Source organism: Cornus florida, unplaced genomic scaffold (genome assembly GCF_030987335.1).
Source record: "Cornus florida cultivar Cherokee Brave unplaced genomic scaffold, ASM3098733v1 CherokeeBrave_3.0.0_Hap2_Chr01, whole genome shotgun sequence".
Lineage (NCBI taxonomy): Eukaryota > Viridiplantae > Streptophyta > Magnoliopsida > Cornales > Cornaceae > Cornus > Cornus florida.
This window is the reverse complement of record NW_026775571.1, coordinates 7055586-7127674: the sequence shown is the minus strand read 5'-3', so window position 1 is coordinate 7127674 and position 72089 is coordinate 7055586.

The following is a 72089-nucleotide window of genomic DNA, read 5'->3' as shown; positions in this document are numbered from 1 at the left end:
ACATGTTATTAAGAAGCACATAGACATGTTATCACACCAGAACATGATAGTGACACAGAACATGTTATCAGGAAGCATATTCACACATAAAGTATGCTTAACAAATAATAGATGTCTCAAAACACCTAAGCCTGTGAACATGTTATCATACAAGACATGTTATCAGACAAGGCATGTTATTAAGATATAAATGACACATCAAAGCAAAACAACGTGAGCATGATATGCACCCAAAACCCGTTGTCCTAAGGTTTTCAAACCTAGGAGCTCTGATACCACTTGTGACAACCCTGGTTTTTAGGCCAGCGTGTCCTGTGATGAACCGAAGATTTGACCCGATAACGGATCCGATATGTGGAAGCGAAAACAGAAAACAGGATTCTAAGAAGTCAAAATGACCTTCCATGAGGTCATGGAACTCAATGAAAACTGATGCCGAAGCAAAAGGTCAAAATATGACAAATAAGCCCCCAGGGGCAAAATAGTCATTTTTAAAAAATGTGGATTCAGGTGCCACCGAGCACACCGCTGGAAGGACAACGAAAAACTAATTAAGATGAACTCAAGAATCACATGATTCGGAGTCCGGACGAAGGAGAAACGGCATGACGATGAAAAACGGACACTTAAAGCTTTAAGGGCAAACTGGTAATTATCTAGGAAGAACTGGGTGCAACCGAGCACACTGTTGGAAAGACATTGAAAAATTGGTCAAGTTTAAAAAAAATTCACTTGAATCGGAGTCCGGACGAAGGAGAAAAGCCCAAAAGAAGAATTGACGTCGCGGCGGCCCGACGAGGGCCATGGCACACACGGCGTCCATGCGCGAGCCCACCGGCGCGCATGCCGGCGCCCAAAGACATGGCTGGTGGCAGCCCTTGGCTGCTGCTACATTTTTTTTGATCTACCCAGAACTGAGGCTTGAAACGGAGGTCAAGACGAGTTTTTCTGGAAAAACACGAAGAAGAAACCCCCCTTAAAATCGAGTTTTCTACCCGACAACACAAACGGAATCGAAAAAAACTCACTGTGAAATCCCCAAAATGCCCCTAGATTAGAACTGAACAAGAGGGTCATAAAGTTGCTAAATGAAAACTGGAAGCTGAAACTTCACGAGGGATTTTCGGTACCAAGACGACATTTTCTGAAAAAACACGAATAAGAAACCCCCCTAAAATCATGTTTTCTATTCAACCATGTCAAAAGAAGAAAATAAAACTGATGTGAAAGGTCCATAATGCCCTTAGATCAGAATATGCAAAAAAAATGCGAAATGAATTCACAAGAGGCTCAAAACACAAACGACAAGGTTTTGCCCGAAAACGACCATGCACGCAAACGTAACTTACTTATTTGGACGTGCTACAATGGTCCATGACTTAAAAATACCACCGATACAAAATCCGACCCCCAAACGGGCAAAAAGGCAAAAATGGAACTTGGAATGAAAACTCGGAATCCAAAAATACAAAACGGGATCAAATGACGGTTTGGCCCTTGGCCACACTTCAAACATGATTTATGAGACCCTATGAAAGAATGAGAATGGAATTCCCACACCCGATGCAACCATGGTGAAGCAATGACTTGCGATTTTTCAAAATTTTCACAATATTTCATGAAGTTAAAAAGTACATAGAATACAATATAATGTTCATTGGCCTCCGGCCTCATCTCATACATATCAAATACATTGAAAAAAGTATACTTAAGTACACATTACATACATGGAATCAAATATACATATTTTGACATATAAGTCTACAAAATGACATTTCATACTAACATTCGCATGAAATGGAAACTTGAAAGCTACACGACATCCAAGGAATGGTAAGCGTCACGAACCAAGTCTTCGTACCTGAAATATGCCCCAGTATCGTAGGGGTAAGTAACATAAAGCTACTCGTAGGAGATGAGCATGCATCGACCTAGCATTTTACAAATTTATCACCTTAAGGTGAAACATGTTAAAGGGGTTCATGCCACCTAACGTCTATATTGAAATGAGATTCAAGGAGCATCCTAAGCTACCTTAGAGTGTTTCTAGCATAAATCACATCATCTATGCTATTTAAACAATATGGAAGCACGTTATACAAAGCAACAAGATATAGGTTCTTAAAGGTATTAACTTGCAATCTCAAATACAGAAACAACTAAAGTGATCATGTCACCTAACGTCTATGTTCTAAATAAGTCTAAGGAATCATCCTAGGCCATGCTGAACAATCAAACCGCAATTTACAACTTCAATGCAATCTAACCACATAAAAGCATATTATACAAGGCAACAAAATACAATTTCTTAAAGCTATCAGCTTGAAATCTAAAGCACGAAAACAACAGAAGTGGGTCATGCCCCCTAACGTCTAAGTTATAAATGAATCAATAGGATCAATCCTAAGCTTTGTTAGAACGTCAAATCACAATTTTCAATATCGATGCAATTTAACCAACATTGGAACTTCCAATACAACGCATAAAGCACAATTTCGCAAAGTTAACATCATGTAACTTAAAATGGAATGACAAATAAGAAACAACAAGTTACAACATCATCTAGTTATCAACTTGAAAATGAAATGCGAAATCAAACAAAGTGGATACTCGGACGTCACGCCAGATCAGACCGACAACATAGTTACTTTAGGGTTACTAGCCCATGGGTAACCTCCCTATGTGCGCACTAGACCATATAGAGGGACTATCCTCCGTACTAAAACCGCGTCCTAGCCATAGTCAAATAACGACATCCCCAAGTTTCCAAAATCAACAAGTTGTGTAACAATGCATATATCAACAGGAATATACAATATAATCAACTATCTACTAAGCACAACCAAATTTGGAAACCTATACAATACATGCTCTAAAGCCACAACTACTATGATATGATGAATTTCGAATCTTCAGTGTGCGATTCGTTACACGCTATGCATGAAAGATGTTAAACACGAAGTGTGCAAATCATTACATAAGGCAACAATATATTCAATAAGGAAAACATATTATCACAAATACAAACATAACAACTATGTTATCCAATGTTCAAAACATAACCAAATGAATATACAACAAGTCTAAGTCCATGATTTGAATATAGAAACCACTTCTAAAACACAACTAGATCATGGAGCAAATTGATAGAATTTAAATAGATAAACACAATTAAATTCTCTAGATTTCGATTCAATTCCAAATAACCTCAATTTAATACATGTTAAAGGACATGGCATGGTCATCACCTATATCCATTCTAAAACTCAATTAGGTTGTTGGAACAATAAAGTAGAACTTTAATTAAATCATGCTAATTTAATTACCAAGGTTCTAAAATAACTTCTAATAGTCCCAAATTAATATATACTAGTAAACAAGTCATGTCCAATACAAATATCAAGTTAAAACCTTAATTAAACTAATTGGACCACAAAATAGATTTTAATTAATTCTTTTAATTAAAATTTCTTGATTTTCAAACTTAACCAAATGCTCTCAAATTAACCTATGTTGGAAAACATGCCAAGGACTAATGTAATATCACATTACAAGTTTATTTTATTTAATTTATAACCATGCGAATTAAACCTTCACTAAAGTTAAATATAAAACGAAAGTTGTAATTCTCATGCAATAAATCCTAGTCTCAGCGCTATTGTTCTGACTTCAAACGGCCATAACTTCTTCATTTCTAACCTAAATGGCGTGATTATTAAGCCTAAATTCATGAATTTTGAGTCAGCTTTCCAATGGTATCAATTCCATTCTCAGATTCAAATCACAGTGAGAGTTATTCATGTTTTAGTGATAAGGTGTCAGTTTTTGCTTCAATCAGGAAGGGCATTTTTGTGAGATTCTTATCCAATGTTCTTAGAACCTCTTGGAATGTTATGAAATGATTAAATTAGGTTGTATTCACTTTGTTTGACTTGTTTAGAGTCAACTTCCACATTTTTATTGTCAATTCACCATTTTACCCCTTGGTTCACGGATTTGCCCGTTTTGGCCATTGTTTCCGCTTTCGTTCTCTTTGAATTCCATGACCTCATGGAAGGTTACATTGGTGTCTTAGAGATGTTTTATATCTCTAAATACTTTGGTTTATCTTTTGCTTCCACATTTCGAATCCGTTATCGGATCATATTTTAGTTCATCACTGACGCACCGGGTTAAAAAACTTGGGCCGTCACAGTCTTGAAGTCGAAGGAAGAGAAACCCCATCCCTGTTCGAACCAAATCCTGACACTACCTCACTAAAACTTGAATATCTTGACCTATAATTTGAATCAGAAGCTGTAATAGGTACCACTGAAAAGTTTATTTCGACGCGGAGTTAAAACGAAGGAGATATGATGATTTAAAGTCAGAGGTGCAGTGCTGAAAAAGGGATGGATGAGCACTCATAAATGAGCACGCCAAGGAAGTACCCACTGCCCTGATTATGAGCGCTTATCCCCCGTAGATGAGTGCTCGTCCTGCGGACAAGCAAAACAGCTTTTTGAACTTGAAATGTGATTTTGAGGACTTTCTGAACCCTTTTTGGAAAAAAGTTGTGAAATAACCCCCCCTAAAATCATAACCAAATGAATATACAACAAGTCTAAGTCCATGATTTGAATATAGAAACCACTACTAAAACACAACTAGATTATGGAGCAAATTGATAGAATTTAAATAGATAAACACAATTAAATTCTCTAGATTCCGATTCAATTCCAAATAACCTCAATTTAATACATGTTAAAGGACATGGCATGGTCATTACCTATATCCATTCTAAAACTCAATTAGGTTGTTGGAACAACAAAGTAGAACTTTAATTAAATCATGCTAATTTAATTACCAAGGTTCTAAAACAACTTCTAATAGTCCCAAAATAATATATACTAGTAAACAAGTCATGGCCAGTACAAATATCAAGTTAAAACCTTAATTAAGCTAATTGGACCACAAAATAGATTTTAATTAATTCTTTTAATTAAAATCTCTTGATTTTCAAACTTAACCAAATGCTCTCAAATTAACCTATGTTGGAAAACATGCTAAGGACTAATGTAATATCACATTACAAGTTTATTTCATTCAATTTACGACCATGCGAATTAAACCTTCACTAAAGTTAAATATAAAACAAAAGTTGTAATTCTGATGCAATAAATCCCAATTTAATACATGTGAACAACCATACCAAAACTTAATTTTCTAGCATGCCAGAATACAATTCCAAGTTGTATATCACCATGAGGATTAAATCTTAAACATGGAATTTAATTAAATAAAAGGTTTCAAAACCTAACTGAATATTCTAAATCAAATATATGTGAAACTATATGGCATGTAAATCAAGAATATCAAGTCGGAATTGAAATAGAGTGAATAGTGCACTCGGGGCAAATTAATTAATCAAATTAATTAAGAATTACTAATTTTCAAAACACCTCCAATCACCTTCAAATTCAACTATGTTGGAGAGCATGCTAAGGCCTAATTTAATATGCTAACACATATTAATTTTAAGCTAGTTAAGGCCATGCGAATTAATCTTTCACCTAAGTTAAATATTAAATAAAATCTTTAATACTTATTCAAATGTTCCAATTTTAATACACGACAATGAGTATATCAAGGGGCAATATAAAATCATGCTACATATTTAAACCAACTCATGAACAACCGGGAAAATTAGATCCCGTACAAGAAAAATAAATAATAAAATCTCTAGATTTTATATTTAATCATGCAAACAAGTAGTATAACCATCAAAAGCATGTTATATAACAAGAATTTAAACCTAGAACATCTCCTACCTCAATTTGAGATGAAAATCTCAAAAGCCATGAAAATGGAACGGCTCTGAATCCGATGAAACTACTAGGTTTTGTTGGGGACAGCGCCGTGAACATAACCCCCATCAAAGCCCCATCAAAATCATAACTTGACCTCAAAACCAAACTCAAGAAATGGTCAAAACTGAATTCTAATAAGGGGGAAAGGTAGAGCACGGCGAGGGGAACAACAAACGTTAAGGCCGAAGACTTTCCATCAAGGAAAAGTGAACCAAAAGAGGAGAGAGAAGATGGCAGCACCCCTTGGGCTGCCATGGGAGCCCCAGGTCGTGCATGAAGAGGGGAGAAGATGAAAAATGAAATATCTCACCCCCCCTTTTATAGAAATCTCAAAAAGTGCCCCGAAAAAGTAAAATTTGAGCAGACGCAATCAAATGGCAAAACTTTATGAATAAAAAAGATTTAAAATGATAAAATATGAATAATGGAAGAAACGATGTCGAAAACCGAGTCCCGAGCAGAAAGTTATGCCCAAAACAAGTTTGGCGCAAACTGGGGCCAGAAACCCTGAAACTGAAAAACATCGAGCAGGAGGAAATTCCAAGAGTACACAACTCGATGAAATGTGAAAATGAATCCCGTACGAGGATCCAGGCTCAAACAAGACATTTTGCAATAACTTTCATTAATTGCACAATGGCCCCTCCAAAAAGTGAAAACTGCACTTATGGCCCAGAATAAAAATATCTTCTAAAAATATTTTCTTAAAAACCCCTAAAATAAAATATCTTTAAAAGATATTTACGAAAAATACCCCAAGAAAAGAAAATAATTTTAAAGAACTTTGCATCCATGCCCCTATGGACACCGGGAGCAACCAGAGTACTTTCTTGCAAAAGTAAAGATATGTATTTCATGGAAACCACTCAAGATGGAGACACATGAAGTCAAAAACCAACTTTGAACACAAGAAGTGTTGTTACGCCAAGAAAGTGTCAAACGGGGAAATGACAAAATAGGGAAAAGGACGAAATAGGGAAAATGACGAAAAGTGAATAGTGTCGAAAAACGAAAAATGTGAAAATAACTCAATCCTCAAAGGAAGTTGTCAATCCACGGAAAAGAGTCTCAGGAACCAATTCCGAGTACTCGAGATGACACTAAGTGACACGAAACAGAGCTCAGAAAAGAAAATTAAATGAAAAAAATTTTATTCGTAAAATTTCAAGAAAAAGGAAAGGAAGGCAAATGACTGGGTCGTTACAAGGACGAAAAAAGAAATCACCGAAAAAGAAAAGATGAAAAATGACCGGGTCATTACATACATGTTAGTGTATTATTTTATATATATTAATGAAATAATATTGGTAGAGACATAGATGATTTGTCGAAGCCTAGATATTGGTTGTATGATTTAAATAATTAAATTCATTATTGGCTTTTGGATTAAATATAATTTTCCTTGAATTATATTTTATCATTTAAATGGGGTTTCTCTTTAAAAGAAAAGGAGATTTTGAACTGGTTTAGGTATGATTATGTTTTAATCATGGTTTAATGGTTTTGAAAATTAATGAACCTATTAATGGAAGTGAAGGTTATACTGTATATAATTATTTATACATATGCATATCATCGTTTGTTAAACTTAAAACTTTACTAGGTTTTGTTTTGATCAGAGATGATCCGTTTATTGGTTTTCAGAGGCCTGGTAGAGAGAGCTTGCTCGTAGGGTTTAACCTACAATTTGTTTTTCAAGTTATTAGAAGTTCCAGTCTCGAGGTTGAGGATCCGCAACTAGGAGACTATCTTTCATCTATTCATCTTGTTTACTTTTAAGTAGTATTATTACTTATTGGATAATGGATTTTGGTTAAGGGGTCTTTGAGTTACGGGATTCCCGAGTTGTAACCATTGAAGAGTTATTAATGTAAAATATTATTTATTAGTTTTTCTTCAGCGTATTATTTATTCTTAATTTTATTTTGTAATCTGTGCTTGTTTGAAATACTTTAATTGTTTTAATATTCCCTGATTTTGTGCGCGGACTTGATCAACCTATGTTCTGAAATTAGGAGGTATCACAATAACGCAATCCATAATTCAATGTACTATTGACATAATGAATAATGTACTTGACTGCAAGAATATGTTGTTCTATTGGATCAACTTGATACCTAGAACAAATACCTACACTAAATGAAATATCTGGCCTGGTTGCTGCCAAATACAACAAGCTACCAATCATACTCCTACACAAGAAATGATCAACCTTGTTAGAATTAGAGTCTATCCAATTTGGATGAAATACTTATAGGAGTTTGAATATGCTTTGAATCTTTCATATTAAATTTCTTAACTAGCTCCTTTGCATATTTTGATTAAAATATGAAAATCCCATAATCAAGTTGTTTCACTTGGAGACCTAGAAAGAAAGAAAGATCACCAACCATGCTCATTTTAAAAGTATTACTCATATCTTTAGAAAAATTATGAACAAGGTTATCACATGTAGCACCAAAAATAATATCATCCACATATATTTGAGCAATGAGAAAATCTTTTTCTTTCCAAAAAAAAACAATGTTTTATCTGCTCCTCCTTTTCTGAAGCTCTTATGCATTAAATAAGAAGTTAACTTCTCATACCATGCTCTAGGTGCTTGCTTTAAACCAAAAAGAACCTTTTTAAGATAAAACACAAAATCAGGATTATATGGATCAATGAAACCTTTTGGTTGTGCTATATAAACTTCTTCCTGCAAAATACCATTTAGAAAATCACTTTTCACATCCATTTGAAACAATTTGAATTTAATGTGACATGCAAAAGCAAAAAGAAGTCGAATAGACTCAAGTCTAGCAACATGTACAAAAGTCCCATCAAAATTAATTCCATAAACTTGAGTGTATCCTTGTGCAACCAATCTAGATTTATTTCTCATCACAAGACCATGTTCATCAAGTTTATTTTAAAAGATCCATTTGGTCCCTATGATATTAACATCACTAGGTCGAGGCACTTATTCCCAAATATCATTCTTCACAAATTGAAACAATTCTTCTTGCATAGCCATAAGCCAATCAGAACTTTGAAAAGCTTTACAACATTCTTAGGTTTAAATTGAGCCATGTGACATAAGTGTCCTATGTCATCTACAATGCATGAGTGTCCTACATTATCACAGACTGTACTCCTAGTACTCGACTTATCCCATGGGCCTATCACATTATCAACTCGATCTAACTCTAGAACTGCTAGATGCGGGAATATCTAAGGATGGTGCTGGAATTCTTATAGGTTCATTAGTGGTGACCTCTAATTCTTTAACCTCGCCTTTTTAAATTCTCAACTCTTTCTTCCTCATGAATTGTAGGTTCTATTATTTCTCCTACAATTTCAAAATTAGTTTCTTCTTTATCAAGTTGAAAAGAGGTTATCTTAGATTTTATATCATCAAATACAATATTTGTAAACTCCATGACTACTTTGGTTCTAGGATTAAAAACCCTATAAGCTCGACTTATTTGTGAATAACCAAAAAATACACCTTCATCACTTATAGAGTCAAATTTTTCCAAGTGTTCCCTACCTCTAAGGATATAACAATTACTTCCAAATACTCTAAAGTAGTTAACAGTGGGCTTTCTGTCATACCACAATTCATACGAAGTCTTTTTAGTTCTAGACCTAAGATAAACTCTATTTAAGATGTGACAAGCAATACACACTGATTCAGCCTAAAAGTGACTTGTAATTTTATTCTCATGAAGCATAGTACGTGTCATACCTGCAATTGTCCTATTTTTCCTTTCCACTACACCATTCTATTGTGGTGTTTTAGGTGCTAAAAATTCATGCTTAATGTCATTCTTATCACAATATTCAATAAATTCCTTAGGTTCGAATTTACCTCCATTGTCGCTTATAATTCGCTTAATTTGATATCCTTTCTCATTTTGAATAAGTTGCAAATTGTAGAAATTCACAAAAGTATCAGATTTTTCTCTCAAATATGCAAAAAAAGTAAATCTAGAAAAATCATCAACCATAACAAGCATATATCTTTTTCCTCCAATGCTATCAGCTGTTATGTGAGCCATCAAATCCATATGAATCAATTCTAAAGGTTGAGAAGTGACTTTATGAATAAGTCTCTTATGTGACACTCTAATTTATTTTCCTAATTGACATGGACCACATATTTCATTTTTAAGCATCTTCAATTTAGGAAAACCTCAAACAAGATCATTGTTAGACAAATTCACTAAATCATTAAAATTCACATGTCCAAGTTTTTTATGCTATAAAACTGCCGCATCAGTAACTACAGAAAAACATATAAGTGAAGAATCTGAAAACACAATATAACAATTATTAGAAGTTCTAGTTCCTTTTAAGATACATTCACCTTTTTCATTAGTCACAAAACACCCTTGTTGAGTAAAATTGATTTGAAACTCCTTATCACAGATTTAACTAATACTCAACAGATTAGCAGCTAAAACTTTAACATATAGAACATTTTTTAACTCCCCAATTCCTGAAAATTTGATCTTACCTTTATCACTTACAGTAGAATATACCATTACCAAAAATAACAGTACCAACTGAGAATTCCTTAAAAGTGGTAAACAATGTTCTATCCCCTATCATATGCATAGAACAACCATTATCAAAGTACCAACCACATGAACCAAGTGCTTTAAGTGTTATGTGCATAGCAAGGCATTTGAAATTCTCTTTCTTTACCCAAACAATTTTAAATTCATTATGCAATGATTTCCCTATTATTTTAGGCAAAGTGTCATAAGGCTTAACAGTCCTAATCCTCTTCTTCCTCAAATTTGAACTCTCTAGATTTTTTAATTTTTTTCCTAGTTTAATTTCTCTTTTCTGACACTTATACTTAATATACCCTTTTTCACCATAAAAATGACATGTTGAAATAAGTCTGAGAGAACTAGAAATAACACAAGGTTTGGTTTCAACTTTCACAAAAACATCTTTAGATTTTTGAAAATACAAATCCTATGAAGTTGAAGCCAATTCTTTATTATGACTAATATTCTCTGTTGACCTTAAGGATTTCATCCAAAGACAATCTAGAGGTTTTGATGATAACAAACCATTAATGGTGTTTAAGGACTAATGTTTACATTGAGAGTTATATAAATTATTCACATTCAAAGAAGAACCTCAATGAAATTATAAAGATCATTCCAAGTATTCTATTATTCAAGATCACATCAAGGAAAACAATGGATACAAAGAAGACATGAAGTTGCAAAGAAGTAAATGTAAAGTCCATCCAAAGATAGCTTGGACTACAACGAGCAAGAAAGCAACTCAAAGAAATGAAGAAAGCAAGTCTACCTAAAAGCCTACACGATCATGGACAAAACATGAAGAAAGGGGTAGATAAGATGGTGAATGTTTAGGATTCAATGTCAAAGTATTTATGAATCCATTTGAAGCTCATCTCTATAGGACCATGCATATCATATCATCATTAATATGTTCCTATATATATTAGCAATAGACTATGCACTTCATTCATATATAATTGCACATGAAGTCATTGCTAAAGAGTGAGTTAGTTTAAGCTTGCATAAGCTTTGAAAGAACTCATCACTTGTGCTGGAAATGCTAAGACCATGCACAACAATCATATAATTCATATTGTTCAATAATTAAGGCATGAGAAGCCTTCATTACCATGAGTTGGTAACGGACATTAGGACCTCAGAATGCGCGTCATGAAAAACTGTGTTTTTGGCTAAGTGTGAAAAATTATTTTTTTGAAATAATAATTATTTCAAAATAATTTTTTCCCGTAATAACTCTTTATACTTGAACTAGCCTAAACTGATTTTATCAGAATTTTTGACCAAGTCGTGGTCTACATTGGTCTACATGAGGATTCATTTTTACCAAAACTGTCGAAAATCCAAATTTGTACTAAAACTGAATTTCTACATTTTGATTTAGTTGGATTTTAATTTTCTAGTACTTTTTATTGAATCAAAATGGGGGGTAATTCCTTATTTACATTGTAAACTTAAAGTAAATGGATATATAAATGTGCAGATGTCCTATACATAAACTGTCTCATCTGTTAAACTTAGAAAAAAATCTTTGAAGCAGTAGTTTCATTTCGGCAGACCGAAATACATAGGCAAATCATTTCGGACGACCGAAATAAAGGAGCAAAAGAATTGGACGAGTCGATTCTCACGGAATGCTTTAGAACAAAGGATGAAGGAGTTTTGGATGACCAAAACAAATGAAAGTTTTCTTCGGTCTACCGAAACAAGTATGATGGCCAACCTTAAACCATTTCGGACGACTGAAACATAATGATGTTTCATTTCAGTCGATAGAACTTGCACAGATTCAAAATTGTACGGCTATTTCCTTTCGGGTAGTGTGCATAACAGCTCTAATTTTGAATTAGCTGTTGAAACTCTATAAATAGAGTAAGGGGACTTCGGGATTAAGGGTTGCTACACTTGAGAGACATCTTCTAGTATCATAAGAGCTTTTGTTCTTCATTCATATCATACTCTCTCTTCCATATCATTCATAAAGTATTGAGCTTCAATCTATTCATATATATACTCTAGAATGAGTTGAAAGTTGTGAGCTAATATTTGCATATCAATCTTTGAGAGATATATTTGTATGCAACAAATTTAATCTTCATTTGTAAGGGCTGGTGTGGCCCAAGAAAAAAGAAGCAAGCTAGCTTCAATTTGTAAGGGTTGGTGTGACCCAAAAGAAGACTAAGAGAGGTTGTCTCTTAGCAAGGTGAAGCAAGTTGTTGCTTCATATAAAAGTTTGTTCTCCACCCGTAAGGAGGTGCCATAGTGGATTGGGAAGTCTCAAGAGGTGTCTTGAGCTGAGGAATAGGAGTTTCTGAACCTCGCTAAAATTGCCGTGTGAATGTTTGCAATCTCTCTTCCTTTATCTCCTTTACATTTATGCTATTAATTGTTCATGTTTATATCTTGATAATTGCATAATTGTTAGAAGGTTTTAGTAGAATTTGCAAAACTAAAAATTGGCCATTGTTTGCCAAAGATGTATTCACCCCCTTTCTAGAGTTTGTACTTGGGCAACAATTGGTATCAGAGCCTAACTCTAATTAAAAAGACTTAACCATCTTAGAGTAGGATCATGGCCGACAATGGTATATTCACATACCTAGAAGGACAATGTATTGATAGACCTCAAATTTTTGATAGAACCCACTATAGCTATTTGAAAAGTATAATGATAGACTTTCTTCAATCCATAGACTATAGAATTTCGCTTACCATAGTTAATAGACAATTCATTCCCATGAAAGAAGTAGAAAAGACAATGGTTCCTAAAGAAGAGAAAGAATAGGATGCAAATGACCATAGATGAATTCAATGCAATGTTAAAGCCATAACGAATCTTTATTGTGTATTGAACAAAAATGAGTTCAATAGAATTTGCAAATTGTAAAACAACAAAAGAAATTTGGGACTCATTTAAGATATTCTATGGTAGTACTTGTAATGTTGAGGAATCATATTTATGCATGTTTATTTATGAAAATGAATCTTGTAGCATAATTGACAATGGTTCAAATAATGAGATGAATTTTAGTTCTACTAACATTTCTAATCATGTGAATGATTTTGCTAGAACTTATTCATCTTCTTATAGTGAAGAAAATGATGCAATTCAAAGGAAGAGTGAAACTCTCCAACCTTCTAGCAAAGAAACAAATGACATCAAAGATATGGTTAATCATTATGAAGACATTGGTCTTTGTCTCATGGCCGACAAAGATGAGGTAAACTCCAACCATGATTCTTTTTATTTAAATGCTTCTTATAATGAGTTAGTTGATGATCATAATGAGTTGCATGGTGTACTAGAAAAAATGCTTATGAAATGGGATTCTCTCAAAAAGGAAAATCATGATCTCTCTCAAAGACATGAAAAAGTTCAAATGGAAAATAATTCTTTAAAAATGAAAAATCATTATCTTAAGAATGAATTAGAAAATATTCAAATTGAAAGTGAGTCTTTGAAAAAGGAAAATGATAATGTACTATCTAAAGAGTCACCATCAATTGATTGTGCTTTCGAACATAATTCTTCAAAGGAAGTCATTGATGATCAAAACAACATCTTAGCAAAATTAACCAAAGCAAAAGAGAACTTGAATACTATGCTTGGAAATCAAAGAAAGGTATCTTTCATAAATGGGATAAGATATGATCCTTGTAATAAAGATGCATACTTATTGAAAAGAGAAAGCTCTTAAATGATTCATTTGACAAAAGTTCTTTTCAATATCCTAAATGCAATTATTGTAAAAGGTTAGGACACAAAATTTACAATTGTCCATTTAGAAAGAAGAAAAGGATCAAGAAGATTTGGGTTCCAAAAGGAACTTTTGTGCCATTGCCTAACCCTTACGGACCCAAGAAAATATGGGTACCAAACAAAGATTTTCTAAGTTTGCCTTATAGGGTTACTTCAAGAAATCCTCATCATCCATGGAGAATAGCTTCTTGATAATGGTTGTTCAACATATGATGTAATAAATGTTCTAAATTCTTATCTCTCAAAGCAAAAGAGCATTACAATTAGGAACAACTACAAAAGCATACTACTGTGAGAGGTTTCTTCGAGGGCTAAAATGAAGGAGGTATTTCTAAAAGTTTGTTAGATGATTTGAGCTTCAATAGATCTCATAATACTACTAGAAGAGTGCACAGTTATAGTGAAGATCAAGGAGGTTCCTTGGTGCTGATTTTCTAGTGCAAAGGGAGGTTAAGGAGGTCCAAAGCTGCTGTGGTTACTTCTGGAGCTAGAACAAGGTTTGAGCAACAATATGTTGGTGGTTTATAATTGTAGAAACTGTCTAAAACCACATATTGAAACTGGTATTGATTTTCATATCTCAAACCTCTAGTAAGCATTGATTTTCTGGTTTACACTTCTGAAACTGAACTTAATATGCTATAATTCTACTATACTATGAATGTCCATCATCTGAGCATGCTTAGATTGTTGAGAAGTTGAAGTATCTTAAGGCTGTGGTTGGTAGAAACTAAGAAGTAGGGTTTTAGCCCTAATATTGCTACTGTGAGAATATATAATGTTATACCTTGCATTTTAATTTGTTCTGATCATCTGAGCAAGTGTATATTGTCTATTAAAGACTGGGGGAGTGAAGTTTGGGTTGTCCCTGAGACTAAATTACAAACTTACCCTTTAAAGCTCAAAAGCTAGGGTTTGTTGAGCATTAATGTAATCTTAGACATTCATTATTTGAATTGTAAAATGCATCATCATGCTAAAGAAAAATTAATTGATAATCTATCATGAAGCATGTTGAACAAAGACAATAATACATCTGTGCATTGTATTGAATTGAGCTCCCAAGAGGAACCTGATAGGCGTGTATTTATAGACTTGTCGTTGTCAAATACACTCCATATCAACATATAAAATACCTACAATCATTTAACTAAAAATGTCTAATGGCAAGTAGGGTCGAATCACGCATTCAAGGTGAGTTTCTATTTCCAAACAAGAGATTTAAAAATATTGATTTTGAGATTTGTCACGAACTATGGAAATGAAATTACAATTATAAAACATTAAACATTCGAATTAGAAATTAAATGAGAATAAAACTTGTGGACATAATTTGCATTAAATTAAACAAACTTTAAAGAAAATTACATAAAGAAATAAATTATAATTCTCTAAATCTATCCAACTCTATCTCTAACTCCCCTCCTCATTTGCCTCCGAAGTGTGTCTTTTATAGCCAAAGGAAGATACCCACTTGTAGGCTGTGATGATGGCCCAAACTGTTTCTTCATTTCCTTCACGCCATCTAGCTATACCTTACTATGACCACTGCCCACTTCTGTGTCAACCCATTATGCATCAACCACCTTTTCACCTTTTCTTGTTGACTTTTCTTTCCCTTATTTTCTTTTCTTCTTTCTCTCTCCTCATTTCTCTTTTCTTCATATGAACATCATTTCATTTTTGTTTTTCTTTTCTTCTTTCTCTCTCCTCATTTATTTTTCATTTTTTATTTATTTTCTTCTCATTCATGCATTAATACCTACAAAACACAAAACAAACATATAAGAATATTTAAATAATAAAAAGTCTAATTAAAAGCTTATTTTGGTGCATAAAATAATAGGTTTTGTGTACTTATCAAACTACCCCCAAACAAGCTTTTGCTAGTCCTCTAGCAAAGAAAGGCAAAAATAGATAAGTTCACAAAAAATATTACTTTTATTAACAAAAAGATGTGCCACTTTCGCAGGCTACTTTCGATTGCATTTACCATATGCAATAAGGCCTTAAACCACTAGGTTACCCCTAGTGGACGAGTTATAGCCTCGTGAGGGTTTCCAGTGAAGGTACCCACAAACTTCTAAAGAATTTTCCTGCATATTTACAAAATGAAAAGTTTCAGAGATGAAAATATCAAGTTCTTTATATACAACAAGCTACTAAGGTGTTATAAAAACAAATATTTCAAGAAAGTTCACCCATAAACAACTTAGAATTAGAGTGTGTGTGTGCAGAGTCAACAAAAATCCATTTTCAATCCAAGTGATGAAATTTCCAAGTCTTCAGAAAACTATGTTTTGACTTCAAATCTCACAGTAAATATCTCTATAAAATAACATCTCTTGAATATTTGGCTAACTGTATCTCTCAAATGTATGTGAGTAGGAACTCTATTTACAAAGTAAAATCAAGCTCACATACCAATTATTTGAAGGACCGATACATAATATAGAATAGTCTCATGACAGAAATGTTGATCACTTTTGAGAGAATGTCGAGTTACCCACCATAACGCCTTCTTATTTACTATGCACTATCATACCTTTTCTAAAAATATTATTGAGCTCAATTTGTACATAAATGTTTCTGAGAATAAGGGGTCTTCAAAATACTTGAAAGGGATACTTTACTCTTCTTCTTCTTCATTTTCATTTTCTTCTTCTTCTTCTTCTTCTTCTTCTTTTTTTTTTTTTTTTTTTTTTTTTTTTTTTTTTTTTTTTTTTTTTTGAAGAGGATATAAATGACTTCTTGATCCCTTTTTCTTTTACATACAGTCATCATTAACATTTCTCAGAGAAATAACAAGATTACAAAAGGTAATGAAAGTATGATAGTACATGGTAAACTAGAAGACTTATGTTTCTCTTAACTCGATGTGATTTCATTCTCAATGATCTACCAAGATGAAGGATTATGAGACTAACAACAAATTTTTATCGCACTATCCAAGAAATTTGAACCATCTTGTGACTCAGAGTTAGCATAAAACTCTCTAAAAAGACGAGAGGCACGAAAGCTCACATGGTTTTAAGTCTCCAGTAATAGATTTCTAGATTCTTGGGAGATTATTCACTTCTTTCTTTCAAGTTGCGACTTTGTGCAAAAATATTTCTACTTCTAAATTCTCATGGTGCAATGTCTATCGTTATATCACCTTAGTAACAAGCTCAATCTCAATCTAAAATAATGACATCTCTTAACTTTCATAAAGTAAAAAAGCATGAATTTTTTTTTTTTTTTTTTTTTTTGTGAAAAGATTTTCAAAAGAGGTACATGTTTTGATAAATCTGTCCTACCCCTAAACAAAATAAAACACTGTCCCTAGTGTTTGAAAAATAGAACACTGAAAAGTGGTGAATGAAATGGATAATGTACCGCTAGAGAAAAAGAAAAATTGGAACGAATTACCTCAATTGATTTGGTGCTTCTGAAGTACAATACTACAATCCCTACAGATAGTCATTGCAAAAGAGTGACCAAATGTTCTGAAATTATGATAGATTGTACCCTCAAACAAAATATAAGTATAGCTAAAGAAATAGAAACAAGGAATTGGGTTGCCTCCCAGGAGCGCTAAGTTTAACGTCTTCCGCCAGACACAAGGGGGATAGTACCCCCAGAGAGATCAATCCGAATAGACAGGATCGATGAGGAGAATTTTCTCAATTTCATGAGACTCGAGCTCAAGGAAAGGTTTTAAGTGATGAGCATTAACTTTAAACAATTCCCCAGTCGTGGGGTCTTGCACCTCAATTGCACCATGACTTACCACATGTTTGACAAAGTATGGGCCAGACCAACGTGACCGTAACTTCCCAGGAAACAATTGAAGACGGGAGTTATACAAAAGAACCTTTTGTCCGGGGAAGAAATCCTTTCGAAGAATGTGCTTGTCATGTTCCAACTTTGTTTTGGCTTTATACATTTTGGAACTCTCATAGGCATTATTTCGAATTTCTTCCAACTTATCAAGCTGGAGTTTCCTATGTTCACCGGCTTTTTCAGAGTCGAAATTCATGGCCTTAATGGCCCAATAAGCACGGTGTTCTAGCTCTACTGGCAAATGACAGGCTTTTCCATAAACCAAACGGTATGGGGACATTCCTATAGGGGTCTTGTAAGCAGTCTGGTATGCCCACAAAGCATCCTGAAGCTGGAGGGTCCAGTCTTTCCGTGTAGGATTAACTGTTTTTTCCAGTATTTGCTTGATTTCCCTATTGGATACCTCAGCTTGACTATTGGTTTGTGGGTGATATGATAGGGCCACTTTGTGAGTGATACCATATTTGGACAATAAACTTCCAAAGACTTTATTGCAAAAATGTGAACCATTATCACTTATAATGGCTCGAGGTGTACCAAACCTAGGTAAAATTAAGTCTTTGAAGAAACGCACCATAACTCGATGGTCGGCTATCTTGGTGGCTAAGGCATCTACCCATTTAGACACGTAATCAACAGCTAGAAGGATATAAAGACATCCAAATGAGGAAGGAAAGGGTCCTATGAAATCAATACCCCAAACATCAAAAATTTCAACAACTAGAACGGGTTGTTGGGGCCATTCATTACGCTTGGTAATCTTACCTAACAATTGGCATTTATGACAAGCCAAACAGTAGGTGTGGGTATCCTTGAAAAGGGTGGGCCAATAAAATCCTGACTGCAAGATTTTTGCAGCGATTCTTTTAGAGCTAAAGTGGCCTCCACAGGCCTGATCATGACAGAAGGAAATAACAGACCCTTGGTCTATCCCAGGGACACACCTACGGATGATTTGATCTGGACAATATTTGAACAAGTAGGGGTCGTCCCAAAAGTATTCCTTAACCTTAGCTAGGAATTTATCTCTCTCCTGTTTGGACCAAGTGGAAGGAATTTGACCTGTCACAATATAATTGACAATATCAGCATACCATGGGGCATGAGTTATTGCAAATAATTGTTCATCCGGAAAAGCATCCGAGATTGGAATGGATTCAGTAATGGACTCAACAACAAGACTGGACAAATAATCGGCCACCACATTATCGGAGCCTTTCTTATCATGAATCTCAAGGTCAAACTCTTGAAGAATAAAGATCCAACAGATCAACCGAGGTTTGGCATCTGCTTTGGACAAAAGATGTCTTAATACAGCATGATCGGTATAGATAATGACCTTGGAACCGATCAAATAGGAGCGAAATTTGTCAAAAGAAAACACGACGGCTAACAACTCTTTTTCCGTGGTGGAGTAGCTGGTTTGGGCATCATTCAAGGTTTTACTAGCATCATAGATGACATGTTGTGCTTTCTCAACCTTTTGACCTAAGACAGCTCCTACTGCATAATCCGACGCATCCCACATGATTTCAAAAGGGAAGTTCCAATCTGGCGAACAGATGATGGGTGCAGTGGTGAGAGCTGACTTTAATTGTTCAAAAGCAGAGTGGCAGGCATTGGTAAACTCAAAGGGTATATCCTTCCCTAACAGATGGGTGAGAGGTCTTGCTATCTTGTTGAAATCTTTAATGAAACGACGGTAAAAACCAGCATGACCTAAGAAAGCTCTAATATCTCGAATAGTTTTGGGAATGGGTAAACTCGAGATAAGGTCAACTTTGGATTAATCTACCTTAATTCCTACAGCGGAGATATTATGACCGAGAACAATTCCTTTTTTAACCATGAAATGACACTTTTCCCAGTTAAGAACCAAGTTAGTGTCACGACAACGCTGAAGAACAAGAGTAAGATGGTGAAGACATTGCTCAAATGATGAACCAAAGACAGAGAAGTCATCCATGAAGATTTCAAGAAACTTTTTAACCATGTCACTGAAAATACTCATCATACACCGCTGAAATGTAGCAGGTGCATTACATAAACCAAAAGTCATGTGACGATAAGCAAATTTGCCAAATGGACAGGTGAAAGTGGTCTTATCTTGGTTATTAACATGGATAGGGATTTGATTATACCCAGAGTAACCATCTAAGAAGCAATAGAAGGATTGACCAGCTAATCTTTCTAACATTTGATCAATGAAAGGCAAAGGGAAATGATCCTTTCGAGTGACAGTATTGAGCTTTCGATAATCAATGCAAACTCGCCATCCAGTTTGGACACGAGTAGGAACCAATTCATTATGGCTACTAGATACGACAGTGATGCTTGATTTTTTTGGGACAACATGAATGGGGCTTACCCACTGACTATCAGAAATGGGATAGATGACACCGGCATCAAGAAGTTTGATAATTTCAGCATGAATAACTTCCTTTAAATTAGGGTTAAGTCTCCTTTGGGGCTGCTTATAGGTTTTTGCATCATTATCTAAATGAATACGATGTTGAACCACTAAAGGACTAATGCCGCGAATATCATCAATGGACCACCCTATGGCTGCATGATTTTCCCTAAAAACCTTAAAAAGTTGGGTTTCCTGATGGGTAGTTAAGTCTGAAGCAATTACCACGGGAAAAGTGTTAGACTCACCTAGGTAAGAGTACTTTAAAGTCTCAGGTAGAGGCTTTAGTTCAACCTTGGGTGGCTTCTTTTTAGTTTCGAGAGCAATAGTAGCGGGAACAGATAATGGTTCAAACCTAATCTTTGGTGGTTCAAAGATTGGAGTGGAATCGAATAAAGCATTGACCTCACCAATATAACTATCCGCATCACACTCATCACAAAAATGTGCTAAACACTGTTGGAATGGATCCTTAGGGTAAGAGTGCTCAAAGGTGTGAGCGGCTAATGACTCAATGAGACAAATTTCTTCAATGGAATCTGAGTTAGGGGGTTGCTTCATCAATTTAAACATATTGACTTCCAATTTCATGTTCCCAAAGGTTAAAGTCATACTACCATTTCGACAATTGATCACAGCATTAGCAGTAGCTAAGAATGGTCGACCTAAGATGATAGGAATTTGCGTACCTTGGGTAAGTTGGGTATCTAGAACAATGAAATCAACCGGGTAATAGAAATCAACTATTTTCACTATCACATCTTCAATTATACCCTTTGGAATTTTGACAGAACGATCAGCTAATTGGATCCTAACATCAGTTTTCTTCAAATTATTCAAGCCTAACTCCAAATACACTGAATATGGTAACAAATTCACACTAGCACCGAGATCTAACAAAGCATGGTCAGCAAACTTTTCTCCAATCCTACAAATGACAGTTGGACTACCAGGGTCTTTATGCTTAACCACGGCTTGATTTTGTAGGAAGGATGAACAATTTTGGGCTATGAAAGCTTCTTTTGGGATGTTAGTTTTCTTTTTGACTAAATCTTTGATGACTTTGCATAAGAAGGAACTTGTTTAATAGCAGTGGGAAATGGAATATTGATCTGAAGATTTTAAAAAATATCTAAGATCTCACTGTATTGTGACTCCTTCTTATTGTTGACTAGTCGAGAAGGAAATGGGGCGGGGGGAACATAAGATTGAAGATGGATTGGATCAGATTTGGAACCTTGGTCCTCTTTGGTGTTAGGTGGGTCTGATGCACTAGACTTGGATGGTGCACTTGTAGCTTGGGTGGGTAGCTCAACTTGGTTATTGACTTTCTTCCCTGACCGAAGGGTTAAGATGGAGTTTACTTGATTATTTGATTGGTCAGTGGGAGGAGAAATTCTAATGTGATTCACTTCTTTGCCTCTTGGATTAATTTCAGGTTGGCTAGGCAAGGTACCCTTTTGTCTTTCAGACAGTGCAGAAGTGAGTTGAGTCAACTGACTTTGGACAGTTTGTTGAAATTGGAGTTGACTCTGAGTTAAGAGGTCAAAGTGACTCTCCAACTTTTGAATTCTCTGATCTGATTGCTTGTTAGATTGATCAAGATTAAGGGCAAGCATTTTCATAGTGTCCTCATAATTGGTAGCACGGTGGTACTGTGGGACAGGAGCAACATAATTGCTCATTGGATCAATTGCAAGTTCTCTATTTTGATTGAACTGATTGTTTCTAGGAAAATATCCTGGAGGGACAAGAGAACCTTGAGGTTATGCGGGCCTACTAGGATTACCTTAGAAACCTGGAGGACCACCTAAGTTTTGTGGAGGCAAATTTTGTCACCATAAAAAATTTGGATGGTTTCTTGAATCGGGATGATACGTCTGACTAAATGAATTAGCCGTCGGTTTCCTATAGGTATTAAAGGCACAAACTTATGCATCTAAAGGTTCAGATGTACAGTAGATCGGACAAGCCTCAGTGGGATGAGATGAACTTGAACATACATTGCATTTTGTAGTTGTTGACATAAGAGCAAAGGCATCAAATTTTTTATTCAAATCTTTGACTCCTTCCGCTAGACTTTGCATCACTGATTTGAATTCAGGTTCGGGTTTGAGCTCAAAAGGATTGTAAGTTCTTTTGGTGGGATCATTCCTAGAGAATTCCTCATCACAAGGGTTCCAATTCCAACTTTGGGCATTCTCAGCAAGTTCTTCTAAGAAAACATAAGCTTCTTCAGGAGTTTGGGATTTGAACTTTCTTTGGTGCATTGACTCAATCATGGTTCGGTTAGTACGAGAAAGCCCTTTATAGAAAGAATGAACTAATTGTGGTTTCTCAAAGCCACGATGTGGGCATTTGAGAAGCAAATCATGAAAACGCTCCCAAGTTTGATGGAATTGTTCTTCATTTTTCCCTTTGAAAGTGCTTATGGCATCTCTCATTAACTCCGTTTTTTGCATTGGATAAAATTTGTTCATGAATTTTTTAACAAGTTCATCCCATGATCTAATAGAGTTTGGAGGAAGAGAGTTGAACTATGAGGAAGCTTTATCGTCTAAGGACAGGGGAAATAGATGCAATTTGACACCTTCATCATCTAAATGCTGATTTTTGAAAGTACTGCAAATGGTTAGGAACTTCCCTAAATGGACATAAGGTTGTTCACTTTCAAATCCATGAAATTTAGGCAACGTATTGATGATATGGGCTCTAATCTCAAATTGAGGTCCGACTGGAGGAAGAACAATACAATTGGGTGGATTGGCTGTGATAGGGGCAAAATAGTCATTCAAAGTTCTAGGAGCGGGTGGGACAACCGGTTGTGCTGGTGGAACAAGTGGTGGAACTGGTGGAACAAGTTGAATAAGTGGATCCATTGGAGAATAATTGGATTTGGAAGAAAGTAAGAATGCTTTCTCCAAAGCAAAGATTGAAGGATCACTAGAACAACGGATTAATCGTTTATTAACTCTTAACCAGTTGGGCATACAAAAAGGACACCAAAGAGCACACATAATTTTTTTATTTTTTTTTTAATTTTTTTTTAAGGGAAAGCCCTTGAGAATTAGATCCTAAAAATGGGCTAGACACTGGAGTGCACACACAAACCATACAAATATTTTTGGCTTTTTAATCTTGAGCTTAAATTCAAGGATGATGAATTTTTTTTTCTAAAGTAATTAAAGCTCCTATGAAAAAGCTCCTACTCTCTTTTAGAACAATTAAAGGCATACCAATTAAGACCTGCCAACAAGACAACCAGGGAAGTTTCTAGGAAGTGTGGGGAGGACAAGGTCTACTTAATGACGGTACGCCCACACCCTTAGACAAAACTTTCCTTAGACATTGTCGAGTTGGAAGGTACTAATTGGAGTGACCAAAAATTAATTCTATCCAAGAGGATCCTATGACCTATGTGAAAAACCCTATGGCCAATGTCTACTTGATTTTAAAATTAAATTAAATTTGGCTCGGATTTGACAAATGCAAGGATTTAATGATTTGTGGGCCACGAAAAACGGGTGATAAAATCCTGACCGTATCTTGTTTGGGTTTTGCCCTTAAGTATCTTATGCAAATGCTAATTAAAAGATGCACAAATAAGACAATCAATAAAATAAAAATAAAAAGGGAGTGAGAGTGTGATTTTTTTTTTTTTTTTTTGTCACTAGATTGACTTTCAGTTTGAACAATGCTTGAACTGAAAAATGGGCATGCTGATGTACTGGGTTTGAAGAATAAAACACCAATAACAATGGCCAACTTTTTTTTTTTTTTTTTTCAAAATAACACCAGAAACAGAAAACAAAAAATAAAAATAAAATGACCAAAATAAAAATAGAAAATAGATGAAAGATAGAATAAAAATGGGTCCAAAAATTTTAACTCAACTTTGAAGCGGCAATGGCGCCATTTGATAGGCGTGTATTTATAGACTTGTCGTTGTCAAATACACTCCATATCAACATATAAAATACCTACAATCATTTAACTAAAAATGTCTAATGGTAAGTAGGGTCGAACCACGCATTCAAGGTGAGTGTCTATTTCCGAACAAGAGATTTAAAAATATTGATTTTGATATTTGGCACGAACTATGGAAATGAAATTACAATTATAAAACATTAAACATTCGAATTAGAAATTAAATGAGAATAAAACTTGTGGACATAATTTGCATTAAATTAAACAAACTTTAAAGAAAATTACATAAAGAAATAAATTATAATTCTCTAAATCTATCCAACTCTATCTCTAACTCCCCTCCTCATTTGCCTTCGAAGTGTGTCTTTTATAGCCAAAGGAAGACACCCACTTGTAGGCTGTGATGATGGCCCAAACTGCTTCTTCATTTCCTTCACGCCATCTAGCTATACCTTACTATGACCACTGCCCACTTCTGTATCAACCCATTATGCATCAACCACCTTTTCACCTTTTCTTGTTGACTTTTCTTTCCCTTATTTTCTTTTCTTCTTTCTCTCTCTTCATTTCTCTTTTCTTCATGTGAACATCATTTCATTTTTGTTTTTCTTTTCTTCTTTCTCTCTCCTCATTTATTTTTCATTTTTTGTTTATTTTCTTCTCATTCATGCATTAATACCTACAAAACACAAAACAAACATATAAGAATATTTAAATAATAAAAAGTCTAATTAAAAGCTTATTTTGGTGCATTAAATAATAGGTTTTGTGTACTCATCAGAACCCTAACCATGTGTACTAACCCACAAGGACCCTAAAAGTATTGGGTACCAAAGAATTCCACTTGAGCATATTTTGTTGGTTAAAGGCCTCTTCTTTCAAGAACAAGTTGATTCACAAATATGAAGGGCTAAAGCACATAAAGAGAAATCAAGCCATGAATAAGATGGGGGATTCACTACAATGAGATATTGATTGCTTCGTTAAATATCCCCTCCTTATCATAAATGTGCGTTTATTTAAAGGGCTTAAATGTGATTTAATTGTGCTATGAGATGAGGACTATATTATTATCTAGTCATGGCATAATTAATATGGATGGTGATCTTGACATGAATGCTACTTATTGTTAAAAATGTCTAAGGTATAGATTTTGATAATCTATATAAAAGTAGTTTGTTAAGACACATTGTTGATCCTTAAAGCTACTTCATTTAAAGTTATTCAAATATATTAAAGTAGCATGTCTTGGATTATGTGACTTAAACATGCTACCATGTCTATTGTTAATCAAGGCTAAATTTGTGAAAGGTATTTGGAAATTGCATGCCATCAAGGAAAATCCAAAAGCTACTTCATTTGGATTTATTTTAAAGTAGCTATATCTAGAAAGTCATTTATGTGCTTTTGTGATTTTCAATGCTTCATTTACATTCTCTTGGCATCCCTAGCGTATAAAATGAAATCATTTGAACTAGAAGATGTTTAGGTGAAATATGGAAATTCAAGTTTTATTACCATGAGCAAATTTACTGGTTTTGCATTCCTGCACAAACCGGATGACCGAAGCTAAAATCAGATGACCGAAATAGCTATTTTGGCAGACCGAAACTCCAATCCGGCCCACCGAAATAAACAAATCAAAATTGCTTCCGGGATGTAAACCGGCCGACCGATAGAGTCATTTTGGTCGACCGATGTATGTGCAACACCAGTACTTGAAGGGTTTCAAAATCTACATCATAATATGCATTGTGGATCACTATTGGTAACTAAGCTAGAATATGTTCCCAAGAGTTCAATATATGTTTTTGAGACATGTGACTTTGAATCAAAGCAATAAGAATGCTACTTGTTTTTACATTAAATGACTTTTATCAAATGCATGACTTATTGACTTCATATCTAAAAAGTTTATTGAGGAAAAATCACCCGGACATGAAATGCATAAATTTTGAACTAGATGTTTAAAATTATCAGTTGGCTAATGCATTTATAAACAAGCTCCTAGAGCTCATTTTGAAAGGCTTTAGTGATTTTCTTATGAATAATGGTTTTTGACAAAATTAATGTATATCTCACTCATTATTTTCAAAACCATTATTGACATTATGTTGATTGCACTTACATGGATGATATTGTCTTAAAACAACGTTTATGTTTTGTACAAAGAAGTCTACCTTAAGCATACAAAATAAATTGAAATTAGCATGATATGTAACTTAATTTCTTCTAAGGATTAAAACTCCTTTAATGTCATGAAAATGAATTTTCAAACATTTAGTTGACACCCTAATCTTGGGAATGTATCATTCAAAGAACACGTTGTTTTCTGGCTTAGATGACCAATGTGATATCAAGTGCCACTCTATCTTGATGTTTTGATTTTCAGCACTTTAGAATTTCATGAGATGTTTCTACATCACTTTTTAGAGAATGTATGTAAAAGTGATATTAAGCTCATCCACATTGAAATTCATGTAACCAATATCTCACCACATCTCTTAAGGAAGAAATTTTGGTATCAATACCTTTTTCTATACACTTCATGAGATGCTTTGACATCACCTCTTGAGAAATATGAATAAGAGAAATATTAAGCTCATCCACATGAAAACTCATGTTGTCAATTATCTCAAATTATATTTGTCAACGAAAAGATGCTTTTGTATTATTGGAAATTCGTTGCCTATAACTAGAATAGTAACACTACTTGCATATGCCTTGTACTTTACATGCCACATGTGACTTTTATCATTTAACTATATGCTTGTAAAAGAGGATCTTTTGGTATAAAAGACTTAATTTATATATTATTGCTTTTAATGAGGTGTATCCATTAAATGATATATGATGCAAATGAAATCAAACTCATAGGGGGAGATTATTGATAATCTCTTATGAATGTTTATTGCATGACTTGTTATACTTAATTGACTTATTTTAAAAATTGTCAAGCATGTTACAAAATGACTTGTTGATCTTCATATTCATACTCATGAACTTTCATGATTTTGATTATTTTTTCCTCATCCTTGAAAATATCAAATGGGAAAAACATATTAGGATCGAAGCACTTAAATTCTTAGATTTGCCTCTACAAAGGTTTTTGCCTTTTGGCTCATTCTAATCCATGCTTCATTTTTATTTTTATTATGTTTTGCTGTGTATACTTTTGTATATTTGAGTTTATGCTTCATTCTTTGGTTTATGTCTTATGTATACTTTTGTATATGCCATAAACCTTTATGAGCTATTGAACTCATGCTATCAATGAAATTGGTATCTTATGATATAATTGATTATATGTTGTACTTTAAAGCAAATTATAGTCTTTACCAATATATTACCATTTCATGATACCATTGCTTCACAATGCTAAATGATAAATGCTTAATGAAGTTGTTTAGGCCTCCCAACTTTTTGAGATAACAAAGGGGGAGAAAAGTGTGATGTGTGAAATGCTATGTTATTTCATATCAAGGGGGAAGATGCCTGTAGTTGTTGGATCAAATGCTTCATGTTATATACCATAATGGTTATCATATCTTTTGATAGAAGCATGTTGATAGGGGGAAATTTGTAGAAATCTCTTGAAAGAAAAATGATCTTATATGCATGTTAATGTCTAAAATTTATGAAGAATGTACAAGCATGCTATTTTATAACATTATATTCATTGAATGCACCTTGATAGGGGGAGCATTTTTCAAATGCTACTTCACTTGTTTATGAACACATCAATGTTTTGTCATCATCAAAAAGGGGGAGATTGTTGACCTTAAAGATTTCATCCAAAGACAATCTAGAGGTTTTGATGATAACAAACCATTAATGGTGTTTAACGACTAATGTTTACATTGAGAGTTATATAAATTATTCACATTCAAAAAAGAACCTCAATGAAATTATAAAGATCATTCCAAGTATTCCATTATTCAAGATCACATCAATAAAAGCAATGGATACAAAGAAGACATAAAGTTGCAAAGAAGCAAATGCAAAGTCCATCCAAAGATAGCTTGAACTACAACGAGCAAGAAAACAAGTCTACCTAAAAGCCTACACGATTATAGACAAAGCATGAAGAAAGGGGTAGATAGGATGGTGAGTGTTTAGGATTCAATGTCAAAGTATTTATGAATCATTTGAGGCTCATCTCTATAGGACCGTGCATTTCATATGTTCCTATATATATTAGTAATAGACTATGCACTTCATTCATATATAATTGCATATGAAGTCATTGCTAAAGAGTGAGTTAGTTCAGACTTACATAAGCTTTGAAAGAACTCATCACTTGTGCTAGAAATGCTAAGACCATGTACATCAATCATGTAATGACCAGGTCATTTCCTTCCTTTCTTTTTTGCTCAGAATTTTACGGATGAATTTTTCTCGTTGAAATTTCTTTTTTGAGTTTGGTTTCTTATCATTTAGTGTCGTCTCGAGTGCTCAGAAATGGTTTCTGAGACTTTTTTCTTTGGATTAATAGCTTCCTTTAAGGACCGAGACATTACCACATTTTTTGTTTGTTGACATTATTCACTTTTTGTCCTTTTCTCTATTTTGTCTTTTTCCTGTTTGTCACTTTATTTGCATAACCTCACTTTTTTGTGTTCGGAGTTGGTTTTTGACATCATGTATCTTCATTCTAAGTGGTTTCCATGAAATACGTATCTTTACTTTTGTAGGCTAGTACTTTTGTAATAACCCGAATTTTCATGGATAATTTTTTTCCGTTGTCTTTTCCTTTTTGGGTTCGGTTTTTCATAACTTGATGTCGTCTCGAGTGCTCTAGAATGATTTCTGGGACTCTTTTCCTTAGATTGACAACTTCCTTTGGGGATTGTGTCATTTCCATATTTTATTTTTTCGAACACTATTCACATTTTGTCTTTTTCTCGTTTATCCTTTTTCCTTTCACAACCTCACTTTTTGTGCTCGGATTTGATTCCAGTTTTATATGCATTCATGATATTTGATTTCCATAATAGTGGTATTTTTACTTTTCTAGAAAAGCATGTTGATTGCTTACTTCCTTCATAAAGGGGCATTAATGCATACTTTAGTGTAATTCTTCTTAACTTGTGGAGTTTTAGTGTAATTAAATAAAGTAATTATTTTTTATCTTGGGGACTATTTTGCAATTAAATTTAGAAGATATTTTCAAAAAGGACCTTTTTGTAATTTTTGAAAAGTGTGACAAGTGTCATACTCTCATTGGTCCACTTGTTGACATTTGTGTGGAAACACTTTGATGCATTGCATGATGACATTTGGAGGGTGAGGATTCACCCACTTGTTGGCCTAGGATTGGTGCACTTGTTGGCTTGGATGGTCGACAAGTGTAGGTGTGGGATTAAGCCTATGAAGGAGCCATGGATTGGTGACAAGTGTAAGTTCACAATTTAGTCTTGCAAATTTCTTTGGGCCACTTTGGGATTATGGTTTTAAAGGGGGGGTTTTGTGCAATTGACCATAGATGTGTGTGTTGACCATGGTGTAGGATCACATAGTCAGTGGAGGATTTCTATTTCCTCCACTCACACATTTTCACATTTCATCTCTTTCTTCCTCACCACAAAACCCTAGCCTCCATGGATGAAGCTTGAAGCTTTAGGCATTGACCTTGATCTTTGAGGCCCTTCCACTTACTTTAGACCATAAAGCTTGGAATACTTTTTGTTCCCCTCATCCTCATCTTCAAAACGCTTGAAGGATCTAACCTAACTCCTAGTTTTACTTTGGTATCTAGGGATTCAATTCTCTAGTGAGGTATTGATCTATTATTTTGAAGTATTTTTATATCATTATTGAGTGTTTTACATGCATATAAGAGAAGGACTTGTATTCTACCCTTAAACTGTTTTAACTTGAAATAAATCTTATCAAATTAAATATATAACATGAAAATATAATCAATTAGCTTCAATTTAGTTTTGGTTTCATGTAATTTGGATTTAAAATGAATTAGTTATGAATTTTTGAAGTTGCAAGCTAGTTATTGGCAAGTTAAATTTTTTCTTATCCGGTCCGGAAACGAATTTTTATATGGAGCTGTGGTGCTTCAATTACCTTAAAATTTTTACTGGAACTTTCCCCATGAATTTTACACTACTTATAATTTTTTCACGATTTAGCGGATTTCTAAATTTTTTTAAAAATCCGAGACTATCTGCTGTCCATGTTTTTATTGCAGCTAGAAAATGTATTTTTAGATGATTTATTTCACTAACCTTTTGACATTAGATTATGGCTTAAATTTCTAGTTTTACACTCTCATATGTTTACTTCCAAAATAAATTAGGTTTGCCCAATTTGGATGTCAAATGAATTTTTCATGAATTTTCAAAGTTGGAAGCTACAGGCTGAAAATGTGTTTTCTGGGCAGAATTTGTTTCAAAGTTGTGGGTCAAAACTGTTTCAATTGGGAAAATATTTTGTTAAACTAAATTGATATTATCAAATTACAGTGTTTAAGCTTTCATTGGGCTTTGGGTTCATTCAATTTGGATTAGAATTGAATTTTTTATGAATTTCCCAAGTTGAAGGTAACAAGCTAAAATATCTGTCTTGCGGACCAAAAATTTAGGGCGATTTCATTTCGGTGGTAATTGGGATTTTCATTCCAATTGAGGTAGGAAATGTTTTAGGATTTATATGTGTTGTATTGAGTGTTTCTCATGATAATACAACTTATATGTATGCCTTGTATCAAATTTAGAAAGTTAGTAATTTTTATTTCTTTGTATAAGATTTAAAATTCATGATGATATATAACTTTGATTTGAATTGTGGCATGCTAGAAAATCATGTTTTAATATGTTTGTTAACATATATTAAATTGGTATTGATTGAATCAAAATTGCATATTTTATTTAATATTTATCTTTTGTGAAAGATTAAATCGCATGGTCGTACCTTGCATGAAATTGACTTGTGATATGCTTTTAAATTATGTCTTGGCATGTTGTTTAACATGCTTTAATTTGAGAGCATTTGGACAAGTATGAAAATCTAGAGATTTTAATTAAAATGATTAATTAAAATTTAATTAAGGGTTCCATTGGCCTAATTAAGTGTTTAACTTGATATTTGTGATAACTATGACTTATGTTCTAGCATATGTTAATTTGGAACCATTTGATGTTGTTTTAATTAAATTCCACTTTATTGTTCTTATGGCCTAATCGAGTTTTGATGTAGTGTATGTAATGACTATGCTATATTGTTTATCATGTATTAATTGGAGGTCATTTGATTGAAATTTGAAATCTAAGGAATTTAATTAGTTTATAGATTAAATTTCGTTTCTATGGTATTATTGATTAACTTATGTATTTGACATTGATAGTATGTTTAAAGCATGACTTTGACTTATAATGAATTTATGAGTTTATGTTTTCAATATTGGATTATATTGTTATAGCGTGTAACGAATCGCACTTTGAAGATTCGACATTGTCATCCTATAGTAGTTGTGGATTTAGAGCATGTGTTGTGTGGATACAATCTACTTGTGCATGGAAGGTGAATTAGTGCATTATATAAATTACGTATAAGTTGTGAACTTATTTGATTATTTTGGAGTCTTGGGACATTATTACTGTGATATGGCTAAAGTTCGGCTTTAGTGCGGGAGGTATGAGTTTTCCCCAATTGAGATAGTGCGCACTAGGGTGGTCTTCCCAGCGGGTTAATGCCCGGAATAACCAATTTGTTCTTGGTCTAGTCCGAGACGTGATGTCCAAGTCTTCCACTATTTGTTTTTGCATTCAATTCTAAGTTATCAATCATGTTTATATTATGACTGTGGTTTTGGCTATTGGCGATTTGATGTTGTTAAGTACATCTATACTAAATTGCTATATTTAGTTAATTTAGCATTTAGATTTCAAGTTGATAACTTTGAGAATCTATATCTAGTTGCTTTGTGTAAGCATGTTTCTATCTGGTTGCTTTGTGTAAGCATGTTTCTAACTAGTTGCTTTGTGTAAGCATGTTATATCTTGTTGCTATGTGTAGCATGCTCTTGTGTTGTTGAAATTGCATAAAGGATGTGTTTTATGCTAGAAATGATCTTAGGTAGCTAGGATGCCCCCTAAGTCTCACCTTTGACATAGACGTTAGGTGGAATGAACCATAATGATTAAATCATGTACACTTGTAAAATGTAGGTCGATGTATGCTCATTTCCTACGAGTAGCTTTATGTTACTCACCCCTACGATATTGGGGCATATTTCAGGTACAGGATATAAGATTGGAGATTGCAATTGCTTAGGTGATTTGCTGAGTTGAGCTTCTTTAGAAACATTCTTGTTCACATGCAAGTGTTAGCATGTTCATGATTTGTCTATGAAATGTAATTTTTCTAACTTGGAGGTCTGACATGTCAAATGTTGTAAATGAGTTGTAATAAGGCCATGGGCCATTGTAGCATGTTTAAAATACCATTTTACACTTGCGTGTATGTTCACATCATCACACAATAGCATATAATGCAATTTGATCATGCCATGGGGAGTCATTTTGATGCCTTAGGGATGACGTACATCTCTAGTGGCCACTTAGTTTCCTTCATTTCTGTATTTTGGATCCGTTATCGGGTCATTCTTTTGGTTCATCACAGGACACACTGGGTTAAAAAATCTAGGGTCATCACAACTCTGGTTGCTCCTGGTATCCATAGGGGCATGGATGCAAACTTCAGAACCATTTTTGCTTATTGGGATGTTTTTTGTAAATATCTTTTGAAGATATTTTATTTCAGGGGTTTTTAAGAAAATATTTTTGGAAGATATTTTCATTCTGGGTCATTAGTGTATTTTTCACTTTTTAGAGGGGCTATTGTGCAATTAATGAAAGTTATTGCAAAAATACCTCATTTTGAGCATGGATTCTTGTACGGGATTCATTTTCACTTTTCGTCGAGTCATGTACTCTTAGAATTTCTTTCTGGTCATTTTCCCCCAGTTTCAGGGTTTTTGGCCCCAATTGCCGCTGAACTTGTTCGAGGCATATCTTCCTGCACGGGGACTCCGTTTTTGATGCCGTTTCTTCCATTATTCATATTTTCTCATCTCTGTTCCTTTTCTTTCACGGAGTTTTTCCGTTTGAGCACGTTCGCTCAAATTCCAATTTCCCGGAGCTGGCGGGGCCCTTTCAGGGCACTTTTAGGGTTTTCCTATAAATAGAATGTCTTAAAGTGAAAAGTCACATTTTTCATCATCTTCCTCCCTCTTTGGCCGAAAGCCATGGGAGCCCCTTGGGCTGCCACCTTTTCTTCTTCTCCTCCACTTGATTTCCTTGGTAGAAAGTCTTCGGCCTTAACATTTATCGTAAGCCTCATCGTGCTCTACCTTTCCCTTTATTAGAATCCGTTTTTGGCCAAATTTTGAGTTCGGGTTTGAAATCAAGTTGTGATTTTGGTGGGGCTTCCTTGGGATTATTGTTCATCGTGTTGTGCTCGACAAAACCCCAAAGTATCATCGAATTCAGAGCACTTTTCTTTTGGTGGGGATTTGAGATTTTCATCTCAAATTGAGGTAGGGGATGTCTTAGGTTTATATTTATGTTGTATTGATCGTTATATAAGCATATACAACTTGTGAGCATGCCTTTGTTCAAGTTTTAGAATTTAATTTAATTAATTTCTATGTTTAAGATTTAATTCATATGGTTGTGTATAACTTGAAATGAAATTGTGGCATGCTAGTAAATTAGGCCTTGATATGTTTATCAACATATATTAAATTGGGAGCATTTGAATAAGAATTGCAAATTTTATTTTATATTTATTTTTTGTGAAAGATTAATTCACATAGTTGAAACAAGCATGAAATTAACTTGTATTGTGATATTAAAGTAGGCCTTGGTGAGTTCTTTAACATATGTTAAATTGAGGATATTTGGAGTTGTTTAAAAATCTAGAGAAAATTAATTAATTAGCTTAATTAATTTTATTTTAAGTGTTGTAGTCACTTAAATTGATTTTAGGTATAATATATGAGACGGCCCAAGTTTTTCAACTCGATGTGTCAGTGATGAACCGAAAGGTGTCCCGATAACGGATCCAAAATGCAGAAGTAAAAGACAAACAACGGTCTCTAGAGATACAACATGACTCTAAGACGCCAATGTGACCCTCAACGAGGTCACAGAACCCAAAGGAATCAAATGCGGAAGCAACATTTCAAAAACGAACAAGAATGAACCTAGGGGCAAAAATATCATTTCCATCTTAAAAGTGGGTGCTACCGAGCACACCATTGGAAAGACAACGAAAAATCAATGAACTTAGATTCAAAAATCACTTGATTCGGAGTCCGGATAAAGAAGATATGGCTAACGGAAGAAACAGGGGCAAAACGGTCAAAAAGTACTAACCTAAGAACATCTAACCGGTTACAAGGCCTTCCTAACTGGTTAGAAGAACAAAAAACTTGACCAAAACACTGCCCACACTCATCTAACCGGTTACGAAACCCCATCTAACCAGTTAGATGTGAAGGAAACAGAATGGGCAGAAAGAAACCCTAGCAGCAGGGGTTTTTCTGGAAAAAATGGGATTTTGAGGCCTTAGATAACATTTTTTGGAAAAACACAAAGAAGAAACCCCCTTCAAAATTGAGTTTTCTATGTGTCTTGAAAGAGAAATGAAAAAATACACACTATAAAATGCCAAAAATGCCCTCCCAAGAAATCTGGTCTAGAGGGTCGAAAAAGCTGCTAAATGGAAAAACAGAAGCTGAACTTCGGAAATGGTTTCCAATGCCAAGACGACATTTTTAGGAAAAACACAAAGAAGAAACCCCCCCTAAAATCACATTCTCTATTCAACCATGTTAAAAGAAGAAAATAAAACCACAGTGAAAAGTTAAGAATGCCCCTAGATCAGATTGCGCAAAGAAAATGTAAAATGAGTCCGTAGGAGGCTCATTTCACCAAAGAAGAAGCTTTGCCCAGAAACGACCATGCACGCAAACGTAACTTACTTAATAAGATGTGCTTCAATGGTCTATGGCTCAAAAATATGGCCGATACAAAATATGACCCCCCAACGGCCAAAATGCCAAAAACGAAGTTTGGAACGAAAATTTGGAATTTAAAATCATGAAATGGTTTCAAAATGCCGTTTGGCCCTTGGCCACACTTTATACATGATTAATGAATGCTAATGGACAAATTTCATACACAATACACACTCCGGTACAAAATAGCATACTAAAACGCATGATTTTTCATATATTCCCATTAAGACAAAAATTAACATCTATGATATAAATGTGATTCCAACAGAAGTTTGGCCCTTGGCCTCATGTCATATACACAAAATGAGAATCAAAAAGTGTGATTAGGTACACATTACAAGTTTAGAATCAAATATACACATTTAACAAATAAGGTTACATACGGCATTTCAAGCCAACCTTCACAAAAAAAACTAAAGCCTTCAAGCCGCAATCATCCAAGCAATGATGAAAATCTCAACCTTGATTCTTGTACCTGAAAAATATCCCCACTATGTGGGTGAGTAACATAAAGCTACTCGTAGGAAATGAGCATGCATCAACCTATGTTTTACAAGTTTGCATGATTTAATTATTGTGGTTCATTCCACCTAATGTCTATGTCAAAGGTGAGACTCAGGGAGCATCCTAGCTACCTAAGATCATTTCTAGCATCAATCGCCTCATTCATGCAATTTTAACAACATAGGGTCATGCTTACACAAAGCAACGACATAGGAGCATGCTTACACAAAGCAACGACATAGGAGCATGCTTACACAAAGCAACCATATAGGAGCATGCTTACACAAAGCAACAACATATAGATTCTCAAGGTTATCAACTTGAAGTCTAAAATGCACCATCAACTAAATATAACAATTTAGCATAATTAAAATATCTAATACCACATATCAAGACATAGATTCTCTAGGTTATCAACTAGAAATCTAAAAGTGTGAAATCAACTAAATATATCAATTTAGTATGGATGTACTTAACAACATCAAATTGCCAATATCCAAAATCACAAGTCACAATTAAACATTGGTTGTCAACTTGGAATTGAATGCGAAATCAAATAGTGGAAGACTTGGACATCACGTCTCGGATTTCCGTCAAGAACAAAATGGTTGTTCCGGGCACTAACCCGCAGGGAAAACCACCCTAAGTGTGCACTATCTCAATTGGGGAGAACTTATACCTCCCACACTAAAGCCGAACTTTAGCTATATCACATGTAACAACAATGTCCCAAGAATATGCCATGACTTAATTTAAAAGCATATTACAACTCAATTTTATGCAAGGTACGGCCATGAACTTTAATCTTTCACAAAAGATAAATATTAATTAAAAAGAGCAATTCTTATTTAATTAATCCAAATTTAATATATGTTAACCAACATATTAAAACAAGAGTTTCTACAATGCTACAATTCAAATCCAAATTTCTCATCAACATGAAAATTAAATCTTATACAAAGAATTAAATATTTCAAATTTCCTAGATTTGATACAAGGCATGCATGTAAGTTGTATAAACATGGAAAACACACAATACAACACATATAAAATCCTAAAACATTCCCTACCTCTATTTGAGATGAAATCTCAAATCCCCACCAAAATAAATTGGCTCCGAATCCGACGAAACTCCTAGGTTTTGTCGGGGACAACACCATGAACATGAATCCCAAGGAAGCCCCATAAAAAACACAACTTGACTTCAAACCCGAACTCAAGAAATGGCCAAAATGAGATTTCAATCAGTTGGAATCGAAGGCCTTGCCAACACGAACATAAAACACTGAGGCACGATAACTTTTCATTGAAGGGAAGAAGCTCAAAAGAGGAGAGAGAAGGTGTAATGACCCGGTCTTTTTCCTCCTTTTTCATTTTTTGTGATTTTTTTTTTCGTCTTTTTCTTATGTCGTCTTTTACTCGTTTATCATTTTTCCTTGCTTAACCTCATTTTGGGTGTTTGGATTTGATTCCGGTTTTGCATGCATTCATGATACTTGATTTCCATGACATTGGTATTTTCACTTTTGTTGAAAGCATGCTAGTTGCTTTTATTTTTCATAAAGGGCATGAATGTATACTTTAGTGTAATTATTTTTAATTTTAGGTTTTTAGTGTAATTATGAAAAATAATTATTTTTCGTTTGAGGGACCTTTTTGTAATTTATTTTGGAAGATATTTTGAAAAAGGATCATTTTGTAATTTTTGGAAAATGTGACAAGTGTCATATTCTCATGGTGCCACTTGTTGGCAAATGGGTGAAGAGACTTGGTACCATACTTTCTTGACAATTGGAAGGTGGAGAGTCATCCATTTGTTGGCTTAGGATTGGGGCACATGTAACAATTGATTGTTGACAAGTGTAAGCTTAGGATTAAGTCTTGGAAGAGGCATTGGATTAGTGACAAGTGTAAGTTTAGGATTAAGTCTTGGAAGAGGCATTGGATTAGTGACAAGTGTAAGGCCATGATGTAGTCTTGCATTGTGTGTGTGTCAGAGGTAGTGCAAGAGCACATAGTGAGTTGAGGATCTCTAGCCCTTCCACTCACCATTTTTACACTTTACCTTCTTCATTTCATTATCTCACATGAACCCTAACAAATCCACCATTGGAGGAAAGCTTAGTCCATAGCTTACCCCTTCAATTTGGCTCACTTCCGTACACCTTAGACTAAAAACCTTGGGAGAGAAAAGTTTCCTCTCATTCTCCTCTTCAAGAACCCTAAACTTGTTTTCCATTTTGTGCTTGGTAGCTTGGATTATAGAGATACAATTCTCTATTGAGGTAGGGGTGGTAGTATGTTTATATTCTAAGTGTTTTATAATCCTTGGGGTTTAATATATATTGTGTACATGCTTTTAATATGATAGAGGATTATAAAATTTAGTAGTATGTAAATTCTAGAAATTTCACATGTGTTAGTGATATGGAACACTTGTAGGATTATTGATGTTTTATGCAATCTCTATTGATATGAATTGTTATGTTTGTTGTTACAATAATTCTATGTCCTTGTGAATTACTAATTGTAATTATTTCGGAGCTTATTGCTATGATGTTGATATTTAGTATATGAGGCTTATTGTTGAGGCATGACCTAAGTTGTTAAGTTAATGGTATTTTATTATGCATAGTACCATAATGAGGAATTGTCATTTGGCATGCCATTCTAGATTTGGAACCCTAAGACATGGTTTGTATGGTTTCAAAATATTCATGCATGGAAGGTGGTTTGTATGCCTTATTATACATATACAAGTTTTAAACTTGATATATATTTTGGAATCTCTTGCGACATTGTTACATGTGACATGGCTAAAGTTCGACTTTAGTGCGGGAGGTATGAGTTCTCCCCAATTGAGATAGTGTGCACTAGGGTGGTCTTCCCAGCGGGTTAATGCCCAGAATAACCATTTTGTTCTCGGCGAAAATCCGAGGCGTGATGTCCAAGTCTTCCATTACTTGTTTTCGCATTAAATTTCAAGTTGACAACCAATACTTAATTGTAGCTTGAAATTCTTGTTATTGGCGAATTGATATTGTTAAGTATATTGATGTTGATTTGTATTGCTAAAGAATCATTCAAGTTAGCTTAAGATGATCCCTTAGAACACCTTGAACATAGACGTTAAGTGGAATGCTCCCTTAAATTCCTCTATATTGATCTTGCAATGATATTGAAACTTTAGGGTATACGCATATGGTTCTCCTACGAGTAACTTGATTATTCACCCTAGTGGTTTGGGTTGTTTTTCAGGTAAAGAGACCATGTTCATGGATGCTCATCATCCTTAGAAGCTTTTGAGCTAGTTGAAGCATTTTTGTATATTAGCATGCACTTGTTTAGCATGTTTTATCTTTTGGATGTAATACTTTTGCATACCATGGATGTATGGTATTTTAGAAGATGGCTTCCTTCATGTAATGTGTATCTAAGTACTCTTTTTGATGCTTGTTTTGTATGTATAGCATGAGGCTAAGAGCCATTAATATGAAAGATTACAAACATGTTCTCTTCAAAACTCAAGTATTGCCATTGGAGCTTAATTGTGAGAAATGGAGGCTTTGCATGCTAAAACTTGTTAATGGAATGTAAAGAGAATTTAGGCCATGTTGGTGCATCTATTTTATCATATTGCATGCACTTGCATACTCACTTTGGCAAACAATACCTTCCTTGATGAAACAAAAACCTAAAGTTGCGTATTTTTTAGTTTTGACCCTATTCTGTTATAGGGGCATTTCGGGTATTTAAAAATGCATTTTTTTTTCATTTTTCCTCGAATTTCACAAAGGAAACTCAATTTTGAGGGGGGTTTCTTTTTTGTGTTTTTCCAGAAAATGTCATCTTAGCCCTCAAAATCACATTTTTTGCCGAAAAACCCTTGCTGCCAATTTTCCTTGTTGCTTATTCTATTTTTTGCTTCGTAACCGGTTACATGGGGCTATGTAAACGGTTGCATGTGCTTCGGCAGTGGGTTGGACGTGATTTTTAGCCTTCTAACCGGTTAGAAAGGCTTCCTAAATGTTTAGATGACCAGGGTTAGCTACTTTTGACCTTTTTAGACTTAGACTATTGTTTTATCTTTTGTTTTCGTATTTCGGATATGTTATTGGATTAACTTTTGATTCATCACTGACGCACCGGGTTGAAAAACTTGGGCTGTCACAAGTGGTATCAGAGCTCCTAGGTTTGAACACCTTAGGACGACGGGTTTAGGGTGCATATCACGTTTTTGTTGATGTAATTTGATACATTCACATGCCCTTGATAACATGTTTCAGCATTATAACTTGTTTATGTGTTTCTTGATAACACGCTGGGTAGTATGACATGTTTTTGTGCTTATATGCCTATGTGGTTAAGAGCATTTCAGTTTGACACGTTTGCTTATTTGCTTTAAGTGCTTAACTATTTTAAGAGCTTTCTTTGATTGCTTTAGCATGACAGTATGTTGCATATGTTGTCTTGCTTCGTGTCTTGTGCATTCATAGTGTGAGTTGCACTTGGTCATAATAACTTATGTTATTGTTGACCTCCTTTCTTTTACACATTTAGCACTATGGTTGTCACGCGTAGAGAGTCCTCACGTCAGGGCACTGAGGAACAGGTGGTTGACATCGAGTTCACACGGGGATCGGGAAGGGCTAGGATTCCAGTTCGTGGAGGGGATACTAATCCACCATGGGCACCGACTTATGAGGAGCGAGTGGCCCAGGGAATCAATCAAGGGATCGCTGAATCTCTACAAGAGTTAATACGCAGGCAGGTGGCAGGAGTATAGATTCCAGCACCGACGCCGGCACCGATAGTCAATGAGGCACTCGAGTACTTTATGCAACTTCAGAGGGTCAAGATTGATCCATTTGCAGGGAGTTTAGATCCGCTAGTCTCAGAAGCTTGGTTGGACTTTATGGTTCGCAAGTTAGACAGTATGGCGGTAACCACGGACAGGTTGAGGATTTCCTTGACTGCTTCTTTGTTCATAGGGGATGTAGATATTTGGTGGAGGTCTATGACCAATGTTCACAATGTTAAGTTAATGACTTGGGACGAGTTCAGAGATTTGTTCTTCGAGCGCTTCTTTCCTAGGGCTATGAGGCGGGAGATGAGGACACAGTTTGCAGGTCTCTATCAGGGCACTATGAGTGTCATTGAGTATGAGACACGATTTATTTCTCTCTCTTGTTATGCCGAGGATATGGTAGCAACAGATGAAGCCAGAGCAATGAAGTTTCAGGATGGGCTATATCTTGATATCAGGCCACGGTCTCAATTCTTGATTTGAGGACTTATAGAGAAGTGGTCCAGAGGGATATGCTAGCTGAGGCAGAGGAACGGGATCAGTTACGGATCAGGGGTTCACACAAGCAGCCTCGCAGAGATAATCCATTATCTTCTGGGAGTCAGTGGAAGAAGGCCAGGGCAAGGAACGGTACTCACTCACAGGGGGCATCACAATAGAATCGTTTTGCATCTACAGTTCCTGTATCTTCAGGATCAACCCAGGGAGTGGTTTGTTACCATTATCAGCAGCCAGGGCACATCAAGCCTCGTTACCCACAGCTTCAGGCACAGGCCAGTCAAACTTCAGTTTCTATAAAGATAGGGCAGGGAGCTTGCTTCTATTACAAATGGCCAGGTCATCTCAGGAAGGATTGTCCAAAGTTGTTGAATAAGTCTCGTAGTGGCACAGATTCACAGACGGTACCAGCACAGTCTGCAGTGGTTCAGTCTAGTTTCAGAGTTCCTCAGGCCTCACAGCCAGTTAACACTTATCCAGCTAGAGGTTCTACACCTACTGCTTCTACGCATCAGTCAGGCTATTAGGGCAGTTCACAAGAGGGCTCAGGGACTCAGGGACGAGCCTATGCTCTTCCACAGGCGGATGTTTCCGCAAGCACCTCTTCAGTTCGAGGTATCTTTCCAGTTTTTAGTTCTTAGGCACGAGTTCTTGTTAACATGGGTGCATCACTTTCTTTCATTTCTGCATCATTTGCACATTCATTGGGTCTGGAGGTCACACTTCGGGACAGTTTTCTCTGTGTTGACACACCAGTAGGGGGTCCAGTGTCTTTGGATTGTGTTTGTTAGGGTTGAGCTATTGAGATAGCTGGACGAACTTTGGAGTTCGATTTTGTTGTTCTCGACATGACGGGTTTTGACGTCATTCTTGGGATGCATTGGTTGTCATTCTTCCGGGCTACGATCGATTACTTCCGCGAGAGGGTGTCTGTTTGCACTCTCACGGGAGATTGTTTCCATTTCGTGGGAGATCGGAGCGATTCCCACCAGGTAATGGTTTTCAGCATTGGTGACTGGAGTCGCCATAGATTCTACTTGGCTAGTTTGCTAGTTGACGAGGATAGCAGTTCGAGCCATTTTCTTCCGACAGTTGTTGAGGATTATGTTGATGTCTTTCCTGAGGAACTGACAGAGTTACCTCCTTTCAGGGAAATTATTTTTGCCATCGATGTCATTCCCGGTACAGCGCCCATCTCTATGGCACCGTACCATATGGCACTGGCAGAGCTTGACGAGCTGAAGAGTCTCTTGGATAATTTGAAAGCTAAGGGCTTTATTCGTCCTAGTGCTTCACCATGGGGAGCACCAGTTTTTTTTCGAAGAAGAAGGATGGGTCTTTGAGACTTTGTATCGATTATCGCAAGTTAAATTAAGCTACGATCAAGAACAGGTATCCTTTGCCTAGGATTGATGACTTATTTGATCAGTTGAAGGGAGCGACATGCTTTTCGATGATTGATTTGAGATCAGGTTACTATCGGTTAAGGTTAAGGATGAAGATATATCCATGACTGCTTTTCGCACACGGTATGGCCATTATGAGTTTCTGGTGATGCCATTTAGTTTAACCAATGCTCCAGCAGCTTTTATGGATTTGATGAACCGTGTATTCAGTGACTATCTTGATAAGTTTGTGGTGGTGTTTGTTGATGACATTCTCGTGTACTCAGCTTCGAGGGAGGAGCATGAGTATTACTTGAGAGCAGTTTTGCAGATCCTTAGGGATAACCAATTGTATGCCAAGTTCGAGAAAAGCAAATTTTGGCTACCAGAGGTGAAGTTCCTTGGACACGTCGTGTCAGGGGGCGGTGTTGTAGTGGATTTGTCAAAGATTGAGTCTGTAATGGATTGGGAGTGTCCGAAAACAGTGTTTGAGATTCAGAGCTTTCTTGGCCTAGCCGGCTATTACAGGAGATTTGTTCGGGATTTCTATCGTCTAGCGGTACCTATAACTCGACTTACTCGCAAGGGAGTCAAGTTCATATGGAATGAGGCTTGTGATTTTGCTTTTCAGGAGTTGACGGTCAAGTTGACCTCAGCTCCAGTTTTGATCATACCTGAACGTGGTTTAGGTTACGTAGTCTATTGTGATGATTCGCGAGAAGGTTTTGGGTTGTGTTCTGAGGCAGACTGAATGGGTGGTAGCTTATGGTTCTCGACAGTTGAAGACTCACAAGTTGAACTATCCGACACATGACTTGGAGTTGGCAGCAGTTGTCTTCGCCTTGAAAGGGTGGAGACATTATTTGTATAGGGAGAAGTTCGAAGTTTTCTCCGATCACAAGAGTCTCAAATATCTCTTCTCTCAGAAGGATTTGAATTTGAGATAGCGCAGATGGGTTGAGTTTATAGAGGATTATGATTTTGTGTTGTAGTATCATCCGGGGAAGGCCAATGTGGTGGCCGATGCATTGAGTTGGAAGTCACGGGGTACTCTTGCTAGCATTTCCATTCATAGATGGAAGATGCTAGAAGAGCTTGCAGATCTTGGTTTACAGTTGTGTGAGGATGTTTCACCGGCTATTTTATTTAGCCTTGTGGCACAACCTAGCACTTGTTAGCAGAGTTATTGATTCACAGTAGGAGGATGGGGAGATGAAGTCCATCCACGATCTGATTTCAGGCGGCGAGAATGTAGAGGGTTGGACCTTACATTCAGACAGTGGTCTCAGGTACAGGGGAAGGATAATTGTTCCTTTGGCTTGTCGTGATGATGTTCTTCGGGATTTTTACCATTCTCGACTCGCAGTTCATCTAGGTGGTACGAAGATGTATCACAACTTACGGAGACAGTTTTGGTGGAAGGGTATGAAATGGGATGTTTCTCAGTTCGTGGCTAAATGCTTTACTTGTCAGCAAGTGAAGGCAGAGTATCAGAGATCGGCACGTTTGTTGCAACCACTACCAGTGGCAGAGTGGAAGTGGGAGCACATCACTATGGATTTTGTGATTGGACTTCCAATATCCAAGGTAGGGAATGATGCCATTTGGGTCATTATTGATAGATTGACTAAAACGGCTCACTTTTTGCCTATCTCAGTGACGGACGATGCAGAGAGACTTAGTAGACTGTATATGGGGTAGATTGTTAGGCTTCACGGGGTTCCGGTATCTATTGTTTCAGATGGGGATCCCAGGTTCACGTCTCACTTTTGGTAGAGTTTTCAGGAGGCTCTTGACATGGGGCTTCATTTCAGCACGGTATTCTATCCCCAGACTGATGGTCAGTCGGAGCGTACCATTCAGATATTGGAAGATATGCTACGGGCTTGCATTTTGGATTTTGGGGGTAGTTGGGAAGACTACTTACCCTTGGTTGAGTTTGCCAAAAACAACAGTTACCAGACCAATATTGGCATGGCACCTTTTTAGGCATTGTATGGCAGACTTTGCAGATCTCTAGTTTGTTGGACCGAGGTAAGTAATACAATCGCCTTGGGTCCCGACATTGTCATTGAGACTACAGAGAAGATTAAGTTGATTTGGCAGCGGTTGGCTATAGCTCAGAGCAGGCAGAAGAGTTATGCTGATAAGAGGAGGAGATCCTTGTCTTTTGAGGTAGGGACCACGTTTTTCTCAAGATTTCTCCACGGAAGGGACTTTTGAGATTTCGATAGATGGGCAAGTTTTTGCCTAGGTTCATAGGACCATTTCAGATTTTGGAGTGCATTGGTGAAGTTGCTTATCGTTTGGCATTGCCGCCAAACTTGGATAGAGTTCATGACATCTTTCATGTATCTATGTTGAGGAAGTATGAGCTGGATCCATCGCATGTTTTACGGTGGACAGATGTTGTTGTTGATGAGGATGTAACCAACGAGGAGGGTCCAGTCCAGATTCTTGATTCACGTGAGCAGGTCTTGCGGACCAAGACCATTCCATTGGTTAAGGCTTTGTGGAGATACCACGACGTTGAGGAGGCTACCTGGGAGCTCGAGCAGGAGGTTCGCTCTCGGTATCCCCATTTGTTCTCTCTTTCAGGTACGACTTGATTTTGGGGACAAAATCCTTTTAAGGAGGGTAGGTTGTAATGACCCTGTCTTTTTGCTCCTTTTTCATTTTTAGTGATTTTTTTTTTTCGTCTTTTTCTTATTTCGTCTTTTACTCGTTTATCGTTTTTTCTTGCTTAACCTCACTTCCGGTGTTCAGATTTGATTCCGGTTTTGCATGCATTCATGATACTTGATTTCCATGACATTGGTATTTTAACTTTTGTTGAAAAGCATGCTAGTTGCTTTTATTTTTCATAAAGGGCATGAATGTATACTTTAGTGTAATTATTTTTAATTTTGGGTTTTTAGTGTAATTAGGTAAAATAATTATTTTTCGTTTGAGGGACCTTTTTGTAATTTATTTTGGAAGATATTTTGAAAAAGGATCATTTTGTAATTTTTTGAAAATGAGACAAGTGTCACATTCTCATGGTGCCACTTGTTGGCAATTGAGTGAAGAGACTTGGTACCATAGTTTCTTGACAATTGGAAGGTGGAGAGTCATACATTTGTTGGCTTAGGATTGGTGTACATGTAACCATTGATTGTTGACAAGTGTAAGCTTAGGATTAAATCTTGGAAGAGGCATTGGATTAGTAACAAGTGTAAGCTTAGGATTAAATCTTGGAAGAGGCATTGGATTAGTGACAAGTGTAAGGCCATGATGTAGTCTTGCATTGTGTGTGTGTCAGAGGTAGTGCAAGAGGACATAGTGAGTGGAGGATCTCTAGCCCTTCCACTCACCATTTTTACACTTTACCTTCTTCATTTCATTATCTCACATGAACCCTAACAAATCCACCATTGCAGGAAAGCTTAGTCCATAGCTTACCCCTTCAATTTGGCTCACTTCCATACACCTTAGACTAAAAACCTTGGGAGAGAAAATTTTCCTCTCATTCTCCTCTTCAAGAACCCTAAACTTGTTTACCATTTTGTGCTTGGTAGCTTGGATTATAGAGATACAATTCTCTGTTGTGGTAGGGGTGGTAGTATGTTTATATTCTAAGTGTTTTATAATCCTTGGGGTTTAATATATATTGCGTACATGCTTTTAATATAATAGTTTTGCATATTATAAGAAACCCTCACTTCTTGACATAGGGTTGATTGGATTAAGCATGTATGTTATGTATCAATCATGTGTAGAGGATTATAAAATTTAGTAGTATGTAAATTCTAGAAATTTCACATGTGTTAGTGATATGGAACACTCGTAGGATTATTGATATTTTATGCAATCTCTATTGATATGAATTGCTATGTTTGTTGTTACAATAATTCTATGTCCTTGTGAATTACTAATTGTAATTATTTGGGAGCTTATTGCTATGATGTTGATATTTAGTATATGAGGCTTATCGTTGAGGCATGACCTAAGTTGTTAGGTTAATGGTATTTTATTATGCATAGTACCATAATGAGGAATTGTCATTTGACATGCCATTCTAGATTTGGAACCCTAACACATGATTTGTATGGTTTCAAAATACTTGTACATGGAAGGTGGTTTGTATGCCTTATTATATATATATAAGTTTAGAACTTGATATATTATTTGGAATCTCTTGGGACATTGTTACATGTGACATGGCTAAAGTTCGGCTTTAGTGCGGGAGGTATGTGATACCCCCGGATTTCCGGATGTGGGTTGGCCAGGCCCATGCTCGATTACCCGAGAATATCAAACAAATTAGCAATTAACGAACACAGAGTACAATTTTAAAGTAAATAAGAATAAATAAAATTTGCTGAATAGAAAACTAAAATAATAATCCATTGAATGAAATCCCGAAATAAAATTTCATTAATAAACAACCTTTATGATACAACTGATCCTCCATATACAACTCGAGAATCCATCTAGTGGACCCCTATTCAAATCCCAACTGTATTCAAAAGAACTGGAAATAAAACTCAATTCTACCACATGAAATACAATCCTATGCCAACGGTGGAGTGAATGACTGTATCTGCTCAGCACGATCCAGCTCTATGACTGGAGCTAATGAACACCTAAAAAAAAAAAAATAATAGAAGGGTGGGTCAGGCCCACGAGTAAGTTTTAATCTAACTGCAATCCATACAGTGACCCGATACGCAGATACACCGTAGATACCTCACAATATCTATCTAGTCCATACATATATATATCCACACTATGGGACATTCACTGAAATACAATAGGGGTCTCAACCTGAATAGAAGGCAACATGCGAAAACGTACCCAATGGTGGGCATGAGTACCTAGACCTAACATGGTACACCTCAACCTACTATAGTTAGCTACGCATCCACTGCATATACGCATCCTAACCAACGAGTCTGAGACTCAAGCTCATCTCATGGTACCATAACCATATATTTAAAGTCCATTCAAATCCATCCATAGGAACTCCAATAAATCGTTCAGTTTATTCAGCTGCACACACTTATATAAGAGATCCAGTAAGTCGTTCAGTTTATTCAACTGCACAGACTTAAATATAAGGAGAATTATGTTTTTATAATTCGTACCCTTCTTCCCAAAATAGGTAGGACTGAGTATTTTGAATCAGTCTGTCCCTAGTATGTCACCGTCCCATACCGGTACATACAATCCACATAATCCATATAATTGATAGAACAGGCAAAGCTGTTCATCAATTAAAATCCATAAGGTAGGAATTAGCATTTTGAGCTAAACCATACCTAGTATGCCACCGTCCCATATCGGTGCATACAATCCTCCATATCCAAGTAAATTACCACATATATATAATAAGCAAGTAATTTGAATCCAAAACCAAAGCCAAGTAATTGCAGCATCGTTTATACAATATTATAGCAATTTCAGTTCAAAACCCTAATCCAGTTGATTGCAGAATAATAAATAAGATTTCACAATTGACATCCAAACCATGTAAATTACAACACCTAAATTAAATTTTAGCAATTTACAGTCCAAACCAATATCCAAACAATTGCAGCAAAATATATAAAGTTCCAGCAATTTAAATCCAAACAGTAAACCAAATAGTTGCAGGGAACGATTTATCAACTTGAGCAACTAACCTCCAAAGCATGTATACCTCCAAGCTAATACATCAATGGCCTTAAAATATATTTAGGACAATGTTATAAATATATTAGAACCCACTGGAACACCCAGGGAAAAACCTAAGCTTATAATCTCCATCCCTCTCTTAACCGTACACAATGCGCCCAAGCTTTAAACAGATTGCTTCATGAATTTTGTTTTAAACTTTAATCAATTTAAAAGTCTTATTAACAACCAAAATTAACTTCTTAAACACTCTGTAGTGTCCCAAAATTTTTCCAAAACAGTTCAGACACTCACAGCTTCAAAACTGCGTCAAAAATAAATCCAGGAAGCACTTTTTGGGGTGGAGCCGGCTCCAGAACTTTGGGAGCCGGCTCCAATCAGCCTAGAGCTGGCTCCAATAACCTAGGAGCCGGATCTACATGTGTGGGAGCTGGCTCCCACTTCTGTGGAGCCGGCTCTCACCTCCTTGAGAGCCGTCTGTCCCCGTTTTGCTCCGTTCCGACCTTCTGCTTCTTTTCCGGTATGTTTCTACCCTTCAGTTGATTCCTAAACCTGGTCCTAACGGTCTTATTAATACTAAGAAGCATGCTAATGGTTTGATAACACAATTTGGAACAATTACAGAGCTTTAAACAAAGCTATAGAACTTGCAGGTTAGAACACAACACTGAACTGATTTACAACGCCAGTTCTATTTCACTCCCTCTGTTCCTCTTTACCACTGAACCTAAGGATCTTATATCACCCCAGTAACACCCAGTAACATCCCAAGGATCCGTTTGCAGTGGTTGAAATCAATTAACAAGCTTAAAATTACAATAGAGTTAACACACTTACAGAAATAAAACTGAAACGTGCCATGCAGAAATTGTAACAATTTTTGATTTTAATGCAAACATATCATTTATATAATATATATTAAACATATAAATCCCAGTTACTAGTTGATTAAACCCTAGAGAATATCTAGGTGCACAGAACACGAACCAAAGGGAAGGAGGAAGAGAAGAACTTGCCTGTACAGACTTTACTTGTTCCGGCAATATAACCCACTGTCAAGCCTCCTCTGATTCTAGTTAGTCCACCACCATACCTCCTTGATCCTCCCTATTCTTCCCTTTACAGACCTTACCATGCTCTGTCCTTACAACCCCTCTCTGTTTTCACTCTATATTTCATGGTCCTATTTTACAGGATTCACGTCTATTTTTCTCAAAACCCTAAACCTCAGTTACTGATATTTATAGGGGTATAATAATAACCCTAGCCCATGAATGATTAGAGAGTAAACCCTAATTCCACTTTACCAATAATAAAAACCACAGAGAAACAATACTAAAATAATAATAATAAAACTAAATTAACCCAATTAAAGCAAATACAAAATTAATCCAATTACATACACAATTAATTCAAATAAATAAATAAAATAAATTAAACATGCAAACAATTAATTAAATAGCCAATTTGACACATAAGCACATAGCCACAAAAATCAACAGACAAAAATGCACATAGAATGAAATTTAAATCCTAATTTTATCCTTTTTAAACTAGGGGTATTACAAGGTATGAGTTCTCCCCAGTTGAGATAGTGCGCACTAGGGTGGTCTTCCCAGCAGGTTAATGCCCGAAATAACCATTTTGTTTTAGGCAGAAATCCGAGGAGTGATGTCCAAGTCTTCCATTACTTGTTTTTGCATTAGACATTAAGTGGAATGCTCCCTTGTATTCGTCTATATTGATCTTGCAATGATTTTGAAACTTTAGGGTATACGCATATGCTTGTCCTACGAGTAACTTGATTACTCACCCTAGTGGTTTGGGTTGTTTTTCAGGTGAAGAGACCATGTTCATGGATGCTCATCATCCTTAGAAGCTTTTGAGCTAGTTGAAGCATTTTTGTATATTAGCATGCACTTGTTTAGCATGTTTTATCTTTTGGATGTAATACTTTTGCATACTATGGATGTATGCTATTTTAGAAGCTAAGATGGCTTCCTTCATGTAATGTGTATCTAAGTACTCTTTTTTATGCTTGTTTTTTATATATAACATGAGGCTAAGAGCCATTAATATGAAAGATTTCAAGCATGTTCTCTTCAAAACTCAAGTATTGCCATTGGAGCTTAATTGTGAGAAATGGAGGCTTTGCATGCTAAAACTTGTTAATGGAATGTAAAGAGGATTTAGGCCATGTTGGTGCATCTATTTTATCATATTGCATGCACTTGTATACTCACTTTGGCAAACAATACCTTCCTTGATGAAACAAAAACCTAAAGTTGCGTATTTTTGAGTTTTGACCCTATTCTGTTCCAGGGCCATTTCAGGTATTTAAAAATATGTTTTTTTTCATTTTTCATTAAGAATCACATAGAAAACTCAATTTTGATGGGGGTTTCTTTTTTGTGTTTTTCCAGAAAATGTCATCTTAGCCCTCAAAATCATATTTTTTGCCGAAAAACCCTTGCTGCCAGTTTTCCTTGTTGCCTATTCTGTTTTTTGCTTCGTAACCGGTTACATGGGTCTGTGTAAACGGTTACATGTGCTTGGGCAGTGGGTTGGATGTGATTTTTAGCGTTCTAACTAGTTAGAAACGCTTCCTAAATGTTTAGATGACCTAAGGTTAGCTACTTTTGACCTTTTTGCCCCTTCTTCTTCTGTTAGCCATAACTTCTTCATCCGGACTCCAAATCAAGTGAATTTTTTTTTTTGAAATTGATTAATTTTACACTGTCTTTCCAATGGTGTGCTCTGTAACACTCACTTTTATGTTAGAAATGACCATTTTACCCCTAGGTCCCTTTTAGTCCATTTTTGAAGCGTCACTTCCGCACTTGTTTTCTTTTGGTTTTTTGACCTCATTGAGGATCATATTAGTGTCTTAAAGATATGTTGTACCTCTAGGGACTATTGTTTTATCTTTTGCTTTCACATTTCGGATCTGTTATCGGATTAACTTTCGGTTCATGACGCACCGGATTGAAAAACTTGGGCTGTCACAAGTGGTATCAGAGTTCCTAGGTGTGAACACCTTAGGGCGATGGGTTTTGGGTGTATATCATGCTTTTGTTGATGTATTTTGATGCATTCATATGCTCTTGATAACATGTTTTAGCATTATAACCTGTTTATGTGTTTCTTGATAACACGCTTGGTAGTTGACATGTTTTTGTGCTTATATGCCTATGTGGTTAAGAGCATTTCAGTTTGACATGTTTGCTTATTTGTTTTAAGTGCTTAACTGTTTTAAGAGCTTTCTTTGATTGCTTTAGCATGACAGTATGTTACATATCTTGTCTTGCTTCGTATCTTGTGCATTCATAGTGTGAGTTGCACTTGGTCATAATAACTTGTGTTATTGTTGACCTCCTATCTTTTACATGTTTAGCACTATGGTTGTCATGCGCGGAGAGTCCTCACGTCAGGGCACTGAGGAGCAGGTGGCTGACACGGAGTTCACACGGGGTTCGGAAGGCCTAGGATTCCAGTTCGTGGCAGGGATGCTAATCCACCACGGGCACCGACTTATGAGGAGCGAGTGGCTCAGGGAATCAATTAGGGAATCGCTGAATCTCTACAGGAGTTAATACGTAGGCAGGTGGCAGGAGTACAGATTCTAGCACCGGCATCGGCACCGGCACCGGCACCGATAGTCAATGAGGCACTGGAGTACTTTATGCGACTTCAGAGGGTCAAGATTGATCCATTTGTAGGGAGTTCATATCCGCTAGTCTTAGAAGCTTGGTTTGACCTTATGGTTCGCAAGTTAGACAGTATGACGGTACCCACAGACAGGTTAAGGATTTCCTTGACTACTTTTTTGTTCATGGGGGATGTAGATATTTGGTGGAGGTCTATGACCAATGTTCACAATGTTGAGTTAATGACTTGGGACGAGTTCAGAGATTTGTTCTTCGAGTGCTTCTTTCCTAGGGCTATGAGCCGAGAGATGAGGACACAGTTTGCAGGTCTCTATTTGGGCACTATGAGTGTCATTGATTATGAGACACGATTTACTTCTCTCTCTCGTTATGCCGAGGATATGGTCGCAATAGATGAGGCCAGGGCAATGAAGTTTCAGGATGGGCTATAGCTTGACATCAGGCCACAGGTCTCAATTCTTGATTTGAGGACTTACAGAGAAGCGGTCCAGAGGGATATACTAGCTGAGGCAGAGGAATGGGATCAGTTACGGATTAGGGGTTCACACAATCAGCCTCGCGGAGATAATGCATTATCTTCCGGGAGTCAGTGGAAGAAGGCCAGGGAAGGAAACGGTACTCACTCACAGGGGGCATCACAGTAGAATCGTTCTGCACCCACAGTTCCTGTATCTTCAGGATCAACCCAGGGAGTGGTTTGTCACCATTGTCAGTAGCTGGGGCACATCAAGCCTTGTTGCCCACAGCTTCGGGCACAGGCCAGTCAAACTTCAGTTTTTACAAAGATAGGGCAGGGAGCTTGCTTCTATTGCAAACGGCCAGGTCATCTCAGGAAGGATTGTCCAAAGTTGTTGAATAAGTCACGTAGTGGCACAGATTCACAGACGGTACCGGCACAGTCTGCAGTGGTTCAGTCTGGTTTCAGAGTTTAGCAGGCACCACAACCAGTGGCGCCAGTTGGCACTTATCCAGCCAGAGGTTCTACACCTGCTACATTTACACATCAGTCAGGCTATCAGGGTAGTTCAAAACAGGGCTCAGGGACTCAGGGACGAGCCTACGCTCTTCCACAGGCGGATGCTTCCGCAAGCACCTCTTCAGTTCGAGGTATCTTTCCAGTTTTTTGTTCTTGGGCATGAGTTTTTGTTGACACGGGTGCATCACATTCTTTCATTTCTGCATTATTCGCACATTCATTGGGTCTGGAGGTCACACTTTGGGACAATTTTCTCTCTGTTGACACACCAGTAGGAGGTCCAGTGTCTTTGGATCGTGTTTGTCAGGGTTGCGCTATTGAGATAGCTGGACAGACTTTGAAGTTTGATTTTGTTGTTCTAGACATGACGGGTTTTGGCGTCATTCTTGGGATGGATTGGTTGTCATTCTTCCGGGCTACGATCAATTGCTTCCGTGGGAGGGTGTCTGTTTGCACTCTTAAGGGAGATTGTTTCCATTTTGTGGGATATCGGAGCGATTCCCACCCGACAATGGTTTTCAGCATTGGTGACTGGAGTCACCACAGATCCTACTTGGCTAGTTTGCTAGTTAATGAGGATAGCGTTTCGGGCCATGTTCTTCTGACAGTTGTTGAGGATTATGTTGATGTCTTTCCTGAGGAACTGACAGAGTTACCTCCTTTAAGGGAAGTTGTTTTTGCCATCGATGTCATTCTCGGTACAGCGCCCATCTCTATGGCACCATACCGTTTGGCACCGGCAGAGCTTGACGGGCTGAAAAGTCAGTTGGATGATTTGAAAGCTAAGGGCTTTATTCGTCCTAGTGCTTCACCATGGGGAGCACCAGTTCTTTTTGCGAAGAAGAAGGATGGGTCTTTGAGACTTTGTATCGATTATCGCAAGTTGAATCAAGCTACGATCAAGAACAGGTATCCTTTGCCTAGGATTGATGACTTGTTTGATCAGTTGAAGGGAGCGACATGCTTTTTGAAGATTGATTTGAGATCAGGTTACTATCAGTTAAGGGTTAAGGACGAGGATATATCCAAGACTGCTTTTCGCACACTGTATGGCCATTATGAGTTTCTGGTGATGCCATTTGGTTTAACCAATGCTCCAACAGCTTTTATAGATTTGATGAACCGTATATTCAGTGACTATCTTGATACGTTTGTGGTGGTGTTTGTTGATGACATTCTCGTGTACTCAGCTTCAAGGAAGGAGCATGAGTATCACTTGAGAGCAGTTTTGCAGATCCTTAGGGATAACCAACTGTATGCCAAGTTCGAGAAATGTGAATTTTGACTACCAGAGGTGAAGTACCTTGGACACGTCGTGTCAGGGGGTGGTGTTGTAGTGGATCCGTCAAAGATTGAGTCTGCGATGGATTGGGAGCGTCCGAAAACAGTGTTTAAGATTCGGAGCTTTCTTGGCCTAGCCGGCTATTAAAGGAGATTTGTTTAAAATTTCTTTCGTCTAGCGGCACTAATGACTCGACTTACTCGTAAGGGAGTTAAGTTCATATGGAATGAGGCTTGTGATTTTGCTTTTTAGGAGTTGAAGGTTAGGTTGACATCAGCTCCAGTTTTGATCATACCTGAACGTGGTTTGGGTTACGTAGTCTATTGTGATGCTTCGCGAGAAGGTTTGGGTTGTGTTCTGATGCAGACTGAACGGGTGGTAGCTTATGGGTCTCGATAGTTGAAGACTCACAAGTTGAACTATCCGACACATGATTTGGAGTTGGCAGCTGTTATCTTCGCCTTGAAATGGTGGAGACATTATTTGTATGGGGAGAAGTTTGAGGTTTTCTCCGATCACAAGAGTCTCAAATATCTCTTCTCTCAGAAGGATTTGAATTTGAGACAGCGCAGATGGGTTGAGTTTATGGAGGATTATGATTTTGTGTTGCAATATCATCCGGGGAAGGCCAATGTGGCGGCCGATGCATTGAGTAGGAAGTCACGGGGTACTCTTATCTTGCTAGCATTTCCATTCACAGATGGAAGATGCTAGAAGAGCTTGCAGATCTTGGTTTGCAGTTGTGTGAGGATGTTTCACCGGCTATTTTGTTTAGCCTTGTGGCTCTACCGGCACTTGTTAGCAGAGTTATTGAGGCACAGCAGGAGGATGGGGAGATGAAGTCCATCCACGATCAGATTTTAGGCGGCGGGAATGTAGAGGGTTAGACCTTACATTCAGACAGTGGTCTCAGGTACAGGGGAAGGATAGTTGTTCCTTTGTCTTGTCGTGACGATGTTCTTCGGGATTTTTACCATTCTCGACTCGCAGTTCATCCAGGTGGTACGAAGATGTATCACAATTTGCGGAGATAGTTTTGGTGGAAGGGTATGAAACGGGATGTTTCTCAGTTCCTGGCTAAATGCCTTACTTGTTAGCAAGTGAAGGCAGAGTATCGGAGACCGGCCGGTTTCTTGCAACCACCACCAGTGGCAGAGTGGAAGTGGGAGCACATCACTATGGATTTCATGACGGGACTTCCGATATCCGAGGCAGGGAATGATGTCGTTTGGGTCATTGTTGATAGATCAACTAAGAAGGTTCACTTTTTGCCTATCTTAGTGACGGACGATGCAGAGAGACTTAGTGGACTGTATGTGGGGTAGATTGTCAGGCTTCACAGGGTTCCGGTATCCATTGTTTCAGATGGGGATCCCATCCCAGGTTCACGTCTCACTTTTGGCAGAGTTTTTAGGAGGCTCTTGACACGGGGCTTCATTTCAGCACGGCATTCTATCCCCAGACTGATGGTCAATCAGAGCGTACCATTAAGATATTGGAGGATATGCTACGGGCTTACATTTTGGATTTTGGGGGTAGTTGGGAAGACTACTTACCCTTGGTTGAGTTTGCCTATAACAACAGTTACCAAACCAGTATTAGCATGGCACCTTTTGAGGCGTTGTATGGCAGACGTTGCAGATCTCCAATTTGTTGGACCGAGGTAGGTGATACAGTCGCCTTGTGTCCCGACATTATCATTGAGACTACAGAGAAGATTAAGTTGATTCGGCAGCGATTGGCTACAGCTCAGAGCAGGCAGAAGAGTTATGCTGATAAGAGGAGGAGATCCTTGTCTTTTGAGGTAGGGGACCACGTCTTTCTCAAGATTTCTCCACGGAAGGGACTTCTGAGATTTCGACAGACGGGCAAGTTGTCGCATAGGTTCAGACAACCATTTCAGATTTTGGGGCGCATCAGTGAAGTTGCTTATCGTTTGGCATTACCGCCAGACTTGGATAGAGTTCATGACGTTTTTCATGTATCTATGTTGAGGAAGTATGAGCCTAATCCATCGCATGTTTTACGGTGGATAGATGTTGTTGTTGATGAGGATGTGAACTACGAGGAGGGTCCAGTCCAGATTCTTGATTCACGGGAGCAGGTCTTGCGGACCAAAACCATTCCATTGGTTAAGGTTTTGTGGAGACACCACGGCGTTGAGGAGGTTACCTGGGAGCTCGAGCAGGAGGTCCACTCTCGGTATCCCCATTTGTTCTCTCTCTCAGGTACGACTTAATTTTGGGGACGAAATCCTTTTAAGGAGGGTAGGTTGTAATGACCCGGTCTTTTTCCTCCTTTTTCATTTTTGGTGATTTTTTTTTTCGTCTTTTTCTTATTTCGTCTATTACTCGTTTATCGTTTTTCCTTGCTTAACCTCACTTTGGGTGTTCGGATTTGATTCCGGTTTTGCATGCATTCATGATACTTGATTTCCATGACATTGGAATTTTCACTTTTGTTGAAAAGCATGCTAGTTGCTTTTATTTTTCATAAAGGCCATGAATGTATACTTTAGTGTAATTATTTTTAATTTTGGGTTTTTAGTGTAATTATGTAAAATAATTATTTTTCGTTTGAGGGACCTTTTTGCAATCTATTTTGGAAGATATTTTGAAAAGGATCATTTTGTAATTTTTGGGAAATGTGACAAGTGTCACATTCTCTTGGTGCCACTTGTTGGCAATTGGGTGAAGAGACTTGTTACCATAGTTTCTTGACAATTGGAAGGTGGAGAGTCATCTATTTGTTGGCTTAGGATTGGTGCACATGTAACTATTGATTGTTGACAAGTGAGCTTAGGATTAAGTCTTGGAAGAGGCATTGGATTAGTGACAAGTGTAAGGCCATGATGTAGTCTTGCATTGTGTGTGTGTCAGAGGTAGTGCAAGAGCACATAGTGAGTTGAGGATCTCTAGCCCTTCCACTCACCATTTTTACACTTTACCTTCTTCATTTCATTATCTCACATGAACCCTAACAAATCCACCATTGGAGGAAAGCTTAGTCCATAGCTTACCCCTTCAATTTGGCTCACTTCCGTACACCTTGGACTAAAAACCTTGGGAGAGAAAAGTTTCCTCTCATTCTCCTCTTCAAGAACCCTAAACTTGTTTTCCATTTTGTGCTTGGTAGCTTGGATTATAGAGATACAATTCTCTATTGAGGTAGGGGTGGTAGTATGTTTATATTCTAAGTGTTTTATAATCCTTGGGGTTTAATATATATTGTGTACATGCTTTTAATATGATAGTTTTGCATATTATAGGAAACCCTCACTTCTTGACATAGGGTTGATTGCATTAAGCATGTATGTTATGTATCAATCATGTGTAGAGGATTATAAAATTTAGTAGTATGTAAATTCTAAAAATTTCACATGTGTTAGTGATATGGAACACTTGTAGGATTATTGATGTTTTATGCAAATTCTATTGATATGAATTGCTATGTTTGTTGTTACAATAATTCTATGTCCTTGTGAATTACTAATTGTAATTATTCGGGAGCTTATTGCTATGATGTCGATATTTAGTATATGAGGCTTATTGTTAAGGCATGACCTAAGCTGTTAAGTTAATGGTATTTTATTGTGCATAGTACCATAATGAGGAATTGTCATTTGGCATGCCATTCTAGATTTGGAACCCTAAGACATGGTTTGTATGGTTTCAAAATACTTGTGCATGGAAGGTGGTTTGTATGCCTTATTATATATATATAAGTTTAGAACTTGAGATATATTTTGGAATCTCTTGGGGCATTGTTACATGTGACATGGCTAAAGTTCGGCTTTAGTGCGGGAGGTATGAGTTCTCCCCAATTGAGATAGTGCACACTAGGGTGGTCTTCCCAGCAGGTTAATGCCCGGAATAACCATTTTGTCCTCGGCGGAAATCCGAGGCGTGATGTCCAAGTCTTCTATTACTTGTTTTCGCATTAAATTTCAAGTTGACAACCAATGCTTAATTGTAGCTTGAAATTATTGTTATTGGCGAATTGATATTGTTAAGTATATTGATGTTGATTTGTATTGCTAAAGAATCATTCAAGTTACCTTAAGATGATCCCTTAGAACACCTTCAACATAGACGTTAAGTGGAATGCTCTCTTGTATTCGTCTATATTGATCTTACAATGATATTGAAACTTTAGGGTATACGCATATGCTTCTCCTACAAGTAACTTGATTACTCACCCTAGTGGTTTGGGCTGTTTTTCAGGTAAAGAGACCATGTTCATGGATGCTCATCATCCTTAGAAGCTTTTGAGCTAGTTGAAGCATTTTTGTATATTAGTATGCACTTGTTTAGCATGTTTTATCTTTTGGATGTAATACTTTTGCATACTATGGATGTATGGTATTTTATAAGCTAAGATGGCTTCCTTCATGTAATGTGTATCTAAGTACTCTTTTTGATGCTTATTTTGTATGAATAGCATGAGGCTAAGAGCCATTAATATGAAAGATTACAAGCATGTTCTCTTCAAAACTCAAGTATTTCCATTAGATTAAAACTTGTTAATGGAATGTAAAGAGAATTTAGGCCTTGTTGGTGTATCTATTTTATCATATTGCATGCACTTGCATACTCACTTTGGCAAACAATACCTTCCTCGATGAAACAAAAACCTAAAGTTGCGTATTTTTTAGTTTTGACCCTATTCTGTTCCAGTGGTATTTTAGGTATTTAAAAATGCTTTTTTGTCATTTTTCCTTAAGAATCACATAGAAAACTCAATTTTGAGAGGGGTTTCTTTTTTGTGTTTTTCTAGAAAATGTCATCTTAGCCCTCAAAATCACATTTTTTGCCGAGAAACCCTTGCTGCCAGTTTTCCTTGTTGCCTATTCTGTTTTTTGCTTCGTAACCGGTTACATGGGGCTATGTAAATGGTTACATGTGCTTGGGTAGTGGGTTGGACATGATTTTTAGCATTCTAACCGGTTAGAAAGGCTTCCTAAACGTTTAGATGACCTAGGGTTAGCTACTTTTGACCTTTTTGCCCCTTCTTCTTCCGTTAGCCATAACTTCTTCATCCGGACTCCAAATCAAGTGATTTTTTTTTTTTGAAATTGATTAATTTTTCATTGTCTTTCCAACGGAGTGCTCGATAACACTCACTTTTATGTTGGAAATGACCATTTTACCCCTAGGTCACTTTTAGTCCATTTTTGAAACGTCACTTCCGCACTTGTTTTCTTTTGGTTTTGTGACCTCATTGAGGATCATATTAGTGTCTTTGAGACGTGTTATACCTCTAGGGACTATTGTTTTATCTTTTGCTTCGGTATTTCGGATCTATTATCGGATTAACTTTCGATTCATCACTGACGCACCGGGTTGAAAAACTTGGGCTGTCACTAGTGGTATCAGAGCTCCTAGGTTTGAACACCTTAGGACGACGGGTTTTGGGTGCATATCAAGTTTTTGTTGATGTACTTTGATGCATTCACATGCTCTTGATAACATGTTTCAGCATTATAACCTGTTTATGTGTTTCTTGATAACACGCTTGGTAGTATGACATGTTTTTGTGCTTATATGCCTATGTGGTTAAGAGCATTTCAGTTTGACATGTTTGCCTATTTGCTTTAAGTGCTTAACTATTTTAAGAGCTTTCTTTTATTGCTTTAGCATGATAGTATGTTGCATCTCATGTCTTGCTTCGTGTCTTGTGCATTTATAGTGTGAGTTGCACTTGGTCATAATAACTTGTGTTATTGTTAACCTCCTTTCTTTTACACGTTTAGCACTATAATTATCATGCATGGAGAGTCCTCACGTCAGGGCACTGAGGAGCAGGTGGCTGACACCGAGTTCACACGGGGTTCGGGAAGGCCTAGGATTCCAGTTCGTGGTGGGGATGCTAATCCACCCCGGGCACCGAATTATGAGGAGCGAGTGGCTCAGGGAATTAATCAGGGGATTACTGAATCTCTACAGGAGTTAATACGCAGGCAGGTGGCAGGAGAACAGATTCCAGGACCAGCACCGGCACCGGCACAGATAGTCAATGAGGCACTGGAGTACTTTATGCGACTTCAGAGGGTCAAGATTAATCCATTTGCAGGGAGTTCAGATCCGCTAGTCTCAGAAGCAAGGTTGGACCTTATGGTTCGCAAGTTAGACAGTATGGCGGTACCTACGGACAAGTTGAGGATTTCCTTGACTATTTTTTTTTGTTCATAGGGGATGTAGATATTTGGTGGAGGTCTATGACCAATGTTCACAATGTTGAGTTAATGACTTGGGACGTGTTCAGAGATTTGTTTTTCGAGCGCTTCTTTCCTAGGGCTATAAGGTAGAAGATGAGGACACAGTTTGCAGGTCTCCATCAAGGCACTATGAGTGTCATTAAGTATGAGACACGATTTACTTCTCTCTCTCATTATGCCGAGGATATGGTAGCAACAGATGAGGCCAGGGCAATGAAGTTCCAGGATGGGCTACATCTTGACATCAGGCCACGGGTCTCAATTCTTGATTTGAGGACTTACAGAGAAGTGGTCCAGAGGGCTATGCTAGCTGAGGTAGAGGAACGGGATCAGTTACGAATTAGGGGTTTACACAAGCAGCCTCGCGGAGATAATCCATCATCTTCCGGGAGTCAGCGGAAGAAGGCCAGGGCAGGGAACGGTACTCACTCACAGGGGGCATCACAGTAGAATCGTTCTGCATCCACAGATCCTGTATCTTTAGGATCAACCTAGGGAGTGGTTTGTTACCATTGTCAGCAGCTGGGGCACATCAAGCCTCGTTACCCACAGCTTCGGGCACAAGCCAGTCAAACTTCAGTTTCTACAAAGATAGGGCAGGGAGCTTGCTTCTATTATAAATGGCCAGGTCATCTCAGGAAGGATTGTCCAAAGTTGTTGAATAAGTCACGTAGTGGCACAGATTCACAGACGGTACCGGCACAGTCTGCAGTGGTTCAGTCTGGTTTTAGAGTTCCTCAGGCACCACAGCCAGTGGCGCCAGTTGGTACTTATCCAGCCAGAGGTTCTACACCTACTGCTTCTACACATCAGTTAGGCTATCAGGGCAGTTCACAATAAGGCTCAAAGATGAGCCTTTGATCTTCCACAGGCGAATGCTTCCGCAGGCACCTCTTCAGTTTGAGGTATCTTTCCAGTTTTTAGTTCTTGGGCACGAGTTCTTGTTGATACGGGTGCATCACATTCTTTCATTTCTGCATCATTTGCACATTCATTGGGTCTGGAGGTCAAACTTCGGGACAGTTCTCTCCGTGTTGACACACCAGTAGGGGTCCAGTGTCTGTGGATCGTGTTTGTTGGGGTTGCGCTATTGTGATAGCTGGACAGACTTTAGAGTTCGATTTTGTTGTTCTCAACATGACGGGTTTTGATGTCATTCTTGGGATGGATTGGTTATCATTCTTTAGGGCTCCGATCGATTGCTTCTGCGGGAGGGTGTCTGTTTGTACTCCCAAGGGAGATTGTTTCCATTTTGTGGGAGATCGGAGTGATTCCCACCAGGCAATGGTTTTCAGCATTGTTGACTGAAGTCGCCACAGATCCTACTTGGCTAGTTTGCTAGTTGACATGTTTTTTGAAGATTGATTTGAGATCAGGTTACTATCAGTTAAGGGTTAAGGATGAGGATATGTCCAGGACCGCTTTTCGCACACGGTATGGCCATTATAAGCTTCTGGTGATGCCATTTGGTTTAACCAATGCTCCAGCAGCTTTTATGGATTTGATGAATCGTGTATTCAGTGACTATCTTGATAAGTTTGTGGTGGTGTTTGTTGATGACATTCTCGTGTACTCAACTTCGAGGGAGGAGCATGAATATCACTTGAGAGTACTTTTGCAGATCCTTAGGGATAACCAATTGTATGCAAAGTTCAAGAAACGCGAATTTTGGCTACCAGAGGTGAAGGTCCTTGGACACGTCGTGTCAGGGGGCGGTGTTGTAGTGGATCTGTCAAAGATTGAGTTTGTGATGGATTAGGAGTGTCTGAAAATAGTGTTTGAGATTCGGAGCTTTCTTGGCCTAGCCAGCTATTATAGGAGATTTGTCCGGGATTTCTCTCATCTAGCAGCACCTATGACTCGACTTACTCGTAAGGGAGTCAAGTTCATATGGAATGAGGCTTGTGATTTTACTTTTTAGGAGTTGAAGGTCAGGTTAACATCAGCTCCAGTTTTGATCATACCTGAACGTGGTTTGGGTTACGTAGTCTATTGTGATGCTTCGCGAGAAGGTTTGGGTTGTGTTCTGATGCAGACTGAACGGGTGGTAGCTTATGGGTCTCGACTGTTGAAGACTCATGAATTGAACTATCCGACACATGATTTGGAGTTGGCAGCAGTTATCTTCGCCTTGAAAGGGTGGAGATATTATTTGTATGGGGAGAAGTTTGAAGTCTTCTTTGATCACAAGAGTCTCAAATATCTCTTCTCTCAGAAGGATTTGAATTTGAGACAGCGCAGATGGGTTGAGTTTATGGAGGATTATGATTTTGTGTTGTAGTATCATCGGGGGAAGGCCAATGTGGTGGCCGATGCATTGAGTAGGAAGTCACGGGGTACTCTTGCTAGCATTTCCATTCACAGATGGAAGATGCTAGAAGAGCTTGCAGATCTTGGTTTGCAATTGTGTGAGGATGTCTCACTGGCTATTTTGTTTAGCCTTGTGGCTTAACCAACACTTGTTAGCAGAGTTATTGAGGCACAGTAGGAGGATAAGGAGATGAAGTCCATCCACGATCAGATTTCAGGCGGTGGGAATGTAGAGGGTTGGACCTTACATTCAGACAGTGGTCTCAGGTAGCAGGGAAAGATAGTTGTTCCTTTGTCTTGTCGTGATGATATTCTTTAGGATTTTTACCATTCTCGACTTGTAGTTCATCCAGGTGGTATGAAGATGTATCACAATGTGCGGAGACAGTTTTGGTGGAAGGGTATGAAACGGGATGTTTCTCAGTTCGTGGCTAAATGCCTAACTTGTCAGCAAGTGAAGGCAGAGTATCCGAGACCGGCAGGTTTGTTGCAAACACTACCAGTGGCAGAGTGGAAGTGGGAGCACATCACTATGGATTTCATGACGGGACTTCCGATATCTAAGGTAGGGAATGATGCCGTTTGGGTCATTATTGATAGATTGACTAAGATGGCTCACTTTTTGCCTATCTCAGTGACGGACGATGCAGAGAGACTTAGTGGACTGTATGTGGGGCAGATTGTCAGGCTTCACGGGGTTCCGGTATCCATTGTTTCGGATGGGGATCCCAGGTTCATGTCTCACTTTTGGCAGAGTTTTTAGGAGGCTCTTGACACGGGGCTTCATTTCAGCACGGCATTCCATCCCCAGACTGATGGTCAGTCGGAGCGTACCATTCAGATGTTGGAGGAAATGCTATGGGCTTGCATTTTGGATTTTGGGGGTAGTTGGGAAGATTACTTACCCTTGGTTAGTTTGCCTACAACAACAGTTACCAGACCAGTATTGGCATGGCACCTTTTGAGGCGTTGTATGACAGACCTTGCAGATCTCCAGTTTGTTGGACCGAGGTAGGTGATACAGTCACCTTGGGTCCCGACATTGTCATTGAGACTATAGAGAAGATCAAGTTGATTTGGTAGCGGTTGGCTACAGCTCAGAGCAGGCAGAAGAGTTATGCTGATAAGAGGAGGAGATCCTTGTCTTTTGAGGTAAGGGACCACGTCTTTCTTGAGATTTCTCCACGGAAGCGACTTCTGAGATTTCGACAAACGGGCAAGTTGTCGCCTAGGTTCATAGGACCATTTTAGATTTTGGAGCATATCGGTGAAGTTGTTTATCGTTTGGCATTGCCGCCAGACTTGGATACAGTTCATGACGTCTTTTATGTATCTATGTTGAGGAAATATGAGCCGGATCCATCGCACATTTTACGGTGGACAGATGTTGTTGTTGATGAGGATGTGACCTACGAGGATGGTCCAGTCCAGATTCTTGATTCACGGGAGTAGGTCTTGCGGACCAAGACCATTCCATTGGTTAAGGTTTTGTGGAGACACCACGGCGTTGAAGAGGCTACCTGGGAGCTCGAGTAGGAGGTTCGCTCTCGGTATCCCCACTTGTTCTCTCTTTTAGGTACGACTTTATTTCGGGGACGGAATCTTTTTAAGGAGGGTAGGTTGTAATGACCCGGTCTTTTTCCTCCTTTTTCATTTTTGGTGATTTTTTTTTTTTTTTTTTGTCTTTTTCTTATTTCGTCTTTTACTCATTTATCGTTTTTCCTTGCTTAACCTCACTTCGGGTGTTCGGATTTGATTCCGGTTTTGCATGCACTCATGATACTTGATTTCCATGGCATTAGTATTTTCACTTTTGTTGAAAAGCATGCTAGTTGCTTTTATTTTTCATAAAGGGCATGAATGTATACTTTAGTGTAATTATTTTTAATTTTGGGTTTTAGTGTAATTATGTAAAATAATTATTTTTCATTTGAGGGACCTTTTTGCAATTTATTTTAGAAGATATTTTGAAAAAGGATCATTTTGTAATTTTTGGAAAATGTGACAAGTGTCACATTCTCAAGGTGCCACTTGTTGGCAATTGGGTGAAGAGACTTGGTACCATAGTTTCTTGACAATTGGAAGGTGGAGAGTCTTCCATTTGTTGGCTTAGGATTGGTGCACATGTAACCATTGATTGTTGACAAGTGTAAGATTAGGATTAAGTCTTGGAAGAGGCATTGGATTAGTGACAAGTGTAAGGCCATGATGTAGTCTTGCATTGTGTGTATGTGAGAAGTAGTGCAAGAGCATATAGTGAGTGGAGGATCTCTAGCCCTTCCACTCACCGTTTTTACACTTTACCTTCTTCATTTCATTATGTCACATGAACCCTAACAAATCCACCAATGGAGGAAAGCTTTGTCCATAGCTTACCCCTTCAATTTGGCTCACTTCCATACACCTTTGACTAAAAACCTTAGGAGAGAAAAGTTTCCTCTCATTCTCCTCTTCAAGAACCCTAAACTTGTTTTCCATTTTGTGCTTGGTAGCTTGGATTATAGAGATACAATTCCCTATTGAGGTAGGGGTGGTAGTATATTTATATTCTAAGTGTTTTATAATCCTTGGGGTTTAATATATATTGTGTACATGCTTTTAATATGATAGTTTTGCATATTATAGGAAACCCTCACTTCTTGACATAGGGTTGATTGGATTAAGCATGTATGTTATGTATCAATCATGTGTAGAGGATTATAATATTTAGTAGTATGTAAATTCTAGAAATTTCACATGTGTTAGTGATATGGATCACTTGTAGGATTATTGATGTTTTATGCAATCTCTATTGATATGAATTGCTATATTTGTTGTTACAATAATTCTATGTCCTTGTGAATTACTAATTGTAATTATTTGGGAGCTTATTTCTATGATGTTGATATTTAGCATATGAGGCTTATTGTTGAGGCATGACCTAAGTTGTTAAGTTAATGGTATTTTATTGTGCATAGTACCATAATGAGGAATTGTCATTTGGCATGCCATTCTAGATTTGGAACCCTAAGACATGGTTTGTATAGTTTTAAAATACTTATGCATGGAAGGTGGTTTGTATGCCTTATTATATATATATAAGTTTAGAACTTGATATTTATTTTGGAATCTCTTGGGACATTGTTACATGTGACATGGCTAAAGTTCAGCTTTAGTGCGGGAGGTATAAGTTCTCCCCAATTGAGATAGTGCGCACTAGGGTGATCTTCCCAGCGGGTTAATGACCAGAATAACCATTTTGTTCTCGGCGGAAATCCGAGGCGTGATGTCCAAGTCTTCCATTACTTGTTTTCGCATTAAATTTTAAGTTAACAACCAATGCTTAATTGTAGCTTGAAATTCTTGTTATTGGCGAATTGATATTGTTAAGTATATTGATGTTGATTTGTATTACTAAAGGATCATTCAAGTTAGCTTAAGATGATCCCTTAGAACACCTTAAACATAGACGTTAAGTGGAATGTTCCCTTGTATTCGTCTATATTGATCTTGCAATGATATTGAAACTTTAGGGTATACGCATATGCTTCTCCTACGACTAACTTGATTACTCACCCTAGTGGTTTGGGTTGTTTTTTAGGTAAAGAGACCATGTTCATGGATGCTCATCATCCTTAGAAGCTTTTGAGCTAGTTGAAGCATTTTTGTATATTAGCATGCACTTGTTTAGCATGTTTTATCTTTTGGATGTAATACTTTTGCATACCATGGATGTATGGTATTTTAGAAGCTAAGATGGCTTCTTTCATGTAATGTGTATCTAAGTACTCTTTTTTATGCTTGTTTTGTATGTATAGCATGAGGCCAAGAGCCATTAATATGAAAGATTACAAGCATGTTCTCTTCAAAACTCAAGTATTGCCATTGGAGCTTAATTGTGAGAAATGGAGGCTTTGCATGCTAAAACTTGTTAATGGAATGTAAAGAGGATTTAGCCCATGTTTGTGCATCTATTTTATCACATTGCATACACTTGCATACTCACTTTGGCAAACAATACCTTCCTTGATGAAACAAAAATCTAAAGTTGCGTATTTTTTAGTTTTGACCCTATTCTATTTTAGGGGCATTTTGGGTATTTAAAAGTGCATTTTTTTCATGTTTTATCAAGAATCACATAGAAAACTCAATTTTGAGGGGGGTTTCTTTTTTGTGTTTTTCCAGAAAATGTCATCTTAGCCCTCAAAATCACATTTTTTACCGAAAAACCCTTGCTTCCAGTTTTCCTTATTAATTGTCTATTCTGTTTTTTGCTTCGTAACCGGTTACATGGGGCTATGTAATCGGTCACATGTGCTTGGGCAGTGGGTTGGACATGATTTTTTGCCTTCTAACCGGTTAGAAAGGCTTCCTAAACGTTTAGATGACCTAGGGTTAGCTACTTTTGACCTTTTTGCCCCTTCTTCTTCCGCTAGCCATAACTTCTTCATCCGGATTCCAAATCAAGTGAAATTTTTTTTTTTTAAATTGATTAATTTTTTGTTATCTTTCCAATGGTAACACTCACTTTTATGTTGATAATGTCCATTTTACCCCTAGGTCCCTTTTAGTCCATTTTTGAAGCGTCACTTCCACACTTGTTTTCTTTTGGTTTTGTGACCTCATTGAGGATCATATTAGTGTCTAAGAGACGTATTGTACCTCTAAGGACTATTGTTTTATCTTTTGTTTCCGCATTTCGGATCTGTTATCGGATTAACTTTCGGTTCATCACTAATGCACTAGGTTGAAAAACTTGGGCCGTCACAGAAGGTGGCAGCTGTGGGAGAAGCTTGGACCGGCAATGAGAGAGGAGAGAGAGAAAAATCTAATTTTTCATCTACTAACCCCCTATTTATAGAAAAACTCAAAAAGTGCCTCGAACGGGCCCCGCCAGGTCCGAAAAAGTGAAATTTGAGCAGACGCGCTCAAACGAAAAAACTCCATGAACGAAAAAGATTCAAAATGAGAAAATATGAACAACGGAAGAAACGCCATCAAAATCGAGTCCCGAGCAGAGGGTTATGCCCCAAACAAGTTTGGCACAAACCGGGGCCAGAAACCCTAAAACTGGAAAACATTGTCCAGGAGGAAATTCTAAGAGTCCACGACTCGATAAAATGTGAAAATGAATCCCGTACGGGGATCCAGGCTGAAAACAAGGCATTGAACAATAACTTTCATTAATTGCACAATGGCCCCTCCAAAAAGTGAAAACTGCGAAACTGCCCTAGAATGAAAATATCTTCCAAAAGATATTTTCTTAGATACCCCTGAAATAAAATATCTTCAAAAGATATTTACGAAAAACACCCTAAGAAAGGGAAGTGTTTCCAAGAACTATGCATCTGTGCCCCTACGGGCACCGGGAGCAACCAGAGTACTTTGTCACAAAAGTAAAGATACGTATCTCATGGAAACCACTGAGAATGAAGATATGTGAAGTCAAAAACCAACTCCGAACACAAGAAGTGTGATTACGCAAATAGAGTGACAAACGAGGAAAAGACAAAATAGGGAAAAAGACAAAAAGTGAATAATGTCAAAAAATGAAAAATGTAGAAACGACTCGGTCCTCAAAGGAAGATGTCAATCCACCGAAAAGAGTCTCAGAAATTACTCCAGAGCACTCAAGATGACACTAAGCGACATAAAACTGAACTCAGAAAGGAAAAAGATCATGACCGGGTCATTACAATATATGTGAAGACCGTGTTATGTCCCTTAAGATATATTAATTTGAGATTATTTGGGATTGATTTGAAATCTAGAGAATTTAATTATTTTAGTTAATTAAATTATATCTGCTTGTTCCATGGATTTAACTATATCTTTGAAATTGTTTCTATATTTAAATCAAGGAATTGGACTTAGCATAATATAGGATATCATTGTCTTGCATGACCTATTTAAATATATCTTGTGTAGGTATATAGCTTGTTAGAATATTACAATTGTTTACCTTGAAAGATAATTACTAAATTGTAGCTTATTTAATACTTGTGGCTTAGGATGGTAATTTGGTTCAATTGTTGTAAAATATTCTTACTTTGGGTATAAATTGCATATTAAGAATGTGACATGTCATATGCTATATAGACTTGAATTCTAGGACATGGTTTGTATGGATTAAACCTTACTTGTGCATGGAATGTGGTAACTTGCATTTGATTTTGTATAAGTTTTGAACTTATTGATTTTGGAAAGTTTGTGAGGACATAATTTATGTGATGGCTAGGGTTTGGCTAGTACGTGGACAAGTGTCATCTAAGTCATAAGTGCATACTAGGTGGTACCTTGTGGGTCGTAATTACCCGAAAATACTTGCTTGGTTTAGCGACCACATGTACTAATCTTTCCACTATTTGATTTCGCATTTAATTTTAAGTTGTTAATCATGGATTACTTGTAGCTTGAGAATTAATGCTTACTTTGGGTATTTGAATCCTATCTAGCATACTTGAACTTGTATACTTGCTCTGTGGGTTTAAATTTCATTTAGTATACTTGTGCCGTGTATACTTGTCTTATGTGTATTTCATTTAGCTTAGTATACTTGTGCTTGTATACTTGATCTATGAGTACTCTACCTATATCGAATACTTGTGTATGTATGTTAGATATTGCACTTCTTGTTTAACTTGATTTAAGGTACTTGAACATGTATGCTTGTGCGTCGTATATCATGTTTTAATATGGTTTAGTGTACTTGAGCATGTATACTTGTATACTGTAGTTTATTTTAATTGCATAAGTAGCTTAGGATGATCTCTGAGTCTCATTTTGACATAGACGTTAAGTGGCATGAGCCCTTTTAACATGTTTCACCATAAGGTAATCTTATTGTAAAATGCTAGGTCGATGCATGCTCATTCCCTACGAGTAAACTTGTTTACTCACCCCAAAGTTACCGGGTTATTTTCAAGTACAGATACCTTGGTTCGAGGTGCACATCATTCCTTGGATGACTTGTTCTTTTTAAGTTTACATTTCATGCAAATGTTAGCATGAAATGTCATTTTGTAGCTTTACATATCAAAACTTGTATCCTTGATTCCAAATATGTAATGTGTGCCTAAGTACACTTTTTGAATGCTTATTTTGTATGTATGACATGAGGCCAAGGGCCATTAATTCTAAAGTTTACAAATATGTTTTTAAAACTTGAGATTTTAGCACTTGGTATTATTCATCGACTTTTTTTTGAAAAATGTGTTGACCGATCCGAAACTTCCAGGGGTCTTATGAGTGTATTTTAAGATTGTATTTTCAATTTAGGCAATTTAAAAACCACCCGAATCCCCATTTCCTTTCCTTTGGCAGCAGCTCAGAAAGATTTTAAATTCCTTGACCTAATTTTCTTGGGGGTATTATGGGCATTTTACAGTCTATTTTCTTTGTTTTGACGTTGTCGGGTAGAAAACTTGATTTTGGGAGGGGTTTCTTCTTCGTGTTTTTCCAAAAAAATTTGTTTGATGACCCGTTTTTGCTCTCAGTTGCGGACAGATCCCGTAGCAGCTTTTTGACCCTCTTGACCTCTTCTGATCTAGGGGCATTTTGGATATTTCACAGTGAGTTTTTTACGTTTCCTCCACATTAGCAGGTAGAAAACTCGATTTTAGGGGGGGTTTTTCCTTCGTGTTTTTCTAGAAAAAGTCGTTTCGGACCTCATTTCGTCTCTCAGTTCTGGCTAGAACTTTTCTTCCCCTAGCATCTCATGGTGTTTGTCGGGGTGCTCGTCGTGACGTTAACTTTTGTTTTCGCTCGTTCTCCTTCGTCCGAACTCCAAATTGAGTGAAATTTTTCTTGAACTTGACTAATTTTTCGATAGCTTTCCAACGGTGTGCTTGGTTACACCCGAATCTTCCTGGATAATTACTAGTTTTCCCTTTTAGCCTTAAGTGCTCGTTTTTCTTTGTCATGTTATTTCTCCTTCGTCCGGACTTTGAATCATGCGATTCTTGAGTTTATCTTGATTAGTTTTTCGTTACCTTTCTAGTGGTGTGCTCAGTGGCACCCAAATCCATAGTTTCGAAAATGACCATATTGCCTATGGGGCAATTTTTGTCCAGTTTTTCTTGCTTTCCGCTTCTGCTACTTTCCTTTGACTTCCGTGACTTCATGGGAAGTCACGGGTGTGTTTTGGGAATGATATACATTCTAGGGAAGTCATTTCCATTTGAATGACTTTTTTGCCCCTGGGGGCTTATTTGTCATATTTTTGATCTTTTGCTTCCGCGTCAGTTCTCATTGAGTTCCACAACCTCATGGAAAGTCACATTGACTTCTTAGAGTCTTGTTTTCAATTTTGGCTTCCGCATTCAGATCCGTTATCGGGTCAATCTTCGGTTCATCACAGGACACACTGGCTTAAAAAACCAGGGCCGTCACAAATCATATAATTCATATTGGTCAACAATTAAGGCATGAGAAGCCTTTATTACCATGAGTTGGTAATGGACATTAGAACCCTAGAATGCGTGTCATGAAAAACTGTGTTTTTGGCTAAGTTTGAAAAATGATTTTTTTGAAATAATGATTATTTCAAAATAATTTTTCCCCGTAATAACTCTTTATACTTCAACTAGCCTAAACTTATTTTATCAAAAATTTTGACCAAGTCTACATTGGTCTACATGAGGATTCATTTTTACCAAAACTGTCAGAAATCCAAATTTGCACTAGAACTGAATTTCTACATTTTGATTTAGTTGGATTTCAATTTTCTACTATTTTTTATTAAATCCAAATGGGGGGTACATTCTTATTTACATTGTAAACTTAAAGTAAATAGACAAACAAATTCTATAAAGACATTTACTTTAAGCTATGTGTAGATGTCCTATACAGTATGACCCGGTCATTTTCTTCCCTTTCCTTTTTCTCAAATTTTACGGATAAATTTTTTTCGTTTAATTTTCTTTTTCGAGTTTTATTTCTCGACACTTAGTGTCATCTCGAGTGCTCAAAATGGTTTTCGAAACTCTTTCTCTTGGATTGACAACTTCCTTTAAGGACCGAGTCATTTTCACTTTTTGGATACTATTCACTTTTCATCATTTTCCCTATATTGTTTTTTTCCCCCATTTGTCACTTTTTGGCACAACCTCACTTTCCATGCTCAGAGTTAGTTTTTGACTTCACGTATCTTCATTCTAAGTGGTTTCCATGAAATTCACATCTTTACTACTTTTACAGTAAAGTAATCAAGTTACTCCCGGTGTCCATAGGGGTATGGATGCATAGTTTTTCAGAATCTTTTTCTTTTCTATGTGTTTTTCATAAATATATTTTGAAGATATTTTATTTCAGGGGTTTTTAAGAAAATATTTTTAGAAGATATTTTCATTCTGGGTCATTAGTGCAGTTTTCACTTTTTGGAGGGGCCATTGTGCAATTAATGAAAGTTATTGCAAATATGCCTCGTTTTGAGTCTGGATCCTCGTACGGGATTC